This window comes from Schistocerca americana, chromosome 4, assembly GCF_021461395.2.
Source record: "Schistocerca americana isolate TAMUIC-IGC-003095 chromosome 4, iqSchAmer2.1, whole genome shotgun sequence".
Lineage (NCBI taxonomy): Eukaryota > Metazoa > Arthropoda > Insecta > Orthoptera > Acrididae > Schistocerca > Schistocerca americana.
In genome coordinates this window covers 274,293,629-274,365,717 of record NC_060122.1, presented here as the reverse complement: position 1 = coordinate 274,365,717, position 72,089 = coordinate 274,293,629, and the positions used below count along the sequence as shown (strand labels likewise).

The 72,089-nt window shown below is 40.1% G+C and overlaps 1 protein-coding gene across 1 annotated transcript; it reads right to left on the bottom strand.

The window, feature by feature from the left end:
* Positions 1-34,141: 34,141 nt before the first annotated feature.
* On the bottom strand, positions 34,142-64,603 carry LOC124613027 (putative deoxyribonuclease TATDN1). Its single transcript, XM_047141589.1, has 6 exons — positions 64,302-64,603; positions 63,999-64,178; positions 47,795-47,984; positions 47,530-47,733; positions 45,204-45,407; positions 34,142-34,309 (listed from the first exon to the last, which is right to left on the bottom strand). Exons 1-6 carry the CDS (start codon positions 64,381-64,383, stop codon positions 34,201-34,203), a joined length of 969 nt encoding a protein of 322 aa, XP_046997545.1. The 5' UTR covers positions 64,384-64,603; the 3' UTR covers positions 34,142-34,200.
* Positions 64,604-72,089: the final 7,486 nt, after the last annotated feature.

Here is a 72,089-nt window from a genome sequence, read left to right as displayed (position 1 = left end):
AGAGGGATAAAACTAAAATTGTAAAGAGTCAGTTAGGAGGGGGGCTCAGACATGGGGTAATCAGCATGCAGGGCAATTTGTTGACTTCAAGACTTTTGAAGTGGTGTTCTTAAATAAATTCTGGGGATTGGGGGGGGGGGGGGGGGGGGGAGGCAAGCCAAACAATTAAGATTACAAAATTAATTTTTGAATGGGCAAGGATATAAGAGTGGTAAAAACAGAACAAGGGAATTTTGTGGAAGAGAATTAAATAAATTAATACATTTGGATAGGCCATTAGGGGTACTTACAGAAATCTATACATTAAAGAGGAGACTTTGAATAGGGGCGGGGGGGACTAAAATGTAATATATATGTTTGAAACTGAATAAAAATTTTCTGCTTATTAATTAAAAGGAAAATTTTGAAAGAATGATTGAAAAACAAACTGGAAGGTACACCTATCCTGAGTGAACTTTAACTGGCTCTAATATAAACAGACCTTCAATATTCAATACATATATTCAGCATTTAACATTTGTAAATTTATGTACTTCATTTTCTTGTTGCCGCTATTGTGCATGGAGACTAGGATGACAATACTGGTTCCGGATCACTCCTCCTCTGCTCACGCAAATTCCTCTTGTTAGCTTCGATCCTCTTGCTGCAGGATTCTCGGCAGCTCGTGGAACGATGAACAGACGGGTATCATTGCCGTGAAAATATGAATAAACTCTGCTATCTTGATAACACTTTTTAATATACAATTGGAATACAGACATTTTAACAATATTAACACACCCTTTTGACTTTCGCAGCGACCCTTAATGATGCCATTTGTTGGATTGGTCACTGCGTCAGAGCCCCAGTGTGGTTAAAGTTATGGTGATTCTCGTGTACAACTGTGATGGTGTTATCCTAAAGCATTACATTCCTCCATGGCAGACCATCAGTGCACAGAATTACTGTTCATTTTTGGAGCATTACCTGTGACCAGCTTTGAGAAAGAAGCGGCGCCACTTTCTGCACAACCCACTCATCATTTTGCACGACAATGCGTGGGCACATACTGCGCAAGGTGTGGCTGCTCTGTTTGGTTGACAGGACTGGGAAGAACTGTACTATCTACCATACTCCCCAGACTTAAGTCCTTGTGACTTTGATTTGATTCTGAAAATGAAGGAACCACTTCATGGCATTCGCTTCAGAACTGTTCCAGAGATTCCAGAATCACTGTGCAGTGGGAACTCACCCACATCCCAACTGTTTCTGTATAAAAGTTTCTGGGTTTCATAGTAAATATGGATAGAGCTCTGGGTTACAGAGCAAAATTTGTTGAGCAGAGTGATAGTAACAGAAGTCATGAAAGAGGCAATTACAATAATAATTTCAATGGAAATCATAGGAAAGGGGGGAAGGTTATAGGAATGTACATAATAATCACAGTAGGAATTGAAGAGAGAGACAGCAGGGAGATAATGAAATTACAATGAAAGAAGTGAGAATTTTGAACAAAGGAGAGAGGAAGTAAGGTGAGGGCCAAGACATGAGAGTGCACAGGGTGCAAGGTTTCAGGTCAGACCACCAGAAAACTAATGGGAGCCTCACTCAAGGTCCACTGTGGGGCTAATGGATTTGCAAAGAATAGGACAAGACAAGGTTACAGCAGGGAAGAGAATTGTAGTGAGAAACAAAGCAGAGAGATTTATGTATGCATGGATGCAATAATAGGTAATGAAAATATGTGGGAATGGTTTAATAACTACAGTAATTGGAAGAGGAGGAACAATACTAATAATACATGAAATATGAATAAATGGAACAATGATGATTCTAGCTATTATTTTTGGGAATTGTTTGCCAGAAATAAAATGGTTGAACTGGAAGATAATTAAGATTACAGCGAATTTTCAAACAGAGGCAGTCACTCTGCTGGAAGTAGAAACAGGTGTTGATGTGAAAATGAGGGGCAAAGCAAGTAATAATGAAGTTATTTGTAGGCTGGTTGTGCACATGGACATGGATATGAGGAATGAGGGAAGTTCTTCAGATGTGAATGTGTGTGAGCCTGATCAGAGTGGAGCATGTTCTGTTAGGGTCAATATTGATATTGTACCTTTACCAGTGGATGCACATGGTTCAGCAGTAGCTAATGATGTATATGAAAATGCAGTGTACTTTAGCAATGGGTGCACTGGATAGTACTGTAGGTGGTAATGACGGTTTAGTGAGTGAATTGAGGTTGATTTCAGTAATGAAAACGTTGAGTTTTGTCCTGAGAAAGAAGTTGAGACACATGTTTTTATGCAAGGTAGTCAGACAGTTCTGAATAAGAATATTAGCAGTAATTAATTGGAAAAGAGGAAGCTGAGTATGATGTTAATGACTGGGTATCTTATGGTAAGATCCATAAAATGTTAATACCTGAGGAATAGGATGAGTTAAAATTTAAAGTGGCAAGGAAAATTGAAGAATTAAGGGATGAACAGGATATATGGCAAGTAGTTAAGGATTTGTTTAAGGAAGATTCAGATAAAGAATAATATGGGGATATGTATAAGAGTGTTCATATAATGGATAGAGAGAGCAGGGAAGACACTGAAGCAGAACTGTTGGAATAGACTGAATTAAAGAGGATAATTACTGAAAGAGTTCAACCAATCATTAATGTCAAATGTAGAAAGTATTGGATTATTAGATTCTGGGTCTAGTGTGTCAGCTGTATCTCAATCATTCTGACAACAGATAAGTAGTAGAGATGTGGTGGAGTTGACTGTAATTGGGCTTAAAATAAAGACTGCAGCTGGGGGATGAAGCAAGCCAGTAAAGATCAAGATTCTATTTGAGTTTAAGATTGAGGATCAGTATTTCGATGTAGTTTGCTTTGTGGTGCCTGAACTTGCTATGAACATAATTTTTGGGATGAATTTTCTTAGTAAATATGGTTGCCGTATTTTTGTAACAGATAGAGTTCTGAAATTTAATGAGGAAGGTGGAAGAAAAAGAGTTAAATATAGAAATGAATTGACAGGAGGTAAAGTGACAGCTCACCTAAAAATGGAGAATGAGTATAGTAGGGAGGCATGTTCTCTAGAGCAAATAAATGATAAAATAAAAGAGATTAAACATTTGTCAAAGGATCAAAGCTCACAGCTCAAGAGGCTATTGAGTAAATATAAAGATGTGTTTTCAGATAAGCCTGGGGAAATAGTTGCTTTTAAATATCATTTGAAGGTAAAACCCAATGAAGTCATTAGGGTTAAACATTCACTACTGCTGTGACAGACAAGGAAGCAGTAAGGGCCAGAACAAAGAAACTGCTAGACAGGAAGGTTACTATGTTGGGCAGGAATGAGTATACTAACCCAGTTGTTATAGTTAAAAAGAAATATGTTTTTCTGAGGATTTTGTTAGATGTGAGGAGACTGAACAAAATAATTGTAAAAGAAAATGACCAGCCAGAAAACATGAATGAACTTTTGCAAAAATTTAACACTATACAGCTGATGTCTAGTGTATATTTAACATCTGGATTCCTGCAGGTGAGGTTAGCTGAAGACAGTAGGAAGCATACTGCTATCATATTTGAAGGGAAAACATATATGTTTAGAGTGGTTATATATATATATATATATATATATATATATATATATATATATATATATATATATATATATATAAACAAAGATGAGGTGACTTACCGAACAAAAGCGCTGGCAGGTCGATAGACACACAAACAAACACAAACATACACACAAAATTCAAGCTTTCGCAACAAACTGTTGCCTCATCAGGAAAGAGGGAAGGAGACGGGAAGACGAATGGAAGTGGGTTTTAAAGGAGAGGGTAAGGAGTCATTCCAATCCCGGGAGCGGAAAGACTTACCTTAGGGGGAAAAAAGGACAGGTATACACTCGCACACACGCACATATCCATCCACACATACAGACACAAGCAGACATATTTAAAGTCTTTAAATATGTCTGCTTGTGTCTGTATGTGTGGATGGATATGTGCGTGTGTGCGAGTGTATACCTGTCCTTTTTCCCCCTAAGGTAAGTCTTTCCGCTCCCGGGATTGGAATGACTCCTTACCCTCTCCTTTAAAACCCACTTCCTTTCGTCTTCCCCTCTCCTTCCCTCTTTCCTGATGAGGCAACAGTTTGTTGCGAAAGCTTGAATTTTGTGTGTATGTTTGTGTTTGTTTGTGTGTCTATCGACATGCCAGCGCTTTTGTTCGGTAAGTCACCTCATCTTTGTTTTTATATATAATTTTTCCCATGTGGAATGTTTCCTTCCATTATATATATATATATATATATATATATATATATATATATATATATATATATAACCATTGGTTGCGAAAGCTAGAATTTTGTGTGTATGTTTGTGTTTGTTTGTGTGTCTATCGACCTGCCAGCGCTTTTGTTTGGTAAGTTTCATCATCTTTCTTTTTTTATATATATATATATATATATATATATATATATATATATATATATATATATATATAGACACACACACCAGTGGCTGTGTTCATCAGGCATTGAATCGTGTCCTTGGATATGAGTTGTTGAGAAAACTTACTTTGTATGTTGATGACATATTGATAACCAGCAGCTCACGGCAAGAGTATTACCAAATGTTGAAGGAGGTGTTCAGAGCTATACATAAAGAAGGGATGATTGCTAACCTGAATAAATGTGAATTTGTGCAGGCAGAATTGTCATTCTTAGGTCATCTGTTAACTGCTGAGGGTATACTGCCTAACAAGGAAAGGATGAAGGTTATTGCTGTAAGCAACATTAATTGGTTGGTTGGTTTTGGGGAAGAGTACCAAACAGTGTGGTCATCGATCCCATCGGATTCAGGAAGGATGGGGAAGGACGTCGGTCGTGCCCTTCCAAAGGAATCATCCCCCAGCATTTGTGTAGGAAGCAACTGAAGTCATTTATTGGACTACACATATTTTATCAAAAATTCATCAGTGATTCATCAAACCTAGGTAGGTTGCTAAAAAATAATGTTACCTGGAGTTGGTCTGTTGAGTATGATAAGGAATTTATAGCTATTAAGAGCAGCTTAGTTAACAGTAAAGTATTATACCATCCAGATATTTCATTGCCTTTCTGCATTGCATCTGACAGTTTAGATTATGGTGTAGGATCAGTCCTGTTACAGGAAAAAATGATAGATGGAAAGCTAGAGAAAAGAATTATAGCTTTCACAAGCCAGATGTTATCCAAGTATGAAATGTAGTAAGGGATATCAGAAAATGAGTTATTGGGTGTGGTATTTGGCTTGCAAAAATTTAGTATTTATCTGGAAAGCAGTGAGTTTGTTGTCTTTACTGGCCATAAAGCTCTGAGCTACCTCCAAGAATGTAAACTGTTGAACAATCGGTTAATGAGATGGGCCATGTTTCCCCAGCAATTTAGATATCATATTGAATTTATAAAAGGGATGGACAACAATGTGGCAGATGCCTTGACTGGCTCCAATTGTTGAGGAAGAGAGTGAAGAAGAAATGGAGTCTAAGAAAGAGTTGCAAATAATGTACATAAAAGGTGTAGAGGAAGAGAATCAGATGAAAGCAATATGCAAAGATATGGGCAGTATCTAAACTGAGGATCTAACACTGAAATTCATTAAAGTTAATTTTGGGTGTAAAGGATATGAAAAAATTAAACAGTATCATAAGATTTATAGGGCATACTATTTTGGCAAATAAGTTTAGATAGGGAAGAATGGAAGCTGTGTTTTCCAGATCAACAGGTAAAACATTAAATTAATTACATTCATCACAGCCATGGGCACTACTGAGCACAGGAGTGTTTCATAATGCAGGAGTATGTCATCTTTAATGATATGGCTAGAAGAATAAGGAAACAGTTATCTGCTTGTGATCAATGTCAAAGGGTGAAGTTTAGCACAGTGGCTATGTAGAGAGAAATGTAGAACATCACCCCCAGTCGAACAGGTGAGTTACTGGCTATTGTTTGTTGAACCCTTGCCAGTAAGCTGTGGTGGACTGAAATATATGCTATTAGCAGTTGATGTATTCTCTAAACATGTCAAACTGTATCCTCTAAAACCCGTCACAAGTAAGAGTGTAGTTAATAAACAAGGAAAGGACTACGTAGTGAATGTCAAATTGCCTGAAAAGATCCATCAGACAATGGAGCACAATTTACTTCCAGACTGTGGGACAAATTTGTAGAAAAGGTAGGCATTTAGACACATTAGGATATCAGTGTACCACCTGACAACCAATCCTGCTGAGAGGGACATGCAGATATTGGTTGGGTTGTGCAGGACCTACTGCAGCAAAAAACACACTACATGGGTGGAGCATGTGTATTTCAAGATCTTATGAATACTGTTAAAGTAGTATTACTGGTTTCTCTCCATATGAAGCGATGATAGGAGGAAAACCTGATAATTTCACAGCAGAGAATATCAAGTTCCCTTCAGCTAACCTTGAAACTAGAGAAGAGAGGGAGTCATTAGTTAACGAACATTTGCTAAAGAAGGGTTCTGAAAGAAAGAAGAGAGATGATGGAAAATATAGGATAGTTAAATTTAAATAGGGAAACAGAGTATTAGTCAGAACTAAAGAAAAATCCAGTGTAATTGATTGGTAAACCAAAAAATTATTTGAATTGTATCATGGCCACTTGAAGTGACAGATTACCCACATCCCAGTCCCTACAGACTGGTGTACCCAAAATCAAAGAAACCTTTGTGTCCGTATAACTGAGCTGTGGAGGTATATTGAAAAGTGAATGAAGAGAATACAACATGCTCAAATGTATATAAAGTGTATATTTATTACTGTGTTATATAGTTATAAGTAATTTTGGGGGTTTCTCATTGTTAAGTGTTTCTGGATGGTATATATGTGCTGTGTAACATGATTTGCGCAGCTGATACTGGTGGAACTGATGGCAAAAGTTTCATTTAAATGATTATTACAGGAATTTTGCTGTTCGTTAAGCAATATGCATGGATGTTTTAAGTGATATGTATTTGGTATATGTGTCGACATATAGGGAAATTTAAGTCTGTATAATGACATGATTATTGTCAGAAGTAAAGGGAGAGTTATGACAGATTTATATATGTGCAGAAACATTAGATAAAGCAACTGTGGCATGAGAAATAACTCATGGTGGGGAAGTCTGGTGTATTGGGGTGAGATGAATAATGGGATGTACAGTACATTGTTTGATTTTATGTAGGTATAACATTCCGATTTAGAATCATGGAAATCAATGGATTTGGGATTAGGCTAATATAGTTTGGTGGGTATTTGTTCAGATGTGAGACCAGAATTGTTTATTTTATCAATTAGTATCATAGGTAACTTGTGGAATGCAAAAAAAAACTTTCTCAAAATTTAATTTTTTTGTTTATTATCAATTAATAAATGGAAATATCCAGCTGTTTTAATACATATTTAAGCATTTGTACTGTTGCCTTGTTAATTGTCACTTGAAATCTAAAAACAGTTGACACATGGTGAACCAGGGAAGAGTTTCTATAGTCTGATCACTCGGAAGTCATGGAATGCTGCATGTAGAAAGATTAGATAGCCACTTATTTCATGTAAATCATTTTGGTTGCAAAGACTTGATTACCAAATTATTAACAGCTTGTTTATGTAAGATACATCAGTTATGTTTGAGTTAATATGAGTACATATATGCTGGAGATAATGATCAAGCTGACTGATTCAGCACTCACACAATTATTATACAAGTTTTGGCATAGTTAAATATCTGAAAAACTGGTATTACTTGAGATTATGTGAATGGTGGGATGTGGTGCTACTCCATATACCACTCAGCAGGTGATTGATATATGAAGTGGGGTGATGTGGCATTACAAGCAGCTGATTTGACTGCTGCAGGATGGACTGAATCTGACAGGTTGGTTGTGGGCTGGTGTGAATGTTTGTTGGGACAGCCAGCTGTCAGATGGCTGTAACAGGTGAGATGAGTGGAAGTAAAGGTGGCAAGCAAGCCACGAGACCCAGTGGTCACTGCGGTTTTTACAGGCAGGAAGAGGGGTGTGTTTCGGTGATACGGTCACAGGATGAGCTAATATGGAGGGACCTGTGATTTGAAATGTCTTCACTAATATGATTTTAATGTGAATACATTAAAACTCTTTACAAACATGCTAGAGAAAAACCAATGATAGTTTTCCAACCATTGCAGTAGGACAAGCTCATTAAACATAAATCTGCATCTAAAGCTTTAATAGTTACAAAGTTATTGACATTGTTACCATTATTGTTTATAGTGAGTTGTAACAACTGAATCCATCACAAAAGTCACACTCATGATACACCAGATGAAAGAAGATAGTGCCTGCAATGCAATGAACAGGTTGTTTTTCTAATTAAACAATGACAAAAAATATTATAAACAGTTAAGTTTATTTACATAAATAGGCCATAACTATGAAGTCCTCCACAAACCCAAATTATCTTATCAGCTTGAGTTTCTTTCCTTAATATTCCAGTAACTTTTGATAAATTTTGAATTGTAGTTGTGTTTTATAAAATAAGCCAAGTTCATGTTCTGTTTTGATTAGAGTTTTAAATGTGGCGATCTATGTGTTTGAGGTTGTTTTAAATTGTTAAAATAATGTATAAAAGAGCTTATTAAGAGATTGGAAAATGACTGCAAAGATTTTCATATGTTTTATCATAAGTCATTACATGAAATTGTTTTGAAAATTTTGAATAGTGGTTGGGATGAAGGTATTTGCATTGAATCAAGGAGTGGTCATGTGAGCATAGTCTTAAACAGGCATGTGGAACAGAGCTTGTGGTCTTTCACCTGTCATCTTGTGCCTGGAATGTTCGTGAGGAATATCTCCTGGAGCCAGTGATGCTATGTGTGGTGTGTATGACACGAATGTTATTTTCGTGTACCAGGACTTGTACATTGTGATTTAGCACATGCTGCTGGGTATAATGCTACATCTGCACACAGGAATACCAACCTTTGCACTGCTGAGAGACAGTGTTCACTTATTCAATGAGTTATTTGTTTGTGGCCACCATTTGCAAACGTTGTGTTAAGTTGTAGACAGGCACTATGAGAATTAATTGTGCCTGTCTGCAACCTAACATGTCTCCTTTATGGTAAGTAGCAATCTGTCTTTTCCTAAATTATTGAAATTCCTGCTTGGAGTTCCCATTGCTTAAATAATTAAAAGGGATTTATATAAACTTAAAATCCATCTGTTTCAAGCATGTTATTATGCTTCGCGATTTTGACTAACAGATGCAGCCTCAGTGTATACTTTATTAAATTATTTACTAATATCTCTCTGCTAACCTAAGGCTTTGCTATTAACATAATGATTTTGTGTTATTGGGCTAAAGAGCGGTGATGGCCACCCCTTAGTGGTGTTAGCAAGTCATGCTAATGGTGTACATAGCCTTAGCCTAGGGAACAGGAGGAAACATTGTTGTAGGATTACAACATTTTGGATGATTCTTGTTCTGCTGTAGTATTCTAATCACAAGGCAATAAGCCAGTTTTCTGTGAGAACCAATGGTGAGAACAAAAACAAAACAGCATATCCTTGTGTTTACAATTTTTGTTTAAAATTATATATAAAGATGAATAATATATCTGAGAGAAACAATTTGTTGACTGGTTTAAATGATTTCCTACCAAAGTTAAAAATGACTATGGAAAAGTTAACAAGACCACACATTTTCACAGTGTAGCAGAACACAGCAAAGCATTTATGTTTCACAGTTGGTTTTAACAGAAAACCTGCAAATTGTTGTTTAAAACCCTATGCCGCTTGTGTCAGTATGAATCTTTATTAGGGCATCATGAAAATTTGATGTAATTGGTCAAGGACTTTTTGAAGTTTCTGTTAACAATATTTCCACTTTCCCCTTTTTGAGATTTTTGATAACAGTGTTAAATAATGAATTGTTTTATATTATTATTATTACTATTATTATTACATATGTATTTATAATAAAATGATATATAGGCTATGTCCATCTGAACATTTATCTGAAGTAAATCTGTCAAGAACTTTTCGAGGTTTTTGTAACAAAGTTAAACAGTAGTATAGATTATTGTATACATTTGTATTCCAAATATGTTAGAAAGATATGTAGTCTATGTCTATCCAAATCTTTGTTAGACTAATGTGTAAAAATCTGAAATAAATTGTTTAAGGTCTCTTCGTGATTTTTACTAATAACTTTTCCCTTTTATATAGTATGAATATATTTGTATACGATATACATTAAAAATATATAGCCTGTGTCCATCCAAATGTTTATTAGAGGATTCTGTAAAAAAATTGAAATAAATGGGTCAAGAACTTTTCAAAATTTTTGCTAACAACGTTTCCTCTTTTGAGATGTTGCTAATAACATTTTCCCTTTTTTATGTGTACATGTATATTAAAAAATATATAGTCTATGTTCATCTGAATATTAGACTATCATGTAAAATTTGAGTAAATTGGTCAAAAACTTTTTGAGATATTTGCTAATAACTTTCCCCCTTTTTATAAGAATAAGAATCTTTATTAGCCGTTCAGTATTTTCATAAATTTATAGACCATATATATTTAAATAATTATATAGCCTATGTCTGTCCAAATGTTTATTAGGGGATTGTGCATAAATTTGAAGTAAATAGTAAATCACTCAAGAATTTTTTGAGATTTCTGCTAACACAAAATCGGTCAAGAACTTTTTGAGATTTTTGGTAACAACAATTTAGTAGTATAAATCTTGGCCTCTCATTATTACTGTCAGATAACAACTGTAAAGACACACTTGATACAATGCACAAAACTGCATACTTGCAAAAGGATCTTAAATACTCACTTTTTCTATGCTGTTGTCAAATCAACCCAGGATAAACTTTATAAATAAAACAATATAGATGACAAGTTCTCCGAATTTTGAACATTGTTTAAATTAAGTTTTGAGGAAACATTTCCAAAGGTAACCATTTCAACAGCAGCAACCAAGGAAACAGATGGATAACGTTGCCTATCAGAAAGACCTTCCAGACATTTAAATTTCCCAGCTATTTACAAAAGCACCACACTAACCCACAGTTACTTCATTACAATCATAATACAGGGGGGTATTGTTTGCTGTCAAAGAATTATTCAATGAAAAAATAATATATAATACAGAAATTAAAACCAAAGTACTGGGATATCATAAAACAAGAAAGTGAAGAAGGCAGACGTGAGCATGATAACTAATGAATTGAAAATGAGAGTATAGTTATAGAAAATCCTCATGAAGTGGCAAATTTTGTAAAGACCTATTTCTCTGGTACTGTGGAGAAGTTGCAACAAAATCTTCCAAAAACATATGTAGCACCATTACACAGCTAGCACAATGATGATGTTTCCCACAACAGAGCTAGATGAAAGGAAGACAATACAAAAATTAAAAAATAAGAAGTCAGCAGCAGATGTAGATGAGGTTACAGTCTCTGTTCTGAGAGCATCCATAGACAGCATACAAATCCAGTTAATACAAATAATAAATGAGTCCTTCGGTTTAGATTTTTCCAGAGTACCTAAAGTATGCATGAGTTGTGCCCTTACTAAAGAAAAATAATGCAGAGAGTACTGAAATCTAAAGGCCAGTTTCACTGCTGCTATCATTCTCAAAAATAATCGACTCAGTCATGACAGATAGGCTAATGAGTTACCTGAAATAATACAAGCTTCTTATAGAAGTGCAGTTTGGTTTCCAAAGTAGAAGTAGCTCAATATTGGCTATTAAATGGTTCAGTAAAGTGGGACTTGAAGCTGCTGGTAAGGATGACTGTGTTAAAAGCTCATTCTTTCACATGTCCATGGCTTTTGAGTCTATTGACCAAAAAACGCTACTAAACAAACCAAAAGCATTAGGTGGAATATGTATAGCAAATGTCTGGTTCCAGTCTTACCGGGAAAACAGGGTGCAAAAGACAGATATAGTTCACACAACTGTCACTGATAAATTTTTGGTAAAACAATTGTCAGACAAGAATCATGTAAACATAGATATTCTTCAGGGTAGTGAATTGGGTTAATTTCCATTCTTAATGTATATCAATGACTTTCTGGGCAGTATAGGACATGGAGGAAAGTTCTCTTTCCTGATGATAGCAACAACATAGACATTGATAAAAGTCTAGCACTTCTAATAGAGAAGGAAAATAAAATAAAAACCTAAAAGATGTTAACAAATGAGCAGTATGTGCTAAATCAACACTGGACAAGCAGTATACACTTAACACAAAGAGGGAAAGCAACTCCGTAACATTGGGCATAGATGACAAACTTACAGATAGTTTAATGAACGTAACAGTTTTTTTGAGATGAATGCTGATTGTCAATCAACATGGTATGAACACACGCAGATATTGGCAAGAAGAATGCCATCAGCATGTAACGCTCTTATGGTTCCATCAAAACAGCCATTGTCTTATGGCAACATACTATTACTATGTGGACAATGATGCGAGCAGTGAATCATCTGCTACATAGTTCATATGTACAGTGTGAATTCTTTGTTTCTCCACACTGCCTCTGAGCTAAAAATGGACAGTTTTAAAATTACAATTACTCATTGTCATTAACTGTTATATTGTGTGCATATATAAATTGTATTTTCACATGACATTTGGTGACCCCAAGTATCCAAATCACACGCTGGAATGATTGCATTGCATGTCAGAAAAATTGAGTCGCAAGCCAGAACAATAAAATGCATTGTAAGTTTTCATACAGACTGCACTGCACACAATCAGTCATGAGTGACCATGTTGTGTAATTAACATCTTCCATGAAAAGCACAAACTTACCAGCTGAATGCAGAGAAACCCCTGCCACTCTGGTCAGAAAATCCAGTACTGTGGCTTGCCCAACTCGAGACCAAATTTGTCTAGGCTCACATCAATCTGGATGAAACTAAATACACTTATGGTGGCTGCAATTAATGAGCAAATGGCTATGAAAGTACATGTCTCCCTATCTTTACTGCTACACACTGCAAAATATGTGCCTATCAAGCATGTGATCTTAATGTGTTTGCCTCAGTCAGAAGCTAAGTGACTTGGAAAATTGCTAAGCACTGAAGAACTTGGTGACTGTATACCATCTCAGTGACTTTGTCATCTTGATATACTGGCTGGTAATGCAATTAACAACAATATTCTGTGGAATATTTGTCTTTTATGCTCACCTACAGATGCACAGAAGATGCTCACAGTATGCACTGGTGACCTTGACATTCTCACTCCAACTGCTGACAGAATGGTTGAGGTGTATCCATTGATAAGCACCACAACTGTCTCTGCCAAAACAGAGATATCTCTGAAAGCATGGCAAGCAAAAGTAGCTTAACAGTCTAAGCAATGGCACCTCTACATATACGGCACTCCACACACGCATCACGATGACGACATTCTTCTAGCACAAATAAGCATTCGCCCACCACAGAGAATATTTGCTGGCATCACAACAAAATTGGAGCTGTAGCTCACCAATGTGAACCACCCTATGACAAGGGAAATGTGACCAAAGATCAGTAGCTATGGTGACTGATTTCAAATCGAGCAGTCGTTGACTGTTTATAACAGAGCACTCTAATAAGCTGCAATTTCTCATTGATCTCTCAGTTTACCCTTCTTTTTGTCTCCCACAGCAGAATACCAATTGCAATCATCTGTATATTATGAACTGGTCTTCCATTAAGATTTATGATTACATTAACTTACATCTAAACTTCAGTCTTCAATGAGAATTCATATGGAGATTCATTGTAGTCGATATGCTGTATCTCATTGCATGAGGGATTTCTCATATTTTTACAGCCTCCTTCCAGATCTTTGCAATTGACACCTGCTTGATTCTACAACACAGTTGTCTAGTCATAGGCTTCTATACCCTCCCAGTCATGCTGGCATCAAAGTGATTGCCAAGGTGATTTACCATACAATGACTTTCTTAATCAGTTCCCTGAAGCCACCTGTCCATTCTACTCCATCACCAGTAAGACACTCAATGGTACATTACATTGTCACTACACCAGAGCTGCCAGTTTATGTGTAGCTTCTTTGTCTGTGCGTTAAAAAACCAAAAACTGCAAAGCAAGAGTTCTTTTTATGTTAGCACAAGGGATCTGCCTTCCTTCAGATAGTAGCTGGATCTCTCCAGCCATGTAGTTCCTAAGAAGAAAATCAGGTGGCACCCATGTGGTGACTATCACCAGCATAATGCCAGAAAAGTACCTAATCATTATCCTGTGCCACATATCGAAGACTTTGCTATGCACATTCATGGTAAGACTCTTTTCTCCATGGTCGACCTCATCCGTGCAATTTATCATATACAAACTGCGCAGGAAGACATACCAAAACCACAATTTGCACTCCATTCAGACTTTACAAATTTGTGTGAATGCTATTCAGACTGTGCAATGCCACACAGACCTTTCAGTGCTTTGTAGATGAAGTAACTAGCGATTTAGAGTTTGTCACATCTACATTGATGACCTGTTTGTAATGTTTTTCTAGCAAGGCAGAGCATCTAGCACATGTATTCACTAACTACAAGAACATGGCTTGTATATTAATGTGTAAAAATGTGTCTTCAGAGCCACGGAAGTAAAACTCTTAGGGTATCTTATCAACGCACAAATAATACTGCCATGTCAAGACAGAGTGGAAGCTAGTTCTCAGTTTCCCCAGCCCATTACATTACAAGAATTACATTGTTTCTTGGGATTAACAAACTTTTATAGACATTTTATGTGCAATTATGCATTGTTGGCAGCACTTCTCAATGAAGTGCTAAAAGGTTTGCCTAAAACTGGAGACACGCTACAATGGACTGACAAACAGGTAGCATCCTTGGCCAAAGTAAGAGATGCTATTGCAGAGGTTGCATTTTTAGCTCATTTTTCTGCCTTACACAGTTTTCTCAGTTGTGACAGATGCATGATGCACTGCAACTGGAGCTACATTAAACAATGTGTGCAAAATTACTGGCAACCTCTAGCTTTCTTCAGCATGAAATTATCACCTTCACAAACAAACTGATCAAATTATGACCATCAGCTCTATGCAGTGTATGCTTCAATCGAAAAGTTTAGGCATGTGCTTGAAGGTAGACATTTTATGTGTCTCACAGACCATAAGCCAGTTGTGTTCACATTCCGTCAGAATCCAGACAAGGCATCACTGTACCAGTTACAACATCTGGACTTCATTGCACAATATATTATGGATATTCAGCATGTTGATGGTGAGCAGAATAACCAGCAGATGCACTACCTCACACTGATGCCATCGCGAAGGAACTTGACTTTTTAGTGCTTGCCAACACCCGGGAAGAAAGCAGCGAGCTGAAGGCAGGCCTTGAGGAATTGTCAGGTTACAGCTCCAACACATCTAAATACCGAGCTTGAACATAACACTTTACTGTTACGTATCAACAACACAAGCATGACTGTTTGCTATGGCTGATTTTTGCAACCAAGCAATTTCATCTCTTCACAGCCTCTCATCTGAGAATAAGGGCAACTGAATAACTAGTTAAGAAGGCATTTATTTGGCCAAATATAGAAAATAATTATAAGGCATTTGTTCACCAGTGCTACACTTGTAAGTGCAACAAAATAACACACACGGCACCTAAGAGTTCCACTCAGTGCCTTTGCTCTGGTGAGTCAACACTCTAAGTACGACCACATCGAAATCATTGGACCTTTGCCGCCATCAGAAAGCTACCAATATAGCCTTACAGCAATTGACTGTTTCTATTATTGGCTTGAAGTTTATTCTATGAAAGACACAATGGCAGAAACTGTAGCCGTGACCTCCTCCTGTGACTGGATGACACGCTTCAACATTCCTCTCTGTGGCACTGCTGATCTGGGCATGCAGTTCAAGTCATATCTCTTTAACACCATTAGTATAGCTCAGCATGAACAGTGTTCTAACCTGTGACTACCAGCCTGCAGCTAATGGTCTTGTGGAATCGCTTCATCAGCAGTTAACATCCTCGATCAGGTGCCATGCCACAGAGTTCTGGGCTGACAGCCTACTTACTGTTTTACTAGGCTTCCAGACAGCTCTCAAATAAGATCTCAATCCAGCAACAGTTGAATTAATGTATGGCAGATACTTCAACTACTGGGAGAGTTCTTTGCTGACACAACAAACAGTATTATTGAAGCCTCAGATTTTGCACAACATTTTCGCTCGCAGATCCGTAAGCTCCGTCAAGTGATTTCCAAAGAACATGCCACCCAGCAACCGTTCATTTTCTGTAACTTAAAATCATATAGATAGGTTTCTGTCCAACTGATACTATTCAAAAGCCTCTCAAACCACAATAAACAGTGCCTACACAGTATTAGTACACCATGATAAACTGTTTAATGTTGATATCTCTGGCTGTTTTCTGTCACAATGTCTGTTGACAGACTCAAGCCAGCCTTCAGCCCAGCTAACACTGAGACACTACCCACGCGTAGTTCTACACTCCTGGAAATGGAAAAAAGAACACATTGACACCAGTGTGTCAGACCCACCATACTTGCTCCGGACACTGCGAGAGGGCTGTACAAGCAATGGTCACACGCACGGCACAGCGGATACACCAGGAACCGCGGTGTTGGCCGTCGAATGGCGCTAGCTGCGCAGCATTTGTGCACCGCCGCGGTCAGTGTCAGCCAGTTTGCCGTGGCATACGGAGCTCCATCGCAGTCTTTAACACTGGTAGTACGCCGCGACAGCGTGGACGTGAACCGTATGTGCAGTTGTGTGCAGTTGACGGACTTTGAGCGAGGGCGTATAGTGGGCATGCGGGAGGCCGGGTGGACGTACTGCCGAATTGCTCAACACGTCGGGGCGTGAGGTCTCCACAGTACATCGATGTTGTCGCCAGTGGTCGGCGGAAGGTGCACGTGCCCATCGACCTGGGACCGGACCACAGCGACGCATGGATGCACGCCAAGACCGTAGGATCCTACGCAGTGCCGTAGGGGACCGCACCGCCACTTCCCAGCAAATTAGGGACACTGTTGCTCCTGGGGTATCGGCGAGGACCATTCGCAACCATCTCCATGAAGCTGGGCTACGGTCCCGCGCACCGTCAGGCCGTCTTCCACTCACACCCCAACATCGTGCAGCCCGGCTCCAGTGGTGTCGCGACAGGCGTGAATGGAGGGACGAATGGAGACGTGTCGTCTTCAGCGATGAGAGTCGCTTCTGCCTTGGTGCCAATGATGGTCGTATGCGTGTTTGGCGCCGTGCAGGTGAGCGCCACAATCAGGACTGCATACGACCGAGGCACACAGGGCCAACACCCGGCATCATGGTGTGGGGAGCGATCTCCTACACTGGCCGAACACCACTGGTGATCATCGAGGGGACACTGAATAGTGCACGGTACATCCAAACCATCATCGAACCCATCGTTCTACCATTCCTAGACCGGCAAGGGAACTTGCTGTTCCAACAGGACAATGCACGTCCGCATGTATCCCGTGCCACCCAACGTGCTCTAGAAGGTGTAAGTCAACTACCCTGGCCAGCAAGATCTCCGGATCTGTCCCCCATTGAGCATGTTTGGGACTGGATGAAGCGTCGTCTCACGCGGTCTGCACGTCCAGCACGAACGCTGGTCCAACTGAGGCGCCAGGTGGAAATGGCATGGCAAGCCGTTCCACAGGACTACATCCAGCATCTCTACGATCGTCTCCATGGGAGAATAGCAGCCTGCATTGCTGCGAAAGGTGGATATACACTGTACTAGTGCCGACATTGTGCATGCTCTGTTGCCTGTGTCTATGTGCCTGTGGTTCTGTCAGTGTGATCATGTGATGTATCTGACCCAAGGAATGTGTCAATAAAGTTTCCCCTTCCTGGGACAATGAATTCACGGTGTTCTTATTTCAATTTACAGGAGTGTATGAGGACATCAGACACACCTATTCTTCCAGTGCCACCGCCCATGCCTCCAAGTGAACTGCAAGTCACTTGTTTTTGGCACCATGTACATTTAACCCCAAATAACATGACACTTGGGGAACAGGGAGGGGGAGGGGGAGGGGGGGTGGTGATGTGGACAGTGAATTGTATTCTAAATAGTTCATGTGTACAGTGTAAACTCTTCATTCTCCATTCTGCCTCTGAACTAAAAACAAAGTATCGATATAAGACAGTCTCGTCAGTCTTACAATTGAAGCGATCAGAATGAAAAGTTGTCAAGTTTACGATTTTAGACGAGAGTTCATTTAAATTTTGAAAAGTAGTCTGAAATATTAAAATATCAGTACAAATGAAAGAAATATATTTAGTAGGTCAATTTGGAAGTACACAATATTATATTGAATATTTCTCACATTTTTGACATGTGACATTCATGAGAACTTCTCTCTCCCTTTCTTTCTTTTTTGTTTGGGTTTTTCCATGACAGACAAAATGTTAGATGAAGTTACCATACGTTATGATCATATTTTCACCATTCTAGTCTCTACTATGGATTTTTCCAATATCGTTATATACTAAAGAGATTCGATACATTATATTAATTTTAGTTTCATTGAAATAATACCATTCCATCTCTACTACATCATCTTCCACATCACTTCCATGAACCATTGTGCCATAAAATGTGGTATCTTCTTGCAGAGTAACATATTCTTCCTTTTTAATCTTCTGAAACCTGTCTGGTGATTTTGAGCATTATTACACAACCTTTGTAATGTTTGCAACCTCATTCCTCTCTTCAAAATTCACAGGTGATGGTAAAGTGTTGACAACTTTGTCTGACAAACTTCAGCTACAAAACTTCTGAAACACACACCACACATTGAAGAAAATTCGGGAATACTTCTTACCAGATCATCATCAGAGGCAACTTTGAAGTTCGAAACTTCAACAACTGGAGTGCCATCGATTTCCCCATTATCAGTGAGCAGTTGTTTGACACAAACAATAACATCATCAATGGGATTTTTTTGCGGCGAATCTCCGGTCATTTTGACCACATGGAAGGAACTAAGACTTTATTTATTGCTCATTTATTTCTTCTCAATATTGCCAAAAATTCAGTCAGTGAACATGTAAGAGTGCCCTGGTGTGTGTGTGTGTGTGTGTGTGTTTGTGTGTGTGTGGAGGGAGGAAGGGGGGGGGGGGGGGTTAGTGTGGCTAAACCTTCTGAAACATAACTGAGAAAGATGCAATCAAAATGCAAATACACAATATATATATATGAAATATATTCACAGTTGTGGATATGAACAACCATCAGCTCTATAATGAAATGACAACAAAGAAAATATGTGCTGGGTCAGGACTCGAATCTGGATTTCCCGCTTATCACGAGCAGTCGACTTACCAATTCGCTATCCAAGCATGATTCATGAACAGACCCAAACTTTCATATGTCATCAACCATGTGTATACAACCTGTACTCGTACTTTCATTATGTATATTCTCATACTGGGGAGACATTTTACCTGAAAATCACTTGCCCGGTGTTGGTGGATAAATATGATATTGCAGTGCCTGTATTATTCCAAATTACAAAGCAATGTTCTTCTGACAAGCACTGCGGCGACTACAGCCATTACAAAATACATGAAATGTATTCACAATTATGAAAATTTGTGCCAGACAGGGACTCGAACTCGGATGTCCCGCTTATTGCAAATGGTTGCCTTACCATTTGGCTATCCATGCATAACCCACAGCCAGACTCAAACCTCTCTATGTAGTTAACCAATGTGTTTATAACCTGTACTCATACAGTCATTATGTATATTCTTGTATAGGGGAGAAATTTTACTCGGAAGTCTGTTGCCTGATGTTGACAGATAAATATGATATTGCAGTGACTGCACTATTTGTTCCTTCGGACATGCATGCCTGCATGTGACTCGTAATTAAAATGTCTCCCCTGTATGGGAAAATACATAATAGATGTATGAGTACGTGTTGTAGACACATGGTTGACAACGCATGAAAGTTTATAGCCAAATGGTAATGGGACCGCTCACGATAAGTGTGAAATCTGGATTCAAGTCCCAGTCCGGCACAAATTTTCATTGTCATCATTCTATTATATATATATGGTTGTCCATATTCACAACTGTGAATACATTTCACGTATTTCATAATGGCTGCATTCGCCATATGCATGTATGTCTGAAGGAACATTGCATCGTAATTGGAATAACACAGGCACTGCAATATCGTACATACCTGTGTCTGTTTTTGTGCTATGATGTACAGCTGTCCATGAAAACGTGTAGCTCTTTGATAGACTGATTAACTTTGTTTGCAACATAAGATTTCAGACAGCCAATAATTTTATCTGGCAATTTTCCACAAATTGCTTCAGAGCACATAAATATAGTTGCATCATTGGAAGCCAGGTTACATACACCCAAACTATGCAGCCTTTATCAGAAGAGGTAACTTTTTTGGATAATCAAAACAAATGGTCTGTATTGAAGGATCTTTCTCAGATGCCTTCTTCACTTCCCACAAATACGGGTAGAAGTGTTAAGCTTTCTGACAGTGTAGTCCCCCCCCAACATAACAGCAGGTTTAGCTTGCTCACCAGATGTTGCATTGCACTGTGCGTCCATTTTAGTGCAATCATTACAAATATCTCTTTGCGGCTGACCAAATTTCAAACAAAAATCTTGTTAAAATACATCATTAAACAACCAATATTTTACATCTTTCTGCAAGTCAGTATATTCATCAATAAAGTCTCTATGTAACTGAGACACAGGCAATTAGCAGACAGGTATTACACATTTGTATGTTTGGAGAAAGGATAATGACTCTCATGAGTGGTAATATTGGCAAATATCTTCTGGCAAACATAATCAATTCTTTATGTCCAGGAACATAATTTCCTCCGCCATCCTTTGATGAATGGCTCAAACTTCTTTTTGTAAAAAAATCTAATGTTAACAAATTTATATGTAAATATTAAAATGTTTATCACACAAATTATAAAATTATTCATGTATGAGAAAACCAATTGCTATAACAATTTTTAACAAAGTAAAAAATTTATTGATTGTTGCAAGATTAAGGGTATGATTGGAAAGGGGGGGGGGGGGTGACTGTATAATTGTATTACGTTCAGTACATATTTGTTGAGCCCAGTATTTTTTTGTTTAAAGTGCAGTATCCCCTGTTATAGTCCAGTTGTCAGTGCTATGAGGAACTGTTGTAATAAAAGTTTGAAATCACATGCGGCAGATATGTTTTTTTTCCATCTTTAATCATACACCAGTTCCCAAGACCAAAAGTCATTACCTAAATGAGATAAATTAACTATGCAATTTTTTTCTGTGAGTTTACAATGTGCCACTCTGCAGATAATTTTACAGTGCTATAAAGCAGTTGCAATATCACTGGTAAAAAGTACTCAGTTTTGGAAATTATTTAATAAGAAAAATGTGTAAAAGTAGAATTTGGTGACATAATAAAACTGTGTCATCATCAAATCTCAACATTGATATTCTTTGGCTGTGAATTATTTTCTGCCATTGTTTCTTCAACATACATGTTGAAAAGCAAGGGAGAAAGACTATATCCCTGCTACACTTCCTTTTTAATGGGAGCACTTTTCTCTAAAGTCTTCCATTCTTATTGCTCCCTCTTGCTTCACGTACAGAGTGTATATTACGTCTTTCATTTATGGCTTATATCTATTTTTATGAGAATGTCAAACATATTGCACAATTTTATGTTGAACATTTCGTTCCAAGTTGATCAAATTCTGTGAAGGTGTCTTGGCTTTCCATAAGTTTTACCTCCACTATCAAAAACAGTGTCAGAACTGTCTCTAAGGTGTGTTTATCTGCCCTGAGGCAAACTTTTTGTCATCTAACAGCTCCCCAGTTTTCCTTTACATTCTTCTGTATACTGTCAGCAACCTGGATGCATGAGCTATTAAGCTGATTGTGCAAAAGTTCTCCCACTTGTGTGCCTTTGATGTATTCAAGATTATGTGGATTATCTCCTTTCAACAGTCCAATGGTATTCCTCCCATCTCTTCTATTCTGTGCACTAACTTGAATAATCACTTGGTTGCCATCTTCCCCAAAGATTTCTGAAGGAATTTCTTCCAAACCTCTTTCAAATTCTGGCTTTAATACTGCATCCCTATGACTTCAAGATCAACACCCACTTTGTCTTCTATTGTGTCATCAGACAGTTCCTCCCCCATCTAAAGGTCCTCAATATAGTATTTCAACAAATCGGCTCTCTTCTCTGCATGGAATTCCTCTAGCTTGATACAAACAGGATATGGTAAGTTCCACACAAGTTGTCCCCTAACGACTGTTTTGCACTAACAGCCGTACATCCGAAATCCCAACACCACATACTGGAGGTATGCAAACCCATTGCCCTTTGGGAACTAATTCACTGATGATCAGTCCTTCTGAGATCCATTAATTTTTATTTGTTCATCATTTCTTTTATTTGACTTGAGCAAATGAAAATGAGATTAGACAGGACTCAAGATAATCCAGCTGTCCTTTAATCCTTTCAAAGTATTACATACCAGCTGTGGCTCAGAAGCTTAAAAGTGAAAAATTTTCAGAGAATGATTTAGATAAACTCATTTAATTTCATTTCAACATTTTATTTTTTACCAATTTGTAGAATTCACATATACAAACTTAAACTATGTAATTTTGATACATTTAATTTGTGAACCTTTTTGCAGCTCCAATCAGTTTCTTCTTTCAGTAAAAGTTTGTCCTGATACTGAAAACATTCTTTCTGCACTGAACTCGCAGATGTGCAATGTGTTTTTAGGGCAAGTGAATACAAATATGGATAAACAAGTTTTCTTTGTTCCCACCACCATGTCTTGGGCAACATTTCGGACATGTATTTGTTGGTGCCAGAGCCTTTGATTATGAAGATTATGTTTTTTCTGCCACTTCTTTGTAGAAATCTTCCAGCAAATTAAAATTTATTGTTGCGGAAAAAGATGAAGTTCGCAATGGTGGTGGTGGAACTATGAAGGAGAAGTTACTAACACAAATTAATTACCTTTTTCTTGTACTGACAATTAAGGGTTGACTCTGTGGAAACGAGAAAATAAAAATAACACAAGCAATAAAGATGTGGATATGAAGAGCAGTCACAAAAACAAATAGGACTGAAAATAAAATGTAATGAAAAAACACTAAAAGAAATGGATGAGAACATGACATTGATTAATATGATACAAAGAATAAAAACTAAAAAAAATTATTATGAAGTGTTATGAGAGGAATCAGCTGCAACCAAATGTTAAAGTAGACGAGATACAGTGAAAGATAGCTACGTCAATATGGTGTTGCTTTCTGTGTCATGAAGATGAACAATTTATGAACTTTCTTCAAAATTCCATAATACGCCTGCAAATATTTTGTGCTTCCTGCTTTCAACCAGTTTCTTTTTTAGCTGTGGATAAAGAAATGTTGCTTCGCCAACATTATCCAACTTTTTAACAAGACTCTCTTTGGTACCTTTTATCGTCCACTCAGACATTCCAGTTATTATCAGGGCAACCCTTCCCAGTTTTTAACTGCAGAAATTGTTTTGGAATATCCGAGTCACAATCTCCATTTTTGGCAATGGCACAGTCTGCTCAGCACTCATCTCTGTAGTTATTTCATAAAATAAGTGAACTTGGTCAAATATTTAATGATTTGGAAAACCTCTGGCATCAATTTAAGTTCATCATTTCTGAGAGCAGCTAAAGTGGAATGTGAGCACTTTGTTTTCAAAAACACATACTATAATGTCGAAATACCATTTCCAGCAAGTTGGGATTTCTTCATTTAATTTCAATACTGGTAAATTCAATTGCACCTGTTCTTTCAGTTTATTAACTGCAAATAATATTTTCTTGAAATATTGAAGAGAGATTTAATTTCTTCCTCCACACTCTTGATTGAGCTTATACCTGATAATAATTAATTTGATATTGTGGGAATAGGGATATTTACAAGTTTCGACAGCAGTCACAGAGTTTGCTGTACTCTGTTACAACTGCTACTATTTTGCCATTCATTGTCCAGTTGGTTACTTCTTTTCTTAAAAAATGTTAACTACCGGTATACTTTCAGCAACATGCTGTGGCAAAAATTCCAGGCAACTCAAACAAAGCAAAATGTCCCTATCATGATAATGCACAGTAGTAGCGAGAAAACTGGTTATTTAGAGGAGTTGTTAAAGACGTTAAAGCGAGTGCAGACACTGAGTTCCATTTCTGTTGCAAATTATCTCACAACCTGGTGGGCAGTTGAGGCAGCAAGCACGCTGGAAGTCTTTTCCTACTTGGAAATTGGTGATTAGGGTAGAGCAGGGAAACAAACTTCCTAAATTCCATATTTTCCACAATGCTACAGGGATGGTATTCTTTAGAAACCATTTTAAGCAACTCAAGATCAAGTTCTTTGTTTTAGAAATTGGATGGGGCTTAATCATGATGACAAGATTTGACAAAGCAGAGTGCACTGCACCTATTGTAACAGGTTCAACTATAGCAGATGCAGGTGCCCAACATATCAGACTGCTAAACAGTTACAAATCAGTTTCAACTATGACAGATTCACTCTTTTGACTTAAAGCAGCTGAAGCAGACACTGAGATGGCAAATGTCAGGGTGAATTGCTGGGAACATTCAGTGGAGGAGTCCACTTTTGCAGTGCATGTTGACCATGATCTATATCATGAAACTATCATCTTGGGAGAAACTGTGGGATGTTTCCTTTTCAAATGCCTTTTTAAATTACATATAGAGCCTCCAACAATATTGATAATGACTGTGCAATATTTGCATTCCCCTCAACCCACATCCCTTTTTTACTGTAGTGGTAACAATTTCAGAAGATGAAAATTTTTGCATCTGTACCTTTAAAAGTTGCTGGGAACAGTTTTAAAAGGCACTTCCATTCACAGTGAACAATATTACAAGTAAACATAGATATGTACAACTGCAAATAATCAAAATAGTTGGACACTGAATTGTGGGAAAGGAGTTAATCAGTTGAATGATCAAAAACTTAGTTTCATTTGGGTAAATCCTCAAAAGGCAATTTTTAAAGGTTCTGTGAATTTTTAATGGGCTGTCCTCCTCTTCTCTTTACCCACCAGTTTGGTTTAACTTAATATAATAGCATAAGGGAAAGAGGGCCCTGGGCAATCAAAACCAAAAAATCCTGAAAAAGGTATCAAATTCACAAAATGTTACTTCAGCAAAACAAATTTATTGATTACCTAATGTAGACACAATGATTATTTTTATTTCCTTAGCTGTATGCATTCTCACGTGACGTGCCATGTCAGTGACACCAAACTAAGTACAAAGAGAACTGAGCAGGCTGAACCAAACCTTTGTTCGAGACTGGGTTGACTGAACAAGAATGGGCGCGCGCGCACACACACACACACACACACACAGTGAATGTAAGCATAACAACTTAGTACTGAACTACTAGTGGTGGAATTTGAATGAGTTACAACTTGAAAAAGAATGTAATCGAGAGAGGAACAAGGAATGATGGAACTAGAATGAGTTATCAGCCGACAAAGTGAGAGACCAACTGAAAGAGACTGAGGTGGGAACAAGACCAAAGTGGTATTGAGATGGATGTGATGGTTCAAAGGCAGGTGTTTTATTTTAGTCATCGCAACGGTAGTCTTCTTGCATCTTGACATATTGATGCAAAAGCCAGATTTATGATGATGTGTGTTAAATATTCATCTTTTATTGTTATATGTTCCTTATGTGTGTTTGTTGAAAAAAGTGTTATAGAATACAAACACAGGTGTGATGAACAGCATTCAGATTTTGAGTGGTAGAGATATTACTTACATTGGTGGTATGCAGCATTAGCAGTTCAAGCAGCAAAGATGAAAAAAATAACAGCCAGCCATGAGAAGATGATCTGACAGATATCTGGAATAATGACTTAATTTTTAAAAGTAAGGGCATCATTTTGTGTTTGTTTGTGTAAACTGTTCCAAAATGGTTTAACATGGGTTCACAGCCAGTTCACATTGCGTGGTTCACAGGAGTCATCGTGGAAGAGTCAAGCTGAACTGGGTTTCTCAGTAAACATGATGAGGTGACAGTTGTAGTAAGCTGTAGTACGAATATTCACAGTGAAATAGTAGAACTCACAGTAACAGCAGAATTTGGTCACACTTGAGTAATTACTGGCTCAAGACAATTGATTTGTTAGTTCTATGTGTTTGTGTTAGTGGAATAATGGTTCACATTGCGAATAATTGAGTTAATAATACAGAGATCAAACTATCAAACAATGGAAAATCCAGGATGGAATGTAACAATACAAGAGAAGGAAAGTTGCTACTCACCATATAGCGGAGATGCTGAGTCGCGACAAGCACAATAAAAAGATTCACACAATTAAAGCTTTCGGCCATCAGGGCCTTTGTCAGCAGTACACACACACACACACACACACACACACACAAGTGCAACTTGCACACGTCTGCAGTCTCAGAGAGATGAAACTACAGCTCTCTGAGACTGCAGACATGAGTGCAAGTTGCACTTGCGTGAGTGTGTGTGCGTGTGTGTGTGTGTGTGTCTGTCTGTCTACTGCTGACAAAGGCCTTAATGGCCGAAAGCTATGATTCTGTGAATCTTTTTATTGTGCCTGTCACAACTCAGCATCTCTGCTATATGGAGAGGTCAAACTATGTAATAATTAACAGTGTGCTTAAATATTTTTCTGGGGGTAGAAGCATTTTATTTTGAGGACTGAAGGGAGGCCAAGTATTTGTTGCAGTCGTAATTGAATATGAGGTCACATACTGACCTGGATTGTTCTGCAAGTTCTAACTAGTGTTCCTGAGCCACAAACTCAGAAGTAACTGAGTGTTGCAATAGCTGTTTTTGGTGTATGTAGTTAGTGCACTCAGATAGAACTGAATGTTCATCAAGATAGCTTTGTGGTGTTGTCCGAAGAATGAGATACCGAGGCAAGAAATCACAAGCACATTACAGTTGGTGCCACACACAATGTCAATGAGAGGTGTTGGCATAGACATGCCATCAAGAGTTCCATTTGTCACTGCTACAGTAAACTTATGTCAGAGCAGAGTTCTGCTCAGCCACTCTGAAATCATCGCTGCAGACAACAGCATTGTTCTCACTATAGCCAGCAGTGCAAGAGGGCAGCAAAGTTTATAGTCAATTGTACTTTTGCTGTATCAAGTGACACGTTAGTGTTCAATGACAGTAGCAGTAAATATACATGACATCCTGTGGCAACCAATTCTTTAAAAGTTAACTATTTCATCTTTTTCAAGTTATAATAAAGTGATATAATATTTTGTATTTGTTATAATATCAACTCGGTCTCCTCCAGAAGCAATCTAAAAACCCACCGTTGTGCCAATGAATGTTATATTATCATATTAACAAATCTGTAGGACTTGCAGACACTGAGAAGATAGTGTAATACATTATTCTTGCAAAGTGGAGCGTTCATTTGCTTTGAGCAATAGTGATTCTATTTGTGACATCTGGTATAGCATTAGTGCTACAGAATTTTGGAATGAAAACTATGTATTGGACATACAGAGTTAATTGCCAAGATCCTTCCCGTAACAATAAATACTAACTGCTGAAACCACTGAGGCATGTATGTCATAACACTATCATTACTTTCAATTTTTCAGTGGCTAGTGACCATTAAATTATGTAAAAAGTAGTGGTCATGATTGGCCAACAGCTAAAAAGTCATAAAATTTGCTTTGACTAAGTAATTCCAATGCCCAAAGTGGTGATGGCACGTAGTTTTTTTTTCTTTTTTTCCCTTGAAATTTTTTTAATCACTTTATTGGTGCTGGGGGATAGATTTTGTTGGCACTTATCAGAAAGCCCAAATAAAGCTCCTGTGTGTCTAAATGAAATTCTGACTCATTTATTTAATCCCTAACTAACAAAGGCAGGGAATCACACGAAATTAAATGAAACTTTTAGAAAACTGTTACAGGGAAAAGATATTAATACAAAGATAGGGTTTTTTGCTATTAATTGAGCGAAACAAAGAACTGAAGTTCAGTAATGGAATGAGTAAGCATTATGTCTAGTTTGTGATATTAACTGAGCACAGGATCAAATAAAAATATTTAAAGAAAGGACATTTTTCTAATAGGCAATTAATATTGAAAGAGATAAATCATAGTAAAATATTCTAGAAAGAAAAATAAATAAGACACAATAGAAAAGAATTTTTCTTTTTTGCGCACAACATGGAGACAAACTGCCACCTAAAACTGCACTGCTGACTTTGCAGTCACTCCTCTATCTGATTTATAACTGTCGACATGAAAACAGTTTTATGAGTGATGTGACATTTAAATATTAAAATACATTGTGAGTAAAAAAATTCCTTGCCCAGTAGGTCTGCTCAGAATTAATTAACTGTGTGTAATAGGTGCTTATTGGATTTTAACTTAATTACAGATTTTACTGATTGCCGAAACTAAGTTTGTTACATGTAAGTCAATGATATACTGAAGGATAAACTGTGCATGGAGACACACTTCCTTATTAAAATTTTGGTTGTGAACATATTAATATTAATAAGACTAACTTAAAAACAGTTATTTTATTGAGATAAATCAATCTAGATAGAAAAGCACAGATATTATTCTGGAGAAATAATTTCAAGTTATATGAAGCACTGAAACACAGCCAACAGAACTTCTTTATTGTAATACAAATACACAGAGTACTTGTTAGCTGGTATCGCTATTTATAATATGCTTGCAAAAGCAGGACAGCATTACACAGTAAAACTTGCTCAAAATGGAATCGCCTGGGACTAAAATAATTTTCCAAATTGGACAAGTTTCTGGATTACACAAAACTCACTGGGCTACTTAAAATTTGTCAGGTATCACGCACAAAAGTACAGTAAAAAATTTTAATTATGCATATATTGTATTTATATACCTTAACTCCAGTACAGATGTTCATTTACTATATATTCGACAATAGAACAATGGGCTATTACACAAATTGATAAATAACACAGCATTTTTATATTTTTACTCGAAATTTAAATTTGTTTATTATTGTAAGTACATACATGTTATTCCCATGTTTATTCACTTTACATTTAACTTTTTTCACCACATATCAAGGAGGGAAACTTGTTTTAATTTCATGTTCAAAATTTTCTTTTTCTAGCCAATTTTTCGCACCATATAATAGTTTCAACAAGTTGGGAGAATTTGTGTGTGCTGCAAATTACTAAAATCATTTATGCATGCAATGGCTTTTTTAAGGGTATTCATTTTTCTAGGGACATAACTTTGTTCCTCCTCTTCTTCTTCTTCTTCTTCTTCTTCTTGTTCTTCATCTGCTTCATTTCTTCTTCTTCTTCATCCTCTGTGTTGCAGATTTCTATTAAATCTGTTGCTGAAGTGAAAGTGGAATGAGTTGACAAAGTCATCACTTCGAATGTAATCATCTGCACTACATGAAATGTTTTGCATTTTCATTGATTCAGCAATTACTGCTGCATTTTCTTGAACTTCAATGGCCACAGAAGCGTCCTGTTCTTGACTCCCAGAGCCCACTTTGTTGAAGCATTTGGTGACAGTTTCAGGTTTTATTTCCTTTACTGCCAAGCCAATCCAATTTACTGCATCCAGGACAGAAACTGGCCGTGCAAGAGCAAACGCACTTTCTGCTTCTTCAATGCTAAGAATAAGAGATTGCATCAGTAATCACCTATAATGACATTTGACTGTGTAAATAACCCTCAGGTCCATGGTTTGTGTGAGGCTAGTTGAACCTGGAGGGAACCAAGTCAATTTCACATTTGATAATGTTACTTTCGGGTGGCAGGTTGCATTGTCTAGGAAAAGGAGAACTTGATAATTTCCTTTATTTTCATTTTGGCAGTGAAAGAGCCCACCCATTCTTCCATAAGACCATTCACCGTCCACGACTTTTTATTGCTTCGTCATGTGACTGAAAGCTTACTGACGTCTATGTTTTTTGAAACAATGTGGTTTTGCCACCTTTCAATCACCAGTGTCCCATTTCACCTAACATGTTTCCACACAGCAGTACAGTGAGCCTTTCCTTGGAAATTTTTCCACCGGTGCACTTTTGCCCCAATTTTGAAGAAAGTGCGCGATAAAACAGTTCCATTTCATTGGCATTGAAAACATCTTTTGGGTCACCATTCACAATTAAGTTGGACAATATTGTCTTCCATTCTGTTGCTACACTTTCCTGCACATCCTTAGGTTCCCCACACACTTCATTCCACGCGATGTTGTGCCTAGGTTTGAAACTGTTCAGTCACCCTGTGGACACTTTAAACTCTGTAATTCCTAGCTCTTTAGCAACTTTCAGAGCCTCACTCTGCAACATAGGCCCAGTTAAAGGTAAATTTTTTGCTTGTGCGCTTATGAACCATTATTTTGTTAATTTCTTCATTTCCAGTCTTCTTTGCCTTTCTTTTCATCTGCCCATTCCCTTTCATCCATTGTCCCGAATCTTACACTTGTTTCTCAAAGTATCATAAATTTGTGTTTTACCAAATGTCGTGCACAGAGGGTTTGTCTTTCTCACTCCCCCAGTTACATTAATCTTTTCGTTAAAAAACATGCGGTTTGTTCGACATCGTGTATCTCTTAAAATGCTACTAGTGAACTGAAATTGGCTGAAAGTAATGACCTTGCCGGGTAGAACCATTGTTTAACGGAAAAACGCTCATCTCTTTCACTGCACACATTGCAGCTGAGAGATGCACAACAATGTTCCTGTATGCACTGGCGTACATCAATAATGAGGAAAATTTGAAAACTGACAAAGAGATCGCTGACGAACGAACCATTTCCTTTGATGTACTGTGCCAACACTGAGCATAACTTATTCGTTGTTGCACAGAGCAGCACGGTTTTAGGTCCACACTAGCAGTGTCGTGCTGCGCTGGACGTCTTTTCTTGGTTTTGCGCCGCTTAACAGAGGTTTGTAGAGTCGTCAATAATTAATGAATTGTAATATAGTAGTACTGTTTAGGGTCTTTTCCACATTATACAATGAATTATTAAATTAAGTATGTTCAAAAGATTGGTTTCCATTTCCGCATTAGGCATGTTCCACTTCATACAAAAAAAATCATCATACAGAAATGCACTGAATGCATCGGGACTGAAATACTTGTATGGTTTGGGCAAGTTTCTGAATTATACATGTGCCGATTTGAGCAAGTTTTACTGTATATCTAAGTAAAATAATTAACAGCAGCAACTATTATCTAATTTTTATTCAAATTCCAACACGTATTTGCAACTCATTTATGATAGCTTGTATTTATAATCATTAGTCAGGTCAGATGCAACTTCGCAAACAACTGTTTGTACAAAATTTCAAACTAAAATAAAAATAGACTTGAGCTGAACATCAGATATATAAACAGGTCATATGTACATTTTCATACATCATCCCTCATAGACACTTTTTTTTAACACTGTTTCATTCCTTGGGTTGTGAAGCACCATTCACTACTAAAACTCCCCTTTCTTATATACAGTGCAAGACGTGTTGAACACTGCTAGGATCCCCTTCTCACAATGCAGTGCAAATAGTGGTAATCCTGAGATGAGAATGCACACAGCAGTGACTCTTTGGTACGCAAATACAAAGGTGATTTTCCATCACAGTGCATAAACGAAAGTGAACAGTGAACAACTGTTCCTCAGAAGTTGTTGCTCAATTCCTCGATTTAGTTTAGCGAACCATTCATTTGTAGCTGTACCTTTGTGAATGAACCACTTCTAGTGCACGTAGATGTTTGTACAACCAGCTACTCAGTTCTTCTGGCTTTTCTGGAATTTTTCTTACCTTCATCAGGTGTTGCCTGACACTGACTGCCAGATGGAAAGTGTCTGTAATTTGCACCACCTCCTTTCTGCTCAGTCTGCACCTGCAGATGCTGCCCTCGAGTGTTCTTTCTTCGGTTGATGCTGACTGGTTGCATTCTGTTTGTGGTCTGGTCCTGTCTGGTCATACTGGGATGTTCTGTTGTCACCCAGCAGCTTGCTTAAGTTTTCTGTGATGAGTTCTGCATTGCTGTTCAATCTTTACTCAGCTGATAGGCCCATGCCCTGATTGCATAGGCTCTCCATCATTCAAATCTCTATCGACTCCCTCATAGCTGTCCCAATACATGGGCACTCGGGCTGAGATTCTCTTTTCTTCATAGCTCATGGAATGATCAAATTCCAAGCAGAGTTCAGCAATGGCTGACTTGATTTCTTATCACAGACTGATGTTCTTAGCTTCTGATAGCAACAGCTCTTATAATTTGTCCAATATATGATATCCCACTTTGGTAAGGCATCCTATGAATTCCTGGCTTTCACAAACCAATGTTATCTTCAATATACATCAAACAATGTGGCATGTCATATATTGGGCAAACTACAAGAATTGTTGACATCAGGTTGCAAGACCATCATTCAACACTCATCTCCGGCAAACAACCAAGTCAGCCATCACTAAACACTGCTTGGAATTTGTTCATTCCAAGAGCTATCAGACAAGAAACTTGGCCCAGACACACAGATATTGCAACAGAATAGTGAGGCAGTCAATTGAGATTTGTCTGGCAGAGAAGCTAATCAACTAGGCACTGGGCGTTATCAAGTGATGAAAGCTTGAGATCGTGTACTGGATCTAATGAAATCCAACAAATACAGAACTTGTCAGCATAGAAGCCTCAAGCTCAATGCCATGTGGAACAGACTTACAGCAGAACATCTTAGGATGACCCAAATGGGAATGGACAGCAAACATAATATGATCAATTGGCTTGGACCGAAAATAGAACACTCAAGGATGTTGTCTGTGGGTGCAGACAATATTAAGAATTTCATGCTGCAGGGACACCCAAGAGCAGCATCTGAGGGTAGACCACTTATGGATGGAAGAGGCAGAAGGTACAAACTACGGACACACTCCATCCAATGATGTCTCTGGTAGCAACCCATGACAGCAACAAGTCGTCACCCAAATATCACGCAAGTAAGGTGATGATATCCAACAGTAACCCCAAAACTCAAGAATGTCACCAGTTAGTTGTTGTTTGAGGAATCTACTGGCCTAATTTCTAAAAGCTCATTCTTGAGAAATGTTCCATCCTATCATTTCTGAAAGGAGTCTACCTTTCCTGCAATTCCTTCTCATAATGTCAATACAAGGGAAAGAAACTGTTTAGTTGGAAAGCACCAGTTGTCCCTTAAAAACAATAAACACAGTATGGTTCACTCAATACGTTTTGTTAACAAGTACCCCCAGACGGACCACCTAGTTTTTAAACTTTGGGTGTTAATGCTCTCTGATGACTCCTACAGCCACTGGAATGTATTCTTGACCATCAATACCTACAATGACTTGACAGCAAATATTGCACCACACAAACAAATACAGAACTCATCAGCATAGAAACCTCAAGCTCACTGCCATGTGGAACAGACTGACAGCAGAACATCCCAGGACAACCCAAATGGGAATGGACTGCAAACAGAATATGACCAACATGTTGTGGCTAGTATTACAATAAAAAGTTATGGTGGGTTGCTGGGGGCTACGTACTGTTCCATATATTTGAATTCATAACAGTCTATAACCCAGTAGGGGTAATCAAAAATTAATGAACATATTCCACATAGTTTATCTTTCTTTTTTTCATAAAAATACAGGCAATCAATGTAAAATTTCCCTTCATTGCTCAAACATTGAACACCAATCTCAAAATAGTAGCACCATAACTATAAGGTTCTCAGAAGCACATGTTTCACAGAAACTTTATTAATAAAATATTAATAATTTAAATGAGGTTTCATTATGGCTCCCTCTTTTTCATAATTTCAGTGACACTGTATCTGATACATAATTTCAAGTTGGCAAGTTAGCATTTGTTATTAAGAAAATCTGCAATTTGATTTTTCCAGTATGACATATTTTGGTATCAAGTTTTAAAGTGAAAGTAAGGCAATGCCTTTCTGTATTAAACAGCTTTCAAAAATAACGAAAGACTGAGGAAAGGTAAATTCACTGTTGTACCTTTACTTTTTCTTTTACACTGGCTTACAAAAACCAATACAATTATTCAGTCAAATGATCAAAAAATAACTTTTTTGTGTTTTCATAAATTTTTTCACACAGTTCTTCAGCATCTTCATTCCGAACTGCGGCTACAATTTCAAGAACATGCCTGTAAATAAACAAAATGTATTATTAATCATTAGCATTTCAGTTAGACCTACAATTTTGTTGAGACTGTTAAAAGTAAGTACAAATGAGGAAAAAATTTTTAAAACAAATAAAATAGGAGAGTAAAGAAATAGGAATGACTTTCTAGTTCCATTTTCCTTTCTAACAAGATCTAAAACTTAACTTTTTCATTTTTTTTATGCTGTTGGTTCTCTGAGATTCTATGCACTGCATAACTATTAAATATATTATGGTCTACTAATAATCACACCCATACAATCTCAAAATTGTGTTAGTTTGCACTTATTAGTTACTGAGCAGGACAGTAGGCTTTTGCTCACCATTTTCTTGACCAATAACTTCTACCCCCTCAGGAGGGTTAGATAGAATACCTCCTTTAGGTAGTATCCTTTATGCAATTCATCTTCTATTGCAATGCATGTATTTGTGAGATGACAATGACACATATATAACAAATTAATTGTTACACACATATCTATTCTCTGTGCTTAATGCCATTTGTAAAAAATATATCCCTCCTTCAAAGGACGACATGACTGAAGGACACCCATTAAAATGTACTTATGTGACATAATGAGACCCAATGCTGATAAAGATACTAGGTTCTTTATAATGCATGACTATTATGGGGCACATCACATAGCACTGTGCATGCTGATGGACAAGTTGGCAAGTGAAAGTTTGAACTCTGCCAGCAGTAGCACAGCACCTGATAGTGCATCTCACATGGGACAATATCCAGTATATGAATAGTATAAAATAAGTCTCACAACCCATCATTGTCCCTGTCTCACATACAGTGTGTTATTAACCTATCATATTAAAGATCCATGTTGTACTGGTCCTGGAATTGGAGTCTGGTGAAGTAATACAAATGGTGCCATGCGGACAGCATGTACTAAATATTTTGTTCGACTTCCTGAGACACTACTTTATACTTCCTGAAGATGGAAACTATTAGAACAGTCTTAACAGTGAGCTTCCAAAATAAACTCTTGCTTAATTACAGGAAGTGACTGAGGAGATATATGCCTCTGACATTTGGAACCACTCAGAATCAGGCTGACACTGCCTGACCTGACAAAGTTATGTACTGCTCATACATCTCCACCTGGGGTCTGGAATACTAATGTAATCATATATAGGATCTCAGAGGACTTAAATGTATTGTGTGAAGTTTTGGGATCTTGGTATCTCAGTCTGGTGGAAGTAATGTGTTGACGAAACTCCGAACGGACATGACAAGCCACTTGTGCACTCATGCTGTGCTAAATGAATTTTGGTTTGTTTAAATTACTATACGACAACTATTTGATTCCACAAAGCATTATAGAACACTAACACTTTGAGGACTTGGCAGCTAGTGTGTAGAGCAACTGGCCAATACTGTGCTTTTTCATGGTTTTTCTGAATTTTGTGTAGTGGATTCTACTGCACAGAGCTTACATCATTTTATTGCATTTGAAAGAGAGTTCAAATGGCTCTGATCACTATGGGACTTAACTTCTGAGGTCATCAGACACCTAGAACTTAGAACTACTTAAACCTGACTAACCTAAGGACATCACGCACATCCATGCCCAAGGCAGGATTCGAACCTGCAACCATAGTGGTCGCGCAGTTCCAGACTGTAGCACCTAGGACCATTCGGCCACCCAAACCGGCTTGAAAGAGGGGTCCTTTTTCTGTGAAGTACTGTGAAGAAACATAGCCTTTCATACTGAAATGAAAATGTATTTTTACAATGACTTCTTTTTCATTTTTTGTCCTTCGCTTTCTAAATGTAGGTAGAATTAGAAGCTGCTGGTACTAAAAATATAACTGCTTGAAAATGTGGGTTTTGATTGAAAATTATTTAATTACTTTTGCCTTGCTGTGAAAAATTCCAAAGATTTCGTAAAATAAAGTTTCTATTTTAAATTCTTCACAATAACACTTGGTATCTTTTCTTACTGGTTTCACAGAACTTGTCCTAATTCTTTCTGTACAAACTTTATACCTCCTCTGAGGCCATTGTGGCCAGATTCAAATTAGGAAAATATCTTCCACTGAGTCTGTTTCCAGGTGAACTATTTTTAGTGGAAGTTTATTCAACCAGGCCTTCTTTGTTTATCAAAATGACTGCCAATCCAGTATGGAATTCAACAAGATGCCTGCTAGTAGGTCTCGAATTTTTACATAAAACATACCAATTTAGTATCATGGTCATAAAAATGAGAAAAAAAGGCTTTCTTTCACCATTTTATTTGCTCCCCCTTAAAGGTATAGTAGCAAGTGTGATCCAGACAAGCCGTGTTTTCATACAATTCAAAATAAAATAGGTTTCTTCTTCTCTGTTATTCCCAGTTTTGTTCTGATGTTGCAGTAATTTTATGTTTTGTTGTCAAAAGAACTACAATCCTAATGTTTTTCTATTTCACAAACAGCAAAGTGTCTTGTCTACGAAATGGAAGTTCCTCTTATTTCAGCTTCTGGGAAATTAGATGTTTAGTCAGCCCTTTGCTATTTCCTGTACTATTCTGTAAGGCCATCCTGAAAATAAATAGAAAGCATATAGCAGGCAACTGATGTCCTCTGTACTGACTGTGACCTTGTGAAGCATGGCGTGTGGCGACAAGGGGAATGCCGACACAGTAAAGCTAGGAGTACATGCTGTTGCCTGTATTTCTCTGTCGCCAATACGAGTGGCAGGTGCTCCCATCTGTGTTTTTCATGGTAGTACAAGCATTGTAGAGTACCTATATACACATGACAGACATAAGCCAAACATTGGAATACGTTTACAAATCTGAGGAATATGTTTACAAATCTGAGAAATGGCTATGTTGCTCATCTTTTTGGAACACAAATTTGTGTGACATAGATGCTACATCGCTCAAAAATATATACAGGGTGTTACAAAAAGGTACGGCCAAACTTTCAGGAAACATTCCTCACACACAAAGAAAGAAAATATGGGCTGAAGCAAGGAAGTGTACTATCACACCTACTTTTCATTGCCCAGTTTGCAGGAGATAATGACCAGAGTGGCAACATAAACAGAAGATGAAAATATGGAGGAAATGGTGTCTGTAGATGATGTAATGGTGTGGGGAATGGAAGAGAAGAGGTATAAGAAAAGCTAAATGTATGGAAGTGGTGGGACAGTTTGGATTAAAATTTAACGCAAAGAAATGTTGAGTGATGGTGACAACAAGGAACGAGGGCAGTGTAGCAATGGATACAAGTATTAGAGGGTAAGCATACAGAAAAGGAGAAAATTTCAAGTATCTGGGGCACATAACAGAAGACAGTGGAAGGAACGATAAGGGGGATTAGTGAAAGAGGAAGGCAAGCCCATGGTTTCCTCCAGAGTGTAAGCATCCTCATTTGGAGCAAAAGAAGGTAATGGAAAGTCCAGAATGGAATAATGACAGTACTATGAAAAGGATAGATTGTTACTCACCATATAGTGGAGACATTTGAGTTGTAGACAGGCACAATAAAAAAACTAATAAACAAGTAAACTTTTGGCCAAAAGACCTCCTTCTAGAGTAGACAACACACACTATCTGTGGCTGCGAGGCCAGATTGCAAGCAACTGTGCATGATGGGAGAAGCAATCTGAGTCATGTGGGTAAGGAGGAGGTTGCGATGGGGAGGGGGAGAGACAGGGGGGTAGGAGAGGGAGACAGTAAAGTACTGCTTGTGGGAACATATAGGGACAAGGTGGGGTGAGCGTAGGACAGGTAGGTGCAGTCAGGAGATTAGATGGAGGGTGGGGAAGGAGGAGTTTGGTGGAATAGAAGGCAGTGCAACGCTGGAGTGGGAACTGGGAAGGTGACAGGTGGATGACTACCGGAAGCTCAGGCCAGGGGCATTATGGGAAAGTTCTCACCTGCACAGTTCAGAAAAGCTGCTGTTGCTCGTAAGGCTGTGACGCAATCATTGACATGAAGAACATTGTGTTGGGCAGCATGCTTAGTAACTGGGTGGTCCAGCTATTTCTTGGCCACAGTTTGTTGGTGGCCATTCATGGACGGACAGCTTGTTGGGTGTTAAGCACACATTTATTGCAGCTCAGTGGTTGCAACTTAGCTTGTAGATCACATGACTACTTTCACAGGTAGCCCTGCCTTTGATAGGCTAGGTAAAGCCTATGACTGGACTGGAATAGGTGGTGGTGTGAGGATGTGTGGGACAGGTATTGCATCTAGGTCTATTACAGGGATCTGAGCCATGAGGCAAGGGGTTGGGAGCAGGGGTTGGGTAGGTTTAGTGGGCGGCGAAATAGCACTGTGGGTGCGTTTGCAAGGAGAGTGGACAGGGCATTCATCATTTGAGGACATGATGAGAGGTAGTCGAAACCCTGGAGGAGAATGTGATTCAGTTGCTCCAGTCCTGGGTGGTGCTGAGTCACAAGGGGAATGATTCTCTGTGGCCGGACAGTGAAACTGAGAGATTAGGCAAAGGAGATCTGTTTCTGTACAAGCTTGGGAGTGTAATTTCAGTCTGGGAGACCTCAGCGAGACCCTTGGTGTATTTCAAGAGGGACTGTGCATCACTACAGATATGATGCCCATGGATGGCTAAGCATTATGGAAGGGACTTCTTTGTATGGAGTGGGTGGATGGATGGCAGCTGCTGAACTGGAGGTATTGCTGGTGGTTGGAAGGTTTGATATGGACGGAAATACTGATGCAGTGGTAAACATTGAGGAAGGTGGCTTCTTGGGTTGAGGGGGACCAGATGAAGCAAATGGGGGGAAAAAAGTGTCAAGAGTCTGGAGAAATTTGAAAAGTGTATCCTCACCTTTGATCCAGATCACGAAGATGTCATCAATGAATCTGAAGCAGGTGACGGGTTTGGGATTGTAGGTGTTTACGAAGGATTCCTCTAGAAGACCCACAAATAGGTTGGCATTGGATGGCATCATGTAGCTGCCCACTGCCATACCATGGGTTTGTTAGTAGGTGATACCTTCAAAGGTGAAGTAATTGTGGGTGAGGATATAGCTTGACATGGTGACCAGGAAGGAGGTTGTAGGTTTGGAATCCACTGGGCATTGGGAAAGGTAGGGTTCAAAAGCATCAACACCATGGGCATTAGGGATGTTAGTGTAAAGGGAGGTGGCATCAACAGTGCCAAGCAGGGCATCGTGTAGTAAAAGAACGGAATATGGATGGATGGAGAGGGTTTTAAGGGCGCACGACGGCAAGGTCTTCAGCGCCCGCTCAGTAACAGATTGAGACGGGTGTCAAGAAAAGACTCAGAACAATAAGATAAAACAGAGCGTAAGACACAGGAAACTAGCTTGGAAAAATATGTGCCTACCCACGTAGCAAGTCACTGGAGGAAATGATTTGTGTCTTTTACATAGGAGGGTAGGTTGTGGATAACAGGTTAAAGGTGTTGGTCTGTGAGAGCAGAGATTCTCTCAGTGCGAGCACGGTAATGGGCCGCAATGGGGTGTCCTGTGTGGGTGGGTTTATGGACTTTAGGAATCATGTAGAAAGTCGGAGTGCAGGGCATGGAGGGAGGGGGGGGGGCACAGTTGGAGTGAGGAGAGAGATAAGACTCTGGGTAGAGGTTCTGGGGTGAGCCTAAGGTTTTGAGGAGAAACTGGAGATCTTGTTGGATTTCTGGAATCAGGTCATTGTGGCAGGGTTTGTAGGTGGATGAATCTGACAGCTGGCGGAGTTCTTCCACCAGATCATCCTTGCGCATCAAAACTACAGTGGTGGAGCATTTGTTGGCAGGTACAATTATAAGTTTGGGATCAGTTTTTAGGTGGTGGATTGCAGTTCTTTCTGTGGGTGTAAGGTTAGTTTGCACATTGAGGGATTGGCGAATGATGGTAGGCCAAGGCTCAAGGTTCAGAAATTCTGGAAAGTTAGCAGGGGTCACTTGGAGGCAATGGGGGTGGATCATGGTTGGATGGAGGAGTGAACTGAGTCAAGCAGGGTTCAACATTGGTTTTGAGTTGAGCCTAATTGAAGGGGTTGGTGGCGAAAATGTGTTTTGGAGAAGGAAAGAAAGTCTTGAACAAGTTCAGCATGACTGAATGTAGGAGCGGGGCAAAATGTAAGGCCTTCGTAAAGGACTGATACTTCTATGGGATTAAGGCTTTTGGAGGAAAGGCTCCTGACTGTTTCAGGCCTGTTTATGTTCTCAATTCTGTATGGTGGTCACGGGGAATTTTATAGGGTGTGGTAAATGTAGTAGGCCAGTAAAACAGGGTTTGTCAGCTATGAAATGATGTGGTGCACATTTGGACACTGTTGTAGAAGTGGTAGACAGTAGCAGTCCAAGGTGGGAGTACAAAGTGAACAAGTTGGAGAGTTGTTCAAGGTGGCAGTGTGCATGCTGCACTAGTTCCTGGAGGGCAAGAGATTCAATATGGGAGATGGGATACAGGAATTTGGGATTGCACAGCAGGAGAGTTTTACAGATGGAGAGGAGGTACTGGAAGGAGGTTTGGACCTGATATATAGTTTTGTAGTACTATGTTTGTGACGGTTGAGGACTGGTGGAATCTGAAGAGATGGAGGTCATTGTGGCAGGAGGGGTTGCAGCCGGAGATGGGTAATTTGATAGGAAGGCCATTTGGGAGGATTCCAGGAGCCAGGCAACAACACAGGCACAGTATGTGGCACTGGGTTCTGGCTAGGGATAAGAAATCTTTTCTGTATTGGTGCAGGTGGAACGAACAAGAATCCATGGTGGAGAGTAAAAATGCAAAAAATAAATAAATAAATAATGTAGATATACTTGTGAAAAAATATGCAAAAGTGTGCCAAAATACGTGGAAAAAGTCACAGAAAGGATGAAATGGTTGAAATACGGGGAAACAAGATGAAATCTGAGGAAGAACGGCCATTAGCGAAATGCAAAAATGAACTGAAATGGGGCTCATGGCTCCATGTAATAGACCTACATATGAGAGCTGTCCCATACATCCACCCACTGCCACATACTCCAGTCCATTCACAAGTACCACTTGTCCTATCAAAGGCAGGAGAACCTGCGAAAGCAATCATGTGATTTACAAGATAAGATGCAGCCACTAAGCTGCAATCTATGTGTGCTTGACAATCAAAAACCTGACTGCCCATGAGAAGCCACCAAAAAAACCAAAGCCAATAAATAGCTGGACCATCCAATTGCTGAGTGTACTGCCCAATTCAATGTTGTTCACTTCAGTAACTGCTTCACAGCCTTCCTATCAACACCAGCTTTTCTGAATTGTGCAGGTGGGAACTCTCCCTGCAAAATATCCAACGTTCCTATAACCCTTTGATTAGTCACTGTCCTTTATCCATTTGTCCCCTTCCCTGTTCCCACTCGAGCACTGCACAGCCTTCTATTCCATCAGTGCCCTATAGTCTTTTCAGTTTTCTCCTTTTCCACTTCCTTCCCCCTACCTGCCCTCTGTCTAACTTCCCAACTGCACCTAGCTGTTCTACTCTTCCCCCACCTCATCCCTGTATGTTCCCACAAGCAGCACTTTCCTGCCCCCCACCCCCACCCTGCTATCCCATTCCGTCCCATTCAGCCGCCTCCTTCGCCATACCACTCAGATTGCTTTTTCCATCAAGCGTAGTTGCTCGCAGTCTGGCCTCAGCAGCCAGAGAGAGTGGTCATGTGGTTGTGACTAATGTGTGTAATGAAGAAAAAGGCAGATGTGCAGGATACAAGCAAGCAAGACAAAATTTCAAAAAAGCAGAATATGACTTTCTGGAGTGGACTGAGTAAGAAATGAGACAATGAGAGAAACATTGAAAGAGAAGCCATTCTAACAGACTATAGAAAAGACACGGTGGTATGGGCATGTTAAAAAACTTCGAGTTAGCTGGATATAAAAACAGGGCCTTGACGTTGCAGTAAGAGGCAGGAGACATACAGGAAGATGTGAGAAACAGATGTATTGTTGGAGTTAAGGAATGTGTGATTAAGAGAAAAGAACAACAAAAACAACAAGATGATGATGGTGAAAAATGTGGTCACTTTGTACGAGGGTTGACTGAAAAGTAATGTCTCCACCTTCATAACTCTTCAACAGTTGGCAGAATTGGTATGTGGCAGGTACTGGCGTGTTCCACAGCCTCTTCTCTGCAGCTACAGTTGGCGGGAAGCCTTAGCATTGAACGGTTGTGTTGTTGCAGTGTAATGTATGGAACCCTGTGAAGACGGCCGGTCAGTGAGATTTAAGCAACATGCAGTCATTGAATTCTTGACAGCTGGAGGTGTCACTTCAAGGGAGACTCATCAGAGAATAAAAGCAGTTTATGGTGATTGTGCTGATGCGAATACTGTGCGTTGGGTGAGTAAAGATGTTGAAGCGGGTACATCTGACCTGCGTGACAAAGAGTTTGATGTCCTGTGACAGCAACCACCAAGTTTCACAAGTAAAATGTGACAGATTGATTCAGAACAATCACCATATCACTCAGAGAGAAATTGCAAGCACAATCGGCATGTCACAAGAACATGTGGATCACATTATTGCTTTGCTTGGCTATCTGAAGATATGTGAACGATAGGTACCCCAGATGATTGAAATGAAAGTGCACATACTTGAAATTTGCCACATTTAGCACTGTCTGACTTTCATCTGTTTCCGATCATGAAAGACAATATGCGGGGACATCACCATGCTTCTGATGAAGACGCTGAGAGAACTGTGAGACTGTGGTTGTGGAAACACAGTGTCAACTTTTTCTGTGACGGCTTCAGAAAATGTTTTCATCTCTTGGCAGGAATGTATCCAATTCGCTGGTGATTATGTGGAAAAGTGAATATTGGTAATTAAAGATCACATTCTAAGAATTATTTCTGTGTTTGATTTATTAAAATATTCCCATCCAAATCCAGTTAACAAAGGTGGAGGAATTACTTTTCATTAAACCATCGTATATTATTTTCTGTACACTTCTAAGTCATTTACATTTATAGACATTAAGTCATTTATGTCTACAGACATTAAGTCATACTCTGTAAGCAAAAATAAGGTGCATGATGGACAGTACCTAACACCACTACCATATTTACTCGAATCTAAGCCGCACTCGAATCTAAGCCGCACCTGAAAAATGAGACTCGAAATCAAGGAAAAAAAAAATTCACGAATCTAAGCCGCACCTGAAATTTGAGACTCGAAATTCAAGGGGAGAAAAAAAGTTTTAGGCCGCAGCTTCAAATCGAAACAAAGTTGGTCCATTGTAATATGAGACACAACTTAGGTCGAATGAAAGACGATACAGCTACAATAGTTTGGTTCGAGTCGTAAGCTTAGCAGTTAAGCTTTACCAGGTAGCCATTGCTATGCGTCAGGCGCTCCGTCCGTATTTATACGGGTACCCTTCCTTTTTCACGTGCTTCGTCTGGTTTGAATCGATTGCTTATTTTGCTTTGATCTGATAAGTGCCGTTTTCTTTGTTATAGGTGTTTACGTCACTCTAAGTTGAAAATGCATTACTGTACTGCGTCATGCATTGTTTGTCGCATTCTGATAGTGCGTGTTTACGGCCAGTCGCCGCCCGCGGCATGGCTTGCTTTTGTGCGCGCTACCGCCACTTACGATTTTTTTAAAAAAAAAAAAAAAAAAAAGAGGAATTGTCTCATTGGCGAAACAATGGCAAGCGACTGCTACTTGTTGTTACTTACACTGCTGCTTTCTTTGATAATGATCAACAAGAACCAAATAATAGACTGCGTATGATAGAACATGTTCTGAATGAGAGTTAGGCGAAAATTTTTCTCCGTTTGAAAATCTTTGCGGCCGCTTCTTTAGTACATCAAATTCTGCACAGAAATTAATCATTTTAGATTTAAAAATCTGGTCAGTTGCCGTGCTTCATTTCTGACTGTATCACTATTAGGCATAAAAATAATACGAATATAAACAGGACACGATACGTATTTTCTTCCGCGTTTGCTGTTGTCTCACTCTAGTTTCGTAGTTTATTAGGCAGACAGGATTTAAATGAGATAGCAACAAACACGAAAGAATACATGGCAAAATGTTTATATTCGTATTATTCTTATGGTGAAGAGAATACTGCATGTGATTCACATTTCATCAGGTTCCTATTAGCAACAGTCTTGCCAGTCGAATTTTCGTAGTACATTGAAATTCTGCTACTTTCGAAGATGAACAATACGGAATTTGTATTTACTTTGTTGGATAATGTATGAAAATGCAGTGGTCGAAACTCGGGGCGGAGAAAAAAAAGCTCGTCTTCCACCTTTTTTTTTATTTATTTACTGACGCAGAGGTTTTGGCGCCAGTATTTATCTCGTTGCCTACAAAGCATGCCTGTGTAGCGCTATGTATATTCGACGGCAGAAGTTTGTTGTGACGGCACCTACCAACATTTTTCAGAACTTCCGCTTGCTTTGCACTCGATTCTAAGCCGCAGGCGGTTTTTTGGATTACAAAAACCGGAAAAAAAGTGCGGCTTAGATTCGAGTAAATACGATACTTGTTACTCCATTTCCTGTCCCACTCACAAATGGAGCGAGGGCAAAGTGAATGTCTATATTCCTCTGGACGAGTCCCAATTTAAAAATTAAAGTTTTCTGTCTAATATCTCACTTTCAGTTATCTGTGGTTTCTAAAATGATAAATATCATAATGGAAAGTCCCACAGGGAATATAAATAATGGAAGGAGTAGAGGTAGCAGCTGAGACACTGATCAACTGATAGGCACCAGTAACACTGCCTGTGCTAAACAACTCTGGAGAATACCATTCAAAAGCTTTAACTCAGTTTTATGTTCTTATTGGCTGCTCAATCATCCAACTACATGCTGAGATGTTAGGTTTACTACTGCCATTACTTAAATTGTTAGATAATTACATAAAATATTACAAATTTTTTCGTAGGACTCACACAATATTTGCAGGTTCATTCCTATCTTTAACCATATATCCTGCTTGCCACTTCTCTTTCTTAACAGAGGGAAATGTAGTTTTTATATAGCGGGACCCAGCATGTGATGGTCGCACGCCACACCAAGGACAGTCTGTTTCCAGTAAGAGACGGTCACTAGGAATATCAGCAACTGTCTTCAGGTTGTCTTCTGTCTTCAGTGAGCTACAGAATTATAATAAAAAGCACAAGACTGATTACATAACCAAATACATGACATATACAAAATACTAAAAACATCTGACTAAAATTATACAAACACTGAAAAATTACAATTCATTAGGTACAGCTATACTTTGATGCAAAACTTATCACAACACATTTCTAAAAATGCTTCAAACTGTGAATAATAATTGAAATACATGAAGACGAATAGCACGATCAAGCAAAGTAGGTTTCTAGAGCAACAGTGACACACAGCAAGTACAGTCAGCTGTGTTGAACAATTATCATCATGTGCACACAATAGCACCAGGTGTGTGTGTGTGTGTGTGTGTGTGTGTGTGTGTGTGTGTGTAAGGGGGGGGGGGGTATGTGATGGCACACACTTGTGTTGGATGTTTATGTTTTGACTCGTTATTAACGACTCATTTAATGTTGTGGGCTGACTGTGTCAGATTGTTATTGGAAGTTCCTGCCCATTTGCTAGTGATTTAGTTTGATTTTGTGTGTTGTGGCTGATGAGTTCATCTTTGTGTTTGGTATTAATGGTGCTCTGTGTATCTTATGGTCAGAGATTTAATACTATGTTTTTCATCAATTATCGATGACAGAAATTTAAGAATAGGTGAGTAGATTATTACTTGTTGAGGTGGGTGAAGATATGTTGCCTACGATCCAGTTCCTCCAGTTACTTATACTCATTGCAGATGATTTTGTTTTCTTTTGTTTCTTTAGGTTGTGTGTGTGTGTGTGTGTGTGTGTGTGTGTGTGTGTGTGTGTATGTGTGTGTGGAGGGGCAGCTCTGATTGGTAGGTATTCTTTTGTGGTTCTTGTTTTTTATTGTGATGTGTATGGTATGTGTCTATGATTATAGTTGTTTCTGAATATCAAAATTGGTGATCTTTGGAGTTTTCATAAATTTTGTGGATTTTTTGTTAGTGTTTGGTAACTGTATTGAATTGTGGTTGATAGGTATCATGGATATTGGTTTACCATCACTGGTTAGTTCATGTTTTTTGCATTAGTTATGAGAGTGAGTTTTAGTTTGTTTTATTGCAGACTTAGTTTTAGATAAGACAGGGTAGATGAACGTAATGGATAATGGAATGACTGTTGGTTCTTGGTGCTGAAGGCTTTGTTTTAGCTGCCATATACATCAAGCAAAATTTTCTGTATCAGGTTTCAGAGTCACATGTGGGTTTTTTGGTGCTGAGGGATATGTTCAAGCTATTTAGATCAAGTGAAATTTGTGAACCAGGTTACTGAGTTTTGTGTGGGTTACTAATATCATGATCTCCATTTGAGCTACATACGCAAGCAAAATTTATGATATCACTCCTTTTTTTCCCTTTTCCCCCTGCATTTTCTGGTTTTTTTGAATGCTGAGAATTTCGTGTGCTTCATTATTGGGTTAATATTTGTTTTGGAAAGGTGTCATTGTTCTTAATGTTGTATATTTAGTCTGCCCCTGCCCAAAACCTTCTACTTCTCATGGTTAACCCATTAATTTCGTTCTACCGCTGGAGTTAAATATTTCACATATTATATATGTTCGTTTGTGGTTATAATGTGTGATGTCATGGTTTCCATATTGTATAGTCTTGAAACAGGGGTGTTACCATCTTGATGATGTCACGGGTCAAAGCAGACAGGCGGAATCAAAACTTTTGGTTTTGCTCACTTCTGTATTCCTCTTAACAGAAAGAGAAAACACACTATTTCAAGTTATTATAACTGCTACATTTTCAGTGTGTATTATGTACATGACCACCTTCATCTCTCTCACATCACATTACAACACCATGAAGTGCTGTCCTCATTGCCAGATCTACATTTTGCTTCCCTCGGCAACAATGTTGGTACCAGAATATGGAGAACATTAGTCGAAACATTGTATTTCCAGCTTCATTCTTTATCAACTACATAGCAGTGTAAAAGTGTGTAATGAGTATATCATTTGCATCACCATACAATAACTTAAAATGTATTGTGGCATAATGCAGAACAACATCTTTGTTTAAAAAGTAAAGCGGAAAAGTTTCAAAAAGTTCTAAAACAATACATATAGATTTGTGTCAAATCAATAGCTGAATAAAAAAATATAATTGTACAAAATTGTTCTCACCAGCCATTTATACCTATATAGTATCCAAGATCAAGGAAGGCCTTTGCCTCTTCTTTCGTGCCATCGAACGAGTGAACGACACCACCCATCAGGCCATCTCTGTGTTTCTGGAGGATCTCTATCATGTCCGATGCAGCATTACGACAATGAAGAAACAATGGCAGCTTGATGGATTCACACATGGCCAACTGTTTTTCAAAATATCTATTTCAATGTATATACACACTGTGTATTAAAGAAATGTAATTTTGAATATCTGAAGTACCTGTATTGAGTTTCCTTCTGGCAAAATTCTAATCTGTCATAGTCCAAGCCACATTCTCCAATGGCTACAACTTTCCTCTTATTTTGAATAGCAAGTTCCTGAAGACTGTTCAGATATTCATTGGGGTCTCCAAATTTTTCAAATTCTACACAGCGAGTTGGATGACAACCCACAGTGCTGAATAATCTTTCTACAACAATGTAAGCAAATTTGTACATTTCAAAAGTATATTTGTTTGTAAAAATCTTAAATTTTACAGCAATTTTCTCAAAAAAGTGATGGTTGGTACCTACATCTCTATTATACTTAGCACCTCCCTACATTAATTTTCAAATGACTATCAGATCAGTAACCCATAGAAACCAGTCCAGTATATGGTGAAATGTGCTTCTCATACTGGTACAATTTTAGGAATTTGAATCATAACATTGATTTTATGTGGGTCAGCAACCTGGTGCAAGTCTTTCAATTGGAACCTAGTGAAGTTTAAGAAACGTAAATAGAAATATGGTCCCCCAAACTACAGAAATGCAACATCCTACTCACATACTCCAAATTTTTGCGTGTATATATTGATGAAAAATTGAATGGGAATAAGCATATTACTGAGCTTCTCAAATAATAAAGTTCAGCTACTTTTGCTCCTCATGTGATTTCCAGTCTTGCAAAGATACTAATCAACTTCCTGACATATTTTGATTCAATAATATATTATGGAGTGCTTTTCTGTGTAACTTCATGACTTAGAAATAGAATACTGATAGCACGAAAGCCACCAGGAAGAATAATATGTGGTCTACACCTGTGGTCATTACTTAGGTTCCTTTCCAAGGTGTTCCGCATTTTAACTGTGCCATCACAATACATATATTTGCTAGTAAAATTCATCATAAATAATCAATCACAATTTGAGAAGAGGAGTGATGTCTGTACCAAAAACCTAGGTGAAAAAATGACCTATATTATCCATTATTAAAGCTGTCAGTGACTCAGAAAGGAGTTCAATATGTAGCACCAAAAATTTTTAATCGTTTGGCCAGTGACAAACTGTCTAATAAGTAGCAAAGCAAGTATTAAATCAAACCTAAATTCATGTCTCCTGGACAACAACTCCCATTCCATGGATGAATTTCTCTTTAAAAACTGGCAGACAGGGAAAAAACATCTTACTTTTTAGTGTATTTGGATGAGCAGTACTAGAAAATAATGTGCTCATTAATGTTAACACTAATCATGTATACATACCCTATAAACTGACTTGTTCCACATCATCTTGGTAAATGAATCATTCAAATGATATATGCAATATGTAACTAACTAGCTAGAAAATGTTGAACACAAACCACATGCCATTCCTGGTGAACCTTCAAATCACCGAGTGGTGAAGTCTGGGTTAAAGACAGACTGATAAAATCTATGGTCTGACCGGGACTTGATTCCACTTCTTCTGGTTTCCAGTGTGTGTGTGTGTGTGTGTGTGTGTGTGTGTGTGTGTGTGTGTGTGTGTGAAAAGAGGGGGAAAGAGACCAAACTACGAGGTCATCAGTCCCTTGTACCGAATAAAACAACGCCACAAGCGTGAGAATAAAATAGACGAGACTGACAACTCTAAACAGAATGAAATGGAAAATCACAAGAACAATGAAGGGCAACAAACATGTAAATGGACAAAAGGGGACAAGAAAACCACTGAAACACAAGAAACGGCCGAAGATATTAAAACAACAAAGCAGATTACCATGGTTGGTTAACCATGAGAATAAAAAAGGAGAAGCCAGCCACTCTGCAACACATTAAAACCTCCACCCTAGAAGCACTAGGGTAGAGGACACAGAGGGACAAAGGACATGCACTAAAACTTAGATCAAATGATAAAACCCACCCTGACGAATAAAACGTAAAACTAAATCAGCCGATGAGGTGTTGTCAGATAAACGAGTCCGGTAAACCAAGATTTCATCACTGGGCAGTCAAAGTGGGACAGTGCACCAGAATATGGGTCACTGTCAACCGGGCACCGCACCGACACTCAGGCAGGTCTTCACGGCGCAGGAGGTAACCGTGGGTCACCCAAGCATGGCCAATGCAGAGCCAGGAGAGGACAACTGATTCCCTGTGAGAGGCCTGCATGGAAGTCTTCCACACATTCATAGTCTTCTTAATGAGACGCAGTTTGCTGTGTGTACTGTTATGCCATTCCGTCTTCCAAAGCCGAAAAACCCTCTAGCGTAAATCAGAAAGCAGATCAGGTTCAGAGATGCTCATCTTCTGAAGCGGTCTCCACGTAGCCTGTCAGCAAGTTTGTTGTCTGGGATGCCGACATGTCCTGGGGTCCACACAAACACCACTGAATGACAGGACCAGTCCAGGGCATATATGGACTCCTGGATGGACGCTACCAAAGGATGGCAAGGGTAGCACAGGTTGATAGCTTGTAGGCTGCTCAAGGAGTCAGTACACGGAAGAAGCGATTCCCGGGGGCATGAACGGATATACTGAAGTGCATGAAAGATGGCCACCAGTTCTGCTGTGAATACACTGCAGCCATCGGGCAAGGAATGCTGTTCAAAATGACATCTGTGGACATAGGTGAAGCCAACATGACCATCAGCCATCGAGCCGTTGGTGTAAACCACTTCAGACCCCCAGAACATGTCAAGAATAGAGAGGAAGTGACAGTGGAGATCGGCAGGAGTAACTGAGTCCTTAGGGTCATGCCAAAGGTCCACACAAATCTGTGGCCTAGGTGTACACCATGGAGGTGTATGCGGACGGACCTGGATGGGACGTGGTAAAGGGAAGGAATCCAGTTCAGACAGAAGGGATCGCACGCGAAGCGCAATCGTTAGTCCAGACCTGGGCCACCGATGTGGGAGGTGATCTGTCGCAGGTGGAAAAAGGAGATGGTGACTTGGATGCTCAGGAGAACTACAAATGTGTGCAACATAACTGACGAGCAGTTGTGCACGTCAGATCTGCAATGGAAGGACTCCAGCCTTCACCATGACAATCATCACCAGACTTGTTCAAAAAGCTCCCGTCGCTAGGTGAAAACCACAGTGGTGCACTGGATCGTGTACACACAACACTGAGGGAGCCACTGAATTATAAGCCAGACTCTCATGGTCAAGGCGGGACTGACCAAGGGCTTTGTAGAGCTGCAACAGAGTAGAGCGATCTGCGCCTCAGCTGGTGTTGCTCAGGCAGCGGAGGGCATTGAGGTGCTGCCAGTACTTCCACTTAAGCTAACGAAGGTGAGGCATCCAAGTCAATCAGACATTGAAAACCAGTCCTAAGAATTGATATGTCTCCACTACAGTGAGTGGATCATCACGAAGGTAAAGTTCTGCTTTCGGAGGAACAGTATGATGTTGACAGAAGTGCATGACACGCGACTTAGTGGCCGAAAACTGGAAGCCATAATGAGTGAGAGCCCATGACTGCAGCCTGTGGATGGCTCCCTGTAGGCGCTGCTCAGCAACACCAGTACTGGTGGAGCAGTGCGAAATCCAGAAGTTGTCTGCGTACAGAGGGGGTGAGACAGACAACCCTATAGCTGCTGCTAGACCATTAATGGCCACTAAAAATAGTGATACACTCAGTACAGAGCCCTGAGGGACCACATTCTCCTGGATATTGGGGGGGGGGGGGGGGGGACTATGGGAGACACCAACTTGGACACGGAAAGTATGGAGTGACAGGAAATTCTGGATAAAATTCGAGAGCAAGCCTTGGCGTCTGGAAAAGGCTGTTCGGATGGCAGACTCTGGAGACACAAGATTATCAGTGGTAGAGTGCTCCTAGCGGAAGCTGCCCTGACATGGAGCCAGTAGGCCACATGACTCCAGGACCCAATCCAACCGCTGACACACCACATGTTCCAGCAGCTTACAAACAACGTTGGTGAGGCTAATGGTCCGATAGTTATCCACATCAAGTGGGTTTTTACCAGGTTTGAGCACCGGAATGATGGTGCTCTCACGCCATTGTGATGGAAAGACGCCACAGCACTAGATCCGGTTGAAGATGATGAGGAGATGGCGCTTTTAGTCAGATGAGAAATGTTTAATCATCTGACTGTGGACCCGATCCGGGCCAGGAGCTGTGTCGGGGCAATGTGCAAATGTGCTGAGGTGCTCCCACTCCGTAAATGGGGCATTATAGGGTTCACTGTGGCGTGTAGTGAATGAGAGGACTTTCCTTTCCGTCTGCCGTTTGAGGGTGCAAAAGGCTGGGGGGTATTTCTCTGACATAGAAGCTTGAGCATAGCGTTCAGTAAAGTGCTCGGAAATCGTATTTGCGTCGGTACATAGCACGCCATCGATGGTAATGATACATGGCACCCAATGATCGGCACGTACCTCTCCCAGCAATCCTGTTCCTTGTTCTTGCGGGTCATCTTTTTCGATTTCTCGCACTGTTCCTTGGGTTTCCCTGGCTGGGCGAACTTCACTGAATCAGTCTCCAAGACTGAGGATGAGCGTGAAACCCTATGGCCAGCTGATTTTGGGGTCTTTAGCCACTGACGGGTGTCATCTTTCCCACTAGCAGAAACCTGGGAAGGGAGTGGCCGAAGGGACCCCTTCCTAGCAAGAGGAGCCAAAAAAGCCTTACGCTTCTCGGCTCAGAAGTGGGGATTGAAATCCCCAGTGGTTGGGGGAGGGGGGAGGAGGTGTTGCTCCCGAAGTACGTGGGCAAGTGTAGTCTCCTGGTTCTGAGAGGCAGCAAGAATTTGAGGAACTGATGGGGCGACAATTGTTCTCGTAGCGGCGGCATATGGGGAGGTCATAGCCAGAGAATGTAGGTGCTCAAATTTACTCTTAGCCTCAGTGTAGGTCAGTCGGTCCAGGGTCTTATATTCAGGACTTTCTTCTCTTTCTGTAAAATCCTGCAGTCTGGCGAGTGAGTTGAATGATGCTCTCCGCAGTTGACACAGATGGGAGGCAGGGCACAGTATTGGGATGCAATGGACGTCCACAGTCTTGACAGATGGTGCTGGAAGTACAGTGGGAAGACATATGGCCGAACTTCCAGCATCGGTGAAGGGATATACGGCTTGACGTCACAGCGGTCGACTATCACCTTGACCTTCTCAGGCAATGTGTCACCCTTGAAGGCCAAGATGAAGGCACTGGTTATCCCTCAGACCCCGATGGACACACCGGACGAAATGAAAATATCTCCGCCCTAAATTGGTGTGCAGCTCGTCGTCAGACTGCAAAAGAAGGTCACTGTGGAATATAATACCCTGGACCATGTTTAAGCTCTTATGAGGTGTGATGGTAACAGAAACATCCCCCAACTTGCCACAAGCGAGTAATGCCCATGACTGAGCAAAGGATGCTGTTTTTATCAAGACTGACCCAGAGCGCAGTTCAAAATCCACAGGCTACCACAGCAGGTGGAGGCCACAATCCATACTGGGGCCTGAGGCTGTAGGCAGCAAGAGGACGGCAGAGGGTGCAGAGGATGTGGCAACGGCGAGGCATACACTTCAGGATAAAGATGTCAGTGGCGTGGTGGATCGCTTTTGTGATGCGGGCTACCAACTGCTGGATGCTGTTGCGGCATTCAAACACCGTCATTTGGTTGAACAGCATTCAGCTGGCTCTGCTGATCATCCATCATGGCTGTGTTCTTTCAGGGACGGCTCCATCCAGTAGACGTGTTCAGAGTGGGAACTGATCACCAGAATGAAGGTCATCAATGACTTCCCACTGATCAGAGTCCTCAAGGGCTGGAGAGCAGAATGAGCAGTTGATGGATGAGGACGACTCAGTAGTAGTAGTAGTAGTAGTAGTAGTAGTAGTAGTACAGAAATGAGTGGGAGTCCCTGTGTTGAGGATGCACAGCTCCTGAGGTGTTGAGGTGTCGTGGTGCTCTCCAAACTCTGACCCTGAGGGCAAGTAGGGGTTGAGGCCCACAATACATAATGGACATTGAAGTCTCCCAGTAAGAGAAATGGTCGGGGGAGTTGTAGGAGTGGTGCACATTATTGACAAATCCAGCAATTCCTCCCTTAGCTCTTTCCCCAGTCAGGTCATCATTGCAATGGATGGTACAGCCTCATAGTACAGGGGCATCAGATGATTTAAAATGCACTTCCTGCCAAAACCAAGCACAGGGGCATTCTTGTGTTAGGTATTTAAGTTCCTCCACATGTGTCCTGAACCCATTAATGTTCCACTGTAGTATGGAAACCATTTATCACGGTGGTTGCACTTTCACCCTGTCTTTCTGTCAGGGAGGACTGCCCACAATGGGTGCAGGCTCACTCTTTGGGTGAGATGAGTGCCCCCCAGACTGACCCAAGGTCCATAGGTTCGAAGACGAATCATGAATGACGTCAGATAGAAGGATGTTGACACTGCCAGACTGTTTACTTCCCATCCCAGTCAGTGATCGATGATTTGCCTTTGATTTTTTAGCTTTGGGAGGCTTTGGAGTCAAAACTGCAGCAGAGGTAGCAGCAATGGACTAGACCAAGCCATGGGAGGGGCAGGTAGCCCTGCAACGTCGGCAACCATGGCCCTTTCTGAAGAGATTTTTTAAAAGATGAAGGAAATGAGGTAGCGTGTGTGTTTGTGTGTGTGTGTTTTGGGGACCAGGGGGGAGGGGAGGAGAGGGGGGGGGGGCAGCATGGCCTTATACATCTTTTTGGCCTCACCACACAGGAACAGGATGTGCTTCGTTGTTCTGCAGTCTCTATTCTAGACAGCATGATCCCCAGAGCAGTTCAGCAGTTCACACACTTCAGAGGAGACAAACAACCGACTGCTTTGTGGACAGCTTTTCCACATTTGTCACAAATAGCTTCTCCCTTACATCCTAAGGTGGTGGGCCCAAAGCACTGGCATTTAAAACTGCATATTGAGTTGGAGACATAGGGCCACATGCTGAAGCAATGGATACCCCCTTCACGTGCTCTGGGAATGTCGTGCTACTGAACTTGGTAGAAGATTCCCTTCTTTTGCTAAACTACAAAAAGCACTTTCTGACATACAGCATGGATTCTGTTACAAAAAATGGAAGTACCCACAAGAAATTTAGAATCTGGAGGACTTGTCACATGAGATCTCTTACATTGCATGTTGATACCTACCAGCAGCCACCCATACCACTGAAAGGTGAAGGAGGAGATTTCAAGTTTCTATCTTGGTCCCTCGAGCAGCTAGGGAAATAAGGGTCCACTTGTCAGAACCCCACTTGCCTGAGTAATCTTATACAACCTAGATGCAGCAGCTTCCCCAGAAGTTGCCCACTAATGACTGTTCTACCTCAACAGCATTGCATCTCACTGGCACACAGCAAACCTTGAGACGTGTGGTTTTTATACATGTATATATCTTATAATCCAGGTGGTCAAGTAAGATCTTCATTCCCTATGAGACACAATGTTCCACTGCCATGCTGAAGCATGCCCAGAGTTTACAGTGACTGAGGACTGACAGTGCTTACCAGTCCCCAGCCTTGTAACCCCCGTGTCACAAAGCCCGTACCTAGCAAATGAATGCTGAGCCCCGAAGGGCTACAAATTTTATATCAGATGTGTTGAAGCAGTGGTGTCACCTGCTTCATATCTGAAAACTTTGCACTAGCCGTTTCCATCCACAATTGAATGGGTGTGCAGAGTTTCTAAAACGTTCTTTACGTAAATAATCAGCATGACAATTGAGAGACATATCTTCAATATGTCATCTCCACAAGTAATTGTGAAGTACACATAGGTACAGCTCTTTCACAATATGGGGTGGTATAGTGTAGGAACATGCCATCTCCTTTCAAGGTTCTGAAACCTAAATTAGGTGCTAATGATGAATTGGTGAACAAGTGTGCAATGGTTAAGAGAGGTTAGGCAAAAGGTTGTCAGAAATGGCTGTGGCAATGTACTGGGAAACTGTCGCTATACTGAGGTGGCCGGCAGGGTTTAGTGACAAACCCTTATATACTATTGAACACAACACAGAAGTTTTTAACTAAGTATCATGGTGCATACCAAGTGATAGAGGTGAAATCACTGATACACGTGAAGGTGCAGCTTCCAACGGAGATATTATTATTCATGTCAGCCAAGTCAAAACCATTCAGTGGAGTGGCAAACACTTTGCCACAGATTCCATCACTGCAGGTGATAGAGAATATGAGACCAAAGAAGCCAGTAGTTAAGAATGATTAGAATACATGCAGAATGCCATATGATCTAAGACTGCATGATAGGTAAACAGTATTTAGTTTCTTTTATCTCAATATGCATTTTTGTCTTGTTTCTGAACCACTGGGGTTCATACTACTGTGTTTTGGCAGTTTGTTTCTTGTTTTGTGCTGATTAGGTTAGGAGTTGATATTATTATATTTTTTATAGCGTTCTTCTTATGCATCTGCATTTTTTAATAAGGGAGGGAAAGTGATGAGAAGTTATTCATATCAACCAAGTCAATTCTTTCAGTGGAGGGGTACACGCTCTGCCACAGATTCCATCACTGCAGGTGACAGACAATACAAGAGCAAAGGAGTCCGTAGTTAAGAATGATCAGGATACATGCAGCTCAGTTGGTGTGCCAGCAGGGGCAGCTAGAAATAATTTGGCAATCGAGCTGATGCTACACCTCTTCCAGAGGGAAGAAGTGGTGGATTACAGAACCAGCCTGTTGAATCTAAAGTAGTGTTCTCAAGGCAAGAGGATATATTGTTAACAAATCATCGATCAGCGTTTATACCAACTTTCAATGTCTGGAAGGTATCTTTTTGGAACTGTAGGAAGAGGTACAGAAAAATGAGAATTCTAGCAGAAGTTCACCAATAATACTGCAGATTACAGCTCTTATAGTAAACAGAGGGAGTAGGTGACTGACCTGATACTGATAGCACTAGTTTGGAAAAAGAGAAGATGGGTAAATGCATGTGTGAAACTGTTGGAAACAGTGTTTGTGACAGCAGACAACGGCGATATTCATAATTTGAACAACACGGTGGGGCAGGTGCAAATGGTAGCGCACGCTACTAAGTACAAGGTAGACTTTCGGCCTACTAAACTGGTCAACATTGAGCAGAATGCACTGAATAATGTGAGGATAGTATGAGAGTTGGCAACAGAGTTGATGCAATATACAAAAGGCACAAAGTAGAATGTAAATAGTGATCTAGAAAGGTACAGAACCAATAGAACACACAGGATGGGTGAGTAGCTGTAGCCAGATTACCATGGGTTTTGGTGGAAAGTATAAATGATGCAAGGTTAGAAGCAACTACATTGCAGGGAGCTCTATTCCATGCCACAGACAGGCAATTGAGCTCCACACTATTGCCACTGCAGTAGTTTCTACCTGACTGCGGAGAGCCCAAAAGTTATTGCACATAACAGAACCAACTGAAGTCAGTTTGACACCGTTTTATCACAGGTCAGTAATCGAAGACATTATGGAAGGCAAAAGGTTGCATGTGTTGGTAAATTTTCCAGCTGCAGGCTTGAATGCAGGGCGGTTTGGACTAACACACAGGCATATGAGATGCAGCTGTTCCTGTGGAAATCTGAAGCAACAGAGTATCCAAGTACTAACCCCTATCCACATTTTCGGAGAATGTGTGCACACTGGATTTATTTGGTATTCGCTCCACAGGTTGTAACTCTGAATTGTTATGAGAAGGGGAGCCGGAGGGTTCGATTAAGATGAGAATAAGTAACAGTGGCATTCCCACAAATGGTACAGTTTGTGACACAGCCAGAAACATCTTCCACTTCCAGCCACAGCCTTTGCTGTTTGGCCACAGAAGAGACTGAAGATGCTGCCAGTTCAGAATTTTAGATTTTTGGAGGAGGAGGAGATTAGTGTTTAATGTCCCGTCAACAATGCGGTCGTTAGCTACAGAGCACAACCTCGGATTAGAGAAGGACAGAGAAGGAAATCAGCCATGCCCTTTATAAGGAACCATTCCGGCATTTGCCTGAAGCAATTTAGGGAAATCACATGAAACCTAAATCAGAATGGCTGGATGCAGGTTTCAACCTTCATCCTCTCAAATGCGAGTCCAGTGTGCTAAACACTGCATCACCTCATTTGGTTTAACTTTTTGAATGATAGCATCACAGAAGAGGCATATTTCTGTCAGAACAGGTGTTGCAACACATTCAGCAGTACTAAGAGAAGCTGCATAACTACATTGTGAATATAAGCATTTCAGCTACCAGTACTGCAGCAACTCTGCTCAACATTTGTGTCATTTGTATTTTTTGCAAAACAAAAGACTGAATGATACCCAGAATTACCTGTCAATCAGTTACCAGTTGCCTAGTTTACTCATGTCACAGGGAGTAATAACACTGAGTAATTAAGTCAAATCATAGATCTACGCAAATAAAGGATAAAGAGTTGTCTGGGGAAAGGGGTAATAGATTAAGGAAATACATGTGAGGGTTTATGCTTTGTGGAATTAGATGTAATTAGAGGGAAAAGATACCCACTGATGAGCGAATTAATGATGAAGATGTGAACACGTATTTTAGTTAGTAAGAGGTAGGATGAGTGTGCACAAATTCAGATCGAATTTTATAAAGGATGGGGGAATGTCGCACAGCAAAATAGTATTAGAGTGAAGAATAAAATCTCTGAGCTGACTGGAATGATGTCAGGCATAGCACAGCTGCCCAGCATGCAATGGTTGTGTAACAAATATTAATACCTGGGAGCACTCGAACACAGACAAGCAAGAAGCACACTGCCACAGACTGTGCACAACTGTCAGGAACACATGATTCAGCACTGTCACATCATCGCATAGAAGGCATAATGATATTCTATTAATGGGGCAGCATGGAGTAACTGCACCTAAGGACTATGCGAGAACACCTTTCAGGCTGTGAACCATACATAAAAGAATGCTCTGAAACTAAACATTAGTCCAGGAGAGAATGTTGACAGGTTCCAAAAACTGAAGCATATCTGGTCACCTGTATGAGGGAATCACATCATTTACCACAATATAAGCCTCTTCTTCCTCCCACTCAGTATCAGTCTGGTCATTCTATCTGCATCACTGAAATTGGCTAGAGACCATGTTTCTTAGTTCCAGGACGACGTGTTGAGATACAATGCAGTGTTGCCAGCCACAGCCAATTTGAAGCCTACTTCTGCAAGTCTGCAGCCATCGGGATGTGGGTTGACCTTCGACTCTGCAAGATAATATTCCTGCCAGTCACAGTGGTGACTGACTGAAGATGAGAGCCCGGCAGATCTAAGGACGAAGAACTAATCTATCCAACAGCATGCCAGCTGTTCGACTTGGGAGCAGTACAACTGATGCCATCACTCCTTGGCAGTGCATGTACCGCCTTACTGGCTGTACTCTAGGATCACCCCTAGGGATTTCCTCTGTGTCACTGTTGGAACTACTGCCTACTCACCATCACCACAGTGATCATGAGGCATATGCAGATTTCTGGGGGCAAACCTAAGCACAATTACACTCAACAAGAGCACTGAATCTTCGAAAGACGTCCACAGTCACGCTATGTTGCGGGGATATGTCAATCTCCATTCTGCCCTGGATGAGGCTGTTTAACTGACTGTCGGCAACGTCAGGGACTATGACCATAGATACCAAGATGGGCACTGATATGCCTCTCAGTGCATTCCTGCAATCTGCATTTGGCAGCCATGGAACTGCCTCTACACATACAGTGTCTGATTAATGTTATAGAGAATCAAAATTCTAGAAGCCCCCCATTCTTCAGCAATTAACTGAGCTACAGTTGCTTCTTTGCACAAATTATTATTTATCTCTTGAAACAAAAAGAGTGCTGAATAGCAACCACTACTTAAAAGGAACACTGATTTACTATCCAGTTCTATGGACTGAGAGTTATATAATGACAAAAAGACTGGCAGAAGACAGAACAACGGAGAGCTAATATTATGTTAATATCTGCCTAATGGTCAGACACCACAATAAGATTAATAACTGAGCTAACCAGCACTTCGAAATTCCTTTCATGCAACATTACTTACTCCTCAAAAATGAAAGATCAAACATTAGCAACATATTCAAGACAAACATGCAAATGCAGTTACCAGAAGTGATAAAAGAAATGACCAATGGACGAAAAATATCTAATCAACAATTTGTAGATGGTGCCTTCTTCAGTCCTGATCGCAAAGCAGAATGGACACAATCAAGATTCGATTAACAACCAAACTGTCACCATTCAACTTAACATAGATCTCTGGCTATGACACAGATCAGTCTGTCGTCACTTCAAAGATATCACATTTACATCTGATGGTTTCACCAACCCATAACCAAACAAACATTCTAACCTAACCTAGATGTCAGACTATATTACAGATCAGTTTGCCACTCCAACTCCATTACATTCCAAAAACTAATACAGACATAAAGGTAATATTGTCTGTGTTCTCTATTCTTTCTGTTAATGCCAGATGCCACACCATTAATTTATATGACAAAGAAAACATCTGGTATTGGTAAGTTCAGCTGAGCCCATACCATGTCAATGTTTATTTCTAAAGCATAACAATAACAGAAAGGCAACCACTTAACTTTAGAGGAGTGGTGTGCAGCATACAGAAACACATAACAGGCAATGGTTAACACTAGCTTTTGAGCTCTTATTCTTTTCTAGTACACACACACACACACACACACACACACACACACACACACACACACACACACACAAAACGAAACATTTGCAATTGCAGTAGCAGCAAAACTGATTATTGAATATCAACTATCAAAAGTAGTTACCTGGGTAGATTGAGGCAGGGAGGTGGTAGGGAAGGATGCATGAGGCAAGGGAGGGAGGGGGGTGGTGACAGAATGGTGTGAGGAATGTCAATTGCTAGACGACTCAGTGGCTGCACAAGAAGAAGAAAGGAGTTCAGAATGTAGAACATAACTGATTTGCATGGGGAAGAAGCAGTTGGGACACAAGAGAGAAAAGGTAAGGTCTGGCAGGTCTAGTGCAGCAGGGGATACAACCCGTCGGCTTTGGACAATGACGTCACAAGTCGCCAGATAGCAGTTTACCATTTTCGCTTTTGCTGTTATGTTTCAGTTTTGCTACTGATTGCTTAATAAAGTGGATCTGTTTATTCTATCTCGTGAGATTTTTTTTTAAAAGCCAAAAAACACTTATCAGCCACTGAAGGGAGCTACAACACTAAGAAGAATCGCTTCTCGACTGGCGACTTGTGACGTCAATGTCCAAAGCCGACGGGTTGTATCCCCTGCTACACTAGTCCCGTCTGGCAGTGTGGAACACATTAGCAGAGGTTTAGGTTAGGGGAACTGGGAGAGCGCAGAATATGCTAGAATATGCTGTTATGCTGTAGAGACAATTGCTGCCGTAACTGCCATCATGCAACTCTCCAGTTCATCAAGCAGTTTGGATTGAACAAGGTCATGGTGATTTCCGACTCATTGTGCGTACCATCAGTGCTCTACACCTCAGCAATACAGCGGGATAACATTGCTTATCTTAAGAATGTAAAACACAAGGCGACTGAGCTGCAACGGTATGGATCTTGAGTGAACTTTCTTTGGACTCCATACCACCAACAAAATGAGAACATGGACACCTTGCAGTGCACGACAGACTCTTATTGACAGAATGGGTCCAGTCACAATACTGATCTTAATGTCGGAGCATATAATTCATGGACAGAGGAAGAAGACACAAAATAGAGAGAGACTGCCATCACTGTAATGTGGATCTTACTCTGCTCAGACCAAAGTTTATGTATTGGACATGTGGTTAATAATAGCTAATATCAACGATAAGGATCCATTCACATAATGTAAACTTCACAAATTAACTCCAAAGGATTGGCGTTTGATACTATCAAACCTCTTTGTGCTATTCAACAACAGAAGGTGAGTTAAATCACATATTCTTTTGGTGTGAGTGGTAATGCTATCAGATAAATGCTATCAACCATTAATTAGTTTCCAGAAAGGGGTGCACTAAACCTAGCACAATTTCTCACAAAATAAAACACAAAATTACTGAAAAACATCAACCAATTTGGAGCAGAACCGACAACTTTTCAGGCATGTATTAACATATACCTACTTTGTCTCCAGCAGCCTATACTATGAGCAGACCAATGAAGTGGCCATGGAGAGCCCTGTCTCTCTGGTGATAGCCAACCTATTCATGAAGAGTTTCAAAGACGTAGCCCTGGAAACCGCCGAACTGAAGCCTGTATGATTCTTCCAAAATGTGAACAACACATTTGTAATATGACCACATGGAAAGGATCAACAACAAATATTCCTACAACATCTAAATTCCATCTGTGATAGCATACAGTTTACTATGTGCATCGAGAAAGATTGACAACTACCCTTTGTTGTTGTTGGGTTGTTGGGATGTTTAAGGGGGACTAAACTACCCTTTCTCAATGATTTTGTGCACCACAGGTCAGATGGCTTGCCAGGTCACAGTGTGTATCACAAGGCCACTCACACTGACCTGTACCTATACGCTTCCAGCTGTCACCATGCAGCTCAGCTAAATGAAATGCTCAACACATTGGTACACAGAGCACATATAATCTCGGATGAGCAGAAGCTATCAACAGAACTCAAACATCTGGAGACTGTGTTCCACAAGAATGGATACAGCAACCACCAAACCCTAAGAGCCTTCTCACAACTTAAGTGCAGTAGGGACCAAGGTGAAGAACAAACCAAAGAAAAGAGAAAAATGGCCTGACATTTCTACCTTTTGCAAGCAACATGTCATCCAAAACAGGCAGACTATTGATGCAACACAAGATCAACAGTCTTCCAACCACCACATAAGAAGTGTGCAGTACTAGGAACAGTGAAAGATGATATCGGTCTCAAGAAAGTGGGTATATACAAAATTCCATGCAGCTGTGGCAAATCCTACATTGGCCAAACAATTTGTACGTTGGGAGATCGATGCAAATAACATGAATGCTACACCTGCCTAGGTCAACCAAGCCAATCTGCCCTAGCAGAAGATTGCATAAACATTGGACACACAGCTAATTATGATGAGACAAAAGTACTAGCCACCACAAATAACAACCTAGGACTGCATTATCAAAGAGCCCATAAAAATTTGTGTAAACAGACAACCTAGTCAACAGGGGCACTGGTTACCAACTCAGTAAGACCTGGAAGCAATACTAAGCACTATCCAGGAGCAATGGTGCAGTGGACATGAGATCATTCCGTCATGGCTGCCAAAGAGATAGTGTGTCGCCACCTTCCCTCCCTCCCCCCCCCCCAATTATTTGATACAGCCTCCCCTTCCCCCACCACCGGACAGGCCGCACACCATCGGCACATGGAGCCACAAGGGGTAAATACTAGCGGCGGAGAGTGGACAGACTTTTATATCAGCACCATCTGATGATGATGGAACGGTTATTCATCAAAACGTTGTGGGCATTTGACAATCGTATCTGGCTGGACTCCCGAGAACATTTATGCCAGGAAGGCTCAGATCACATATCAATCAATCATGTTACCTCTTTGTAATACATATAATATATACCTACTGCATACACTGAACCTAACATAGTCTACTCGAGATTTGTGTATATTATTTTACAACCTGGTAAATACATATTTATCATAGTTCTCAACACTGGATGGTGACAACGAAAACATTGTTAAATGAAGACACACAACAAATTCGAAACACAGTGGCAGTTGACGAAAGTTCAGTTTATAAAGATCATCAATCATAATAGCCAGACTGTACTGCCTCTTGCTGGGAACACCCTCGGAATTTTAAGGTGCCATGCTGCAAGCCTATTGGACTGCTACATCAAACATAATCATCTTGCATTAATAACATCGATGTCTAGCATTCTAAATCCAACGAACCACATTTATAGTCTGAAAGCTTTGGAGCTTATTTCACGCAGCAGCAACGGTTATGCATTACATGCCTTTGTCTCTATAGCACCATGTCGAAACTACTGCTCTCTTCACTTCAACATTAAAATTTCGTTATTCTTTCTTTTTTTTTACCTCGGCGTCGCATATGTTTGCTGAGTGTGGTTCATGGTGGGTATTATTATTTATACTATTTGTTTTCTAAGTCTAATACGACACACATTCTTCCAGACTAACTTTAACCACACAACTCAAATGACAAGGAAGGTGATGCGTGGGAATAGTACACAACAGACGTACATTAACTTACCATCAGAGTTCGCTAACTGAAGAGCCTCCTTGCTTTCACTCAAACTTCCTCCGGTAATGATTATTTTCTCCAAACCTATATTCCACGCACGCTCGAGAACACTGTTAAAATCATCGTCATGCTTTCGCTTTGAATGGTATATTCCTCTAAACATTGGGTCCGTGAGATTCGCACCAATATCTGATAAACATATCATAAAGTTAATACAATTATTGTAGATAATTAATACAAATACTCTAATCAATATATAGGAATGGAAAAGAAACAGTATCTTGAGTAAAAATCGTGTTTTTTAATACTGACCGATAAACTTTCTGCTGGTGCACATTGTGACAGTTGTTGACAACACCTTATTTACTGCCAACGCTATTCTAATGTTTCTCATCCCACACCTCAACTTTATGTTTAATGTTTACGTGCTTCTGCAACAAAGATAGTATACTTTCTATTTCCAAGGGGAATTGGTGTATGTCAAAGTAGTAAACTCCCGTATCTCTCGGGTGCATGTACATAAAGTCGAGTTTTCACGTAAAGCTAAAGTGATGGCGTTCGATTGACACCATCGAATTTATATGTGGAAGAACACTGCCCACTTAACTGAAAATTCGCCACTTGGGTCTGCTGTCGGGCATAAGTGGACTACACCAGCGTACGAAGGAGAGCGAGTACACTGGTTGGTTGATTGACTTATTTTTATTTGGCCCCGTTTGATTACATTATATACAGAATGTGTACTCGTAAAATAGGACAGGTCAAGTATAACCGAGGACTCGTGGCATTGCCTTACTTACACAACCGAAGTCTATGCTACATGACCACTGATGAACATCTGAGATGTAGCGCTCCTCAGTATCAATGTAATTAATTTTGACAAATACTGCTTCAGGAAAGCTATAACTGTATTCGCAAAAGGCTGAATCTTTACCATACAAAGACAGAAGTTTTTTAATAAAGAGAAACAAATATAAACAAAGAATAAACAACAACGTGTACTGTGCGCTCAATCTGATGATGAAGATTGCCACACAGCCCTCCTGCGGTAGAGCAGAGTTCTGGGAACGTAGGGATACTTGTATGCAATGCACCTGCCAGCTTTAGAATGTCTCAGAGGAATCTGCGGCTCCTCCACTAAGCCTGCCGGATTCATTGAGGGTAGCAGCCTCTCTACCTATGTCGTCTGTTCTTCCTGCCATTCCAGCGGTACAGGAGCCGTCTCTATCTGTCATTGCTGTCCTGCTTCTGCCTTAGGCAACAGTATGTGGTAACGTTTCCCTCAGTCTATGGAGACGGTTTGCTGCTTTCCATGAAACTCTATCTTCATCATGTTGCTGTCTCTTGTTAATACCACGTATAGCCCAGAATAAGGCGGTTGCAGGGGTGGTCGTATTGCATCTGTTCATAACCACGTATGGGAACAGTGCTCCTGGTCTTTGGACACAAAATGCGTGCCCTCTCGGTGTCGAGAACTTGGTGCTGGACGTAGTTTGGAAATGTATTCTCGTACTTGCTGCAGAACAAATGACGTGTCTCTCGCTGTTGCTTCGGATGGCGCAGCAAAAAATTCTAATGACAGGTGTAGGACTTCACCATAAACCAGCTCTGCTGTGGTAGCTCCTAAATCTGGTATGCAAGTGATCCATAATCCCAATACCACTGGTATGGCTGAAGTCCAGCTCTCAACATGGCACATAAAGTCAGCCTTCAAGGGCCTGTGCCAACACTCGAACATGCCATTACTTTCAGGGTGGTAGGCTGTCATGTGGTGATGCCAGAACCCACACAACTTTGCCAGCTCTAAAAATAGGGTGGATTCAGATTTTGTCACACGGAGGAGGCAACCAAAACGAGCAATCCAAGTTGCCATCTCTGCCGATATGACAACCAATGGCACTGCTTCTGCCCATTGGGTGAACTGGTCTACAGAAGTAAACAAATAAGGTACTCTTCCGAGGGCGGCAGCAGTCCTACGATGTCTAGGTGAACATGTGCGAACTGCTCCATAGATCGTTGAAACTCTCCTATTGGTTTGTGCACATGCCGTTCGACCGTGCATTTTTGGCGTGCCATGCACGTTTTCGCCCACCTACAGCAATATTTCTTAATTCTTGGCCACGCAAAATGGTTCCTTCAGCAGGTTTATAGCCTGTTTGAACTGGGGTGCGCCAGTCCGTGAATGCTATCGAAGGTCGTCTTCTGCAGCTTTCAGGAACAAAAGGTAGAGATTTATCTTACGATATGTCGCACCAAGTGCTAACTTTTGTCCCTGCCAGCCTCGTGCACTGAAGTTCCAGTCCAGTAGTGACGTCCTGCTGGTACTCTCATAGTGGGTCCGTGGCCTGTGCAGCTGCCAAATGCTCATAATCGGTTTTCTGCAAGACGATATTGACCCTTGACCAGAAACCTGGCGTGACTTTTTCCGCCCCCTCAATAGGACGCAAATCTGTCGTGAACTGGCCAATGAACTCTAGTTTTTGGGCTTATCGTGGAGAGCAGGATTCTCTGAATGCGAATGTAATAAGTTTGTGAATGCCGTGGCCTCCATGCAGGGACGAAAATACTTTACAGTTTCGTACAGTACCAGAATTTCTTTGTCATGCGCACTCCATTTGACCTGCTCTGCTGTGATTTTGCGTGAAAAGAAACCCAGAGGCTGCCTGTGGTTCCCTGCAAATTGATGGACGGCTGCTGCTATTACCTGTTGACTTGTGTCAACCACTATAGCCAACGCTGCTTGTAGTACTGGGTATGCAAAGAGAGCTGCTTTCTTCAGACCTGCTTTCATTTGGTGAAACGCCTTTTGCATGCCTGGAAACCACTTCAGGGACTGCTTGCCAGTCGTGTTTTTTCTCGCCAGTGCCGCTGTAATGGTGCCTGAAACTCAGGTGCCTGTGGCAGGTGTCGACTCTAGAAATTTATTGCCCCTAAAAATCTTGGTAATCAGATGGTTGAAGTGTTTCTTCAACAATGGCTGTTTTATCCGTTGAGGGGGCGTATGCCATCTGCTGACACCATGTGACCCAAAAATGTCGCCTGCTGCTGTCAGCTAATGCATTTCTCCTCATGGATAAGTTCTTTCGAAAACGGACCTGAGATATTCTTCATGTATCTCTTTTGTCTCTGAGTACACCAATATATCATCTAGGTATCCAAAACAACACTTTAAACCCCATAGTATCTTGTCCACGAACCTCTTCCATATTTGTACCAGGTTTTTAAGTCCGAAAGGCATTCAGATGTACTCAAGCAACCCAAAAGGTGTTGTGACTGGCATCTTTGGTATATCCGCCCCTGCGACTAGTATCTGATGGTATACCTTCTTACAGTCAATCACACTGAAGACTGTTGAATCTGCCAGGACATTTGTAAAATCTCTGTCGCAGGGTACTGGATAACAGCCTGGAACTGTGCGGGCGTTTAACTTCAGCACAACGGTTACAAGTACCATCCTTCCTTTTTGTTAAGTATAACAGTAACGCCAATGCGCTATTAAAGGTATGTAGCACACCTGCTTTTAACACAGCCTCGAATTCGGCCTAGGACCAAAATGACCAACATTGTGGTGCTGACTGACAGGGTATAATTCTAATGTGGTGTACTGTGCTATGTGACAACAATGGCTGAAATGCCCTTGTGCTGCCATTTTCGCCCCATACCACCTCCTTGCACATGAAGCCTGCGGTGCGACATATGTCTCCTCCAAGTGTACCTATGACAACTTCATCATCTTGGAGCACTGATATTTATCTCGATTCTCATATTACACAATAAGTCAGTGCCTAATATGGCCTGTGACACATCTGCTAGCACAAAGTTGCAGTGGCAGCTCCATCTAAATCCTAAACCCCCTCCGTTTTGTAGGTACCATAAGTCGTTATTAGCGACGCATTTGCTGTCATGAGGTGCACATGTGAGGTTGTAGTGGTAGTGTGATAATCGTTGAATGGCAGTGCACTGACATCTGACCACGAGTCAATCAGATAGAAACAACATGACCTCAAGTATTTAATATACAGCCTCTATGAAGGGGTGGATAACATTGACAAATTACTCACCATCCCAGTTCCGTCATCGTACTCACCTCCTTGCTTAAGGCACTTCTGTTGGTGCTGGCGGCCTGCCGTGCCTACTGCCGGCCGCCGTCGGCGTTTGGGTATGCACATGGTCCAGTACATCTCGTGGTCTTGTCGCTGAACCACTACTGGTACCAACACATCTTCTCCTGCTGGCTTCCGCTGTTAGTCCCGTTGTTATTTTTCTTTTGACCAGGTGAGGTCTTCCTGTGCTGTAACAACTGCGACACTTGTCATTGTAATGCGTTAATGTGACCCATGAATTCATGCAGCTGTCTGGGCAAATCCCCAAGCTGACTCCTCGATATAGCTGTGGTTGTTTGCTGCTCACGATCTTCCACAACCAGTGACAGACATGCCGTGTGCGTATTGTCCATTGTTGGGTAAACTTTGTCTGCTATCATTATCAATGTGGGGACATCATCTTTTGCGCAGGTAACTATTGCCACCTTGAGTGCATTGGGCATCTGTGCCAGCCAAATGTGCCGCAGTCTCATGTCTGGTAAGTCTTCTTCTCTGATGATGGCATGTAGTCGTCGCCAATACTCGGAGGAGGTCCTGTCGCCCATCTGTTCATTCTTCAACACCTGATGTATGCACTGTTGAAATGGTTTAGACATTCTGTCGATCAATAACTTCTTTAAAAATGTATGCTGTCGTTCCGTGATGGGCCGAAGTATTATGTCTGCGGCTTTAATAGTAGCTTTGGTGTCTAATGCGTTTATGGGCACTGCAAACCTCGTGTGTTCATTAGTTATTTCATTTTGATCGAATGACAGTTCAAGCTTCACAAAACAAAGTTCTGGGTTTTCTGGGAGGAACTGTGGCATTTGTGCTTTCATCTGCAACTTGCTCGTCATTGCACATCTCCAGCGACTGCTGCCCGTGGTCTCATTGATGGACTGTTTTGCTTTTCTACTGCCGATTGCAACTCCCTGATTTGCCTTTGTAGCTCATCTTGAATGCCTAATAACTGTCCTGGTATATACTGGGTGATCAAAAAGTCAGTATAAATTTGAAAACTGAATAAATCACGGAATAATGCAGATAGAGAGGTACAAATTGACCCACATGCTTTGAATGACATGGGGCTTTATTAGAACAAAAATACAAAAGTTCAAAAAAATGTCCGACAGATGGCGCTTCATCTTATCAGAATAGCAATAATTAGCATAACAAAGTAAGACAAAGCAAAGATGATGTTCTTTACAGGAAATGCTCAATATGTACACCATCATTCCTCAACAATAGCTGTAGTCAAGGACTAATGTTGTGAACAGCACTGTAAAGCACGTCCGGAGTTATGGTGAGTCGTTGGCGTCGGATGTTGTCTTTCAGCATCCCTAGAGATGTAGGTCGATCACGATACACTTGCGACTTCGGGTAACCCCAAAACCAACAATCGCACGGATTGAGGTCTGGGGACCTGGGAGGCCAAGAATGACGAAAGTGGCGGCTGAGCACACGATCATCACCAAATGACGCGCGCGAGAGATCTTTCACACGTCTAGCAATATGGGTGGTTCTAATAAAACCCCATGTCATTCCAAGCATGTGTGTCAATTTTTACTTCTCTATCTACATTATTCCGTGGTTTATGAAGCTTTCAAATTCATACTAACTTTTGATTACCCAGTACATTCTCGTAGTCCTCGGACCTGACAGTATAGATCGACTCTTTATTTTCGCATGCATATTTCCGCTTGTTTGTGAGGTCACCATTTTATAGCACTCCTCAGTATCCATTTAATTGGTTTTGACAAATACTATTTTAGCAAAGCTATAACTTTGTTCGCAAAAGTCTGAATCAGTTCGCTACAAAGAGCAAAGTATCATCTTTTTGTTAAAAAACAGGTAACAAAGAATAAACAACAGTCTCTATTTTCTTTCACAGAATAAACAGCAACGTGCACTGTGCACTCAATCTGGTAATAGCGATTCCCACAGAGATAGAAGATATGTAACAATACAGTTTGTAAATTGAAGGGGCATCACTGCTGTCAGCTGCAGCAAGACATATATTTGTAGTTGATGTATGATGACCACTTTGAATATTCAGCATATTTTTTTCATACTGTTTGGCATTGGCGTTTGACAGCAGTATTATCATAAACGTTGAAATTATGGACATAAACTGTATTGGTTGCAGATTTCATACTGGGTACATTCTAGGCTTACATGTAAACAAATTGTGCAAACGACTGATAGCTGAAAGAACAGCCAACATTGTGACCAAAAAGCAATGTTCATCCACTATATAATCAGCTAATCTTGTGACTTAGATTGATTCAAGTAAACATATAGATTCAACAAAAATAGTGCCATGATTACAGAAAATATCTTCCTCACAAGGAATCCAAGAATCAGCAACAGATGGAGAAGCTGCTGGACAGGGGAATGCCTCTTGAGAAGCTGCAAGCCAAATGGATGCCTCACTGCAAGCTGCAGAAAAAGTGGATGCCACATGAAAAGTAAAGCAGTCAGAATCAGAAACCTCATCAAATGGTCGTCTATTCAAGAAGAGGAAAACAGCTGTCCCAGCCCACTTCAATGATTTTTTTGCTGAAGAATTACAGGGAAATAGGAACAAGATGAGTACAATGGGAATAAAAGCCTCATCCAATGCATTTGTAATAATACATCAAAACCTACAATCCACAAAAAAGCTACTGAACACATTAGTGAAGAATTAAGACCTACTCTTCTATAACAGGGCATTGGCTCAGATATAATGAAATGAAGTGTATAAATCAAGTTAAATGTAAATTAATAACGCATTTCCACAGAAAACAGTTCAAAACTGGGGGCAGTTACATATTTGTAAGTGATAACATAAAATTAACAGCACTGCAATTCCCATGGATAGACACAGTATACTGTAGGAAAACAATTTCAGTGCAGAAGTGCAAAAATTGTGCTGTGAAATTTAACTTATATTGTAAAATTTGTATATGAGGCAGCATGTGGCAATTTCAGTAGATTCATACAAATCACTGACAGGGTGCTAGTGTACTTCTGAAAGAATAAACTAATAAAATGTGGGAACTTACACATCAACTACTTATCAGACATAAGATTCAAAGTAGAAGTTGACTCACTACCAAGAACACATTGTTTTCAAAATACTGTACAATGTTTTACTTGAATAAGCAAGAATATAAAGTCTGATATTGATTTTATAATTACAAATGTTGAATCCAGAATGTATAAGTGTCTGGCAAGTGAAATAAGCCCATCAGACTGCAGTTCACAGACAATAATTATAAAATATTCTACGAAAGTAGATGATACTATTTCTCATACAGAGAAATTAGCATTTTTAAGATAGAGTTTCTAAAGAAAAAAGTGCAACACAAACATTGGCCTTAATTGTACCTTTCTGATAATATAAATGATAAACATAACATTTTACTGGATATTTACTTAAAAGCTATAGAAGAGTGCCTACCGAATAAAATGAGGACAGTGAAGGAAAATGGGGGGCAGCATGTGCCATGGTTGATGAAGGGTTTACTTGTATCCTGAAAAAAACTGAAACAGCCTTATAGTATTAGCAAAGATCTACTCAGGTCTGACCATCCTTATGATTGTTACAAACATTACAAGAAGATTTACAATAAGACACTAAAGGCCGAAAAAAATGGTTTGTGGGAAACATCATTGCTCAGCCATCAAACAAAGTCAGGAGCATGTAGAAGATAATGAACACAGAAACAGAAAATCGCCCAACAGTATTAGCGTAAGTCTAAAGCTCAAAGTAAATAATAGACTAATAGACGATCCTATAATTGTTAGCAATAGTTACAACAAATACACACTTTACAAACATATGCCAAATAATCACACAGAATAACAAAAGTGATCCTCTGCAAACCCTGCATCTGGTTAAAAATAAGCAAGTCTCCACCATTAACTCATGTTGTTTGTATCCAACAACTGAAAAGACATAGTTGTAGTGATATAAGGAATTAGCCAGCTGACATATAAAATATGTCGAATAAAATCTTTACGTTAAGAACAT

Excerpts from the sequence above, each read along its gene's own strand:
- LOC124613027 (XM_047141589.1), bottom strand. The coding sequence starts at position 64,383 with ATGAGAAACATTAGAATAGCGTTGGCAGTAAATAAGGTGTTGTCAACA. Across the intron at positions 47,985-63,998 it reads TCAGTTAGCGAACTCTGATG|AAAGATTATTCAGCACTGTG; the intron begins GTAAGTTAATGT and ends ACATTGTTGTAG. Across the intron at positions 34,310-45,203 it reads AATGAACCTGCAAATATTGT|GCATGTTCTTGAAATTGTAG; the intron begins GTGAGTCCTACG and ends GTTTATTTACAG.